Source organism: Oncorhynchus keta, chromosome 25, assembly GCF_023373465.1.
Source record: "Oncorhynchus keta strain PuntledgeMale-10-30-2019 chromosome 25, Oket_V2, whole genome shotgun sequence".
NCBI lineage: Eukaryota > Metazoa > Chordata > Actinopteri > Salmoniformes > Salmonidae > Oncorhynchus > Oncorhynchus keta.
Genome location: NC_068445.1, coordinates 50,585,950 through 50,654,983, shown reverse-complemented (window position 1 = coordinate 50,654,983; position 69,034 = coordinate 50,585,950). Strand labels below are relative to the sequence as shown.

At 45.2% G+C, this 69,034-nt stretch overlaps 1 protein-coding gene across 1 annotated transcript; it reads left to right on the top strand.

Annotated features, from left to right (window-relative positions):
• The first annotated feature begins 10,000 nt into the window (after window positions 1–10,000).
• Window positions 10,001–55,267, top strand: dmrt3a (doublesex and mab-3 related transcription factor 3a). The gene is made up of 2 exons (XM_052479939.1): window positions 10,001–10,385; window positions 54,189–55,267. The coding sequence occupies exons 1-2, from the start codon at window positions 10,001–10,003 to the stop codon at window positions 55,265–55,267; spliced, it is 1,464 nt and encodes a 487-aa protein (XP_052335899.1).
• Window positions 55,268–69,034: the final 13,767 nt, after the last annotated feature.

Below are 69,034 nucleotides of genomic sequence, written 5' to 3'. Positions count from 1 at the left end.
GTCCTCCAGATCAGTGGCAGTAGGGATGACCAGGGATGTTCTCTGTTTAGTGAGTCCACCAGATCAGAGGCAGTAGGGATGACCAGGGATGTTCTCTGTTTAGTGAGTCTTCCAGATCAGTGGCAGTAGGGATGACCAGGGATGTTCGGTTGATAAGTCAGTTTATTTGACCATTTTTCTGTCCTGCTTAGCATTCAAAAGTAATTTTTGGTGTCAAGGAAAATGTAAAAAGTATAATATCTTCTTAGGGAATGTAGTAAAAGTAGTCAAAAATATAAATAGTAAAGTACAGAAACAACTTATGTAAAATTAAATTAAAGTGTTTTACTTAAGTACTTTACACCACTGTGATGTCTAATGTAAATAGTCTAATGTTCACCTCTTCCTCTGGATTATGTAAACAACTTTCCGCCTTATTGCCTACTGTCTAGTTAACTGCACCTTGATTTGATTTTTGTGAATACCCCCACCCCCCAATAGTTTTTTAAGTTAGTGACTTTTTCTTTAAGTTAACAATCCCAATTTAATTTCAACATGTGATGTTTAAACTTTCAAACCCCTACACCAAACATTAAAACTAAATCATATAAAAACGAAATATAAATGTTTTTATAAAACTTATATTAAATAAGACTTGTAAAGTCAATCTGTATTCAGTCTCTTTTAACAGAAAACATGCTGTGACTGGGTCCAGTCTGTATTCAGTCTGGGACTATAGAGTGGGTGGTGACCATAGAAATTAACTGCACCCCTACAGCCCAACTATTCAATTCATTGGTTGTGACTCTATCTCCAATTGTGACTATAGGGTGGGAGGAGTGCAGTGACAGGGAGGGAGGGAGGCCATATGGTGAATGGAACAGCCATCTAACTCATATGTCACCTCCCTTATGCAGCCACAAGATCAGCTTCTGTGTGAAAGGGCCAGAAGGCCAACAGCCCAGCAGGCCTACAGCCCAGCAGGCCTACAGCCCAGCAGGCCTACAGTCCAACAGGCCTACAGCCCAGCAGGCCTATAACCCAACAGCCCTGCAGCCCAGCAGCCCAGCAGGTCTACAGACCAGCAGGTCTACAGCCCCGCAGCCCAATAGCCCTACAGCCCAACAGCCCTACAGCCCAGCAGCCCTACAGCCCAGCAGGCCTACAGCCCAGCAGCCCTCCAGCCCTGTGTACCAAACTCACGAAAAGTGGCAGTAATAAAGCCTCTCTTGAAAAAGCCAAACCTTGACCCAGAAAATAGAAAAAACTATCGGCCTATATCGAATCTTCCATTCCTCCCAAAAATGTTAGAAAAGGCTGTTGCGCAGCAACTCACTGCCTTCCTGAAGACAAACAATGTATACGAAATGCTTCAGTCTGGTTTTAGACCCCATCATAGCACTGAGACGGCACTTGTGAAGGTGGTAAATTACCTTTTAATGGCATCAGACCGAGGCTCTGCATCTGTCCTCGTGCTCCTAGACCTTAGTGCTGCTTTTGATATCATCGATCACCACATTCTTTTGGAGAGATTGGAAACCCAAATTGGTCTACACGAACAAGTTCTGGCCTGGTTTAGATCTTATCTGCCTGAAAGATATCAGCTTGTCTCTGTGAATGGTTTGTCCTCTGACAAATCAACTGTAAATTTTGGTGTTCCTCAAGGTTAGGTTTTAGGACCACTATTGTTTTCACTATATATTTTACCTCTTGGGGATGTTATTCGAAAACATAATGTTAACTTTCACTGCTATGCGGATGACACACAGCTGTACATTTCAATGAAACTTGGTGAAGCCCCAAAATTGCCCTCGCTTGAAGCCTGTGTTTCAGACATAAGGAAGTGGATGGCTGCAAACTTTCTACTTTTAAACTCGGACAAAACAGAGATGCTTGTTCTAGGTCCCAAGAAACAAAGAGATCTTCTGTTGAATCTGACAATTCATCTTAATGGTTGTACAGTCGTCTCAAATAAAACTGTGAAGGACCTTGGCGTTACTCTGGACCCTGATCTCTCTTTAGAAGAACATATCAAGACCATTTCAAGGACAGCTTTTTTCAATCTACGTAACATTGCAAAAATCAGAAACCTTCTGTCCAAAAATGATGTAGAAAAATTAATCGATGCTTTTGTCACTTCTAGGTTAGACTACTGCAAATGCTCTACTTTCCGGCTACCCGGATAAAGCAGTAAATAAACTTCAATTAGTGCTAAATACGGCTGCTAGAATCCTGACGAGAACCAAAAAAATTGATCATATTACTCCAGTGCTAGCCTCCCTACACTGGCTTCCTGTCAAGGCAAGGGCTGATTTCAAGGTTTTACTGCTAACCTACAAAGCATTACATGGGCTTGCTCCTACCTATCTCTCTGATGTGGTCCTGTCGTTCATACCTACACGTACGCTACGGTCACAAGACGCAGGCCTCCTAATTTTCCCTAGAATTTCTAAGCAAACAGCTGGAGGCAGGGCTTTCTCCAATAGAGGTCCATTTTTATGGAACGGTCTGCCTACCCATGTCAGAGACGCAAACTCGGTCTCAACCTTTAAGTCTTTACTGAAGACTCATCTCTTCAGTGGGTCATATGATTGAGTGTAGTCTGGCCCAGGAGTGGGAAGGTGAACGGAAAGGCTCTGGAGCAACGAACCGCCCTTGCTGTCTCTGCCTGGCCGGTTCCCCTCTTTCCACTGGGATTCTCTGCCTCTAACCCTATTGCAGGGGCTGAGTCACTGGCTTACTGGGGCTCTCTCATGACGTCCCTGGGAGGGGTGCGTCACCTGAGTGGGTTGAGTCACTGATGTGATCATCCTGTCTGGGTTGGCGCCCCTCCCTTGGGTTGTGCCATGGTGGAGATCTTTGTGGGCTATACTCAGCCTTGTCTCAGGATGGTAAGTTGGTGGTTGAAGATATCCCTCTAGTGGTGTGGGGGCTGTGCTTTGGCAAAGTGGGTGGGGTTATATCCTTCCTGTTTGGCCCTGTCCTGGGGTGTCCTCGGATGGGGCGACAGTGTCTCCTGACCCCTCCTGTCTCAGCCTCCAGTATTTGTGCTGCAGTAGTTTGTGTCTGGGGCTAGGGTCAGTTTGTTATATCTGGAGTACTTCTCCTGTCGTATTCGGTGTCATGTGTGAATTTAAGTGTGCTCTCTCTAATTCTCTCTTTCTCTCTTTCTTTCTCTCTCTCGGAGGACCTGAGCCCTTGGACCATGCCTCAGGACTACCTGGCATGATGACTCCTTGCTGTCACCAGTACACCTGGCCGTGCTGCTGCTCCAGTTTCAACTGTTCTGCCTTATTATTATTGGACCATGATGGTCATTTATGAACATTTGAACATCTTGGCCATGTTCTGTTATAATCTCCACCCGGCACAGCCAGAAGAGGACTGGCCACCCCACATAGCCTGGTTCCTCTCTAGGTTTCTATCTAGGTTTTGGCCTTTCTAAGGAGTTTTTCCTAGCCACCGTGCTTTTACACCTGCATTGCTTTCTGTTTGGGGTTTTAGGCTGGGTTTCTGTACAGCACTTTGAGATATCAGCTGATGTACGAAGTGCTTTATGAATGAATTTGCCCAGCAGCCCAGCAGCCCTACAGCCCTACAACCCAGCAGCCCTACAGCCCTACAGCCCAGCAGCCCTACAGCCCAGCAGCCCTACAGCCCAGCAGCCCAGCAGCCCAGCAGCCCAGCAGCCCTACAGCCCTACAGCCCTACAGCCCTACAGCCCAGCAGGCCTAAAGCCCTACAGCCCAGCAGCCCTACAGCCCAGCAGCCCTACAGCCCAGCAGCCCTACAGCCCAGCAGGCATACAGCCCAGCAGCCCTACAGCCCAGCAGGCATACAGCCCAGCAGCCCTACAGCCCTACAGCCCAGCAGGCCTACAGCCCTGCAGCCCTACAGCCCTACAGCCCAGCAGCCCTACAGCCCATCAGCCCAGCATGTCGACAGCCCAGCAGCCCTACAACCCAGCAGGTCTACAGCCCAGCAGGCCTACAGCCCAGCAAATCTACAGCCCAGCAGCCCATCAGCCCAGCATGTCTACAGCCCAGCAGCCCTACAACCCAGCAGGTCTACAGCCCAGCAGGCCTACAGCCCAACAGCCCTACAGCCCTACAGCCCAGCAGGCCTACAGCCCTGCAGCAGCCCTACAGCCCTACAGCCCTGCAGCCCTACAGCCCTACAGCCCTACAGCCCTACAGCCCTACAGCCCAGCAGCCCTACAGCCCTACAGCCCAGCAGCCCTACAGCCCATCAGCCCATCAGCCCAGCATGTCTACAGCCCAGCAGCCCTACAACCCAGCAGGTCTACAGCTCAGCAGGCCTACAGCCCAGCAAATCTACAGCCCAGCAGCCCAGCAGGTCTACAACCCAGCAGGTCTACAACCCAGCAGGTCTACAGCCCAGCAGCCCAGCAGGTCTACAGCCCAGCAGCCCAGCAGCCCAGCAGGTCTACAGCCCAGCAGCCCAGCAGCCCAGCAGGTCTACAACCCAGCAACCCAGCAGGTCTACAGCCCAGCAGCCCAGCAGGTCTACAGCCCAGCAGGTCTACAGCCCAGCAGGCCTACAACCCAGCAGGTCTACAACCCAGCAGGTCTACAACCCAGCAGGTCTACAGCCCAGCAGGTCTACAACCCAGCAGGTCTACAGCCCAGCAGCCCAGCAGGCCTACAACCCAGCAGGTCTACAGCCCAGCAGCCCAGCAGCCCAGCAGGTCTACAGCCCAGCAGGTCTACAGCCCAGCAGGCCTACAACCCAGCAGGTCTACAGCCCAGCAGGTCTACAGCCCAGCAGGTCTACAGCCCAGCAGCCCAGCAACCCAGCAGGTCTACAGCCCAGCAGGTCTACAGCCCAGCAGGTCTACAACCCAGCAGGTCTACAGCCCAGCAGCCCAGCAGGCCTACAACCCAGCAGGTCTACAACCCAGCAGGTCTACAGCCCAGCAGGTCTACAGCCCAGCAGGTCTACAACCCAGCAGCCCAGCAGGTCTACAACCCAGCAGGTCTACAGCCCAGCAGCCCAGCAGGCCTACAGCCCAGCAGGTCTACAGCCCAGCAGACCAGCAGGCCTACAACCCAGCAGGTCTACAGCCCAGCAGGTCTACAGCCCAGCAGCCCAGCAGGTCTACAACCCAGCAGGTCTACAGCCCAGCAGGCCTACAGCCCAGCAGGTCTACAGCCCAGCAGACCAGCAGGCCTACAACCCAGCAGGTCTACAGCCCAGCAGGTCTACAGCCCAGCAGCCCAGCAGGTCTACAACCCAGCAGGTCTACAGCCCAGCAGGTCTACAGCCCAGCAGCCCAGCAGGTCTACAAATATATGCCATTTATCAGACGCTTTTATCCAAAGCGACTTACAGTCATGTGTGCATACATTCTACGTATGGGTGGTCCCGGGGATCGAACCCACTACCCTGGCGTTACAAGCGCCATGCTCTACCAACTGAGCTACAACCCAGCAGGTCTACAGCCCAGCAGCCCAGCAGGCCTACAACCCAGCAGGCCTCAGTCTAAATATATGTTCTATTTCATCCGGTTCCTTAAATGTTAAGTTGTATGAATTTATACATTACAATGTAGGCTTAATATTTTGCCATTTTTGGTAAATCACCTAGATTTCCTTGATATGATTACAAATAACTCAAAGTAACTATAACTTAAAACAGCTGCACTTCTATTTACAATTTCTCGTCTGCCTTATGTTATGTCAACTAGGGCTGAGACCGTATAGGAGGCCTAGGTTTCACTGTAGGTTACAGATTTTCCTGACGTAAGAAATCATATTCAAACCAAAACAAATCACGTTTTAAAGGGAAATTCGGATTTGAAGGCCTGTTTTCATTATTTTGTTCAAATTGGAATTGTGTTGTGAATTTAATATCTCTCTCTGAATTTAATATAATGCCGTTTTTTTGGCAGAGCAAAATATGTCGTCTCGACATAATTAACTATGTTGGGCTGGACTGCATGTTAACTCCAACACAAGTGACCCTATTTTAATCTTAATTAAGAGTTGAATCAATAAATTGTTTTATGTTTCCACCTCAGTTGCCCCTCCAACGTCTCTCTGAATTTGTCCCAACAGAAACAATCCTTTTCAATAACAGGCCTGTTATTATAGGACTTTTTTTGAGCGTTGAAATCCACACCTTCATGTCAATGACTATTAAAGTATATTCGTTAATAAAGGTTCATGTCAATTGCCTTTTCACATTTAGAGGGGAGCAGATATATTTATATATTTTATTTTTTTATTGTGCATTTTTACACTCTACTAACCATGACTAACCATCCATAGTCGCAGCATATCTCTCCTCCCACTACCTCTCGGGTTGAGACTGCGGCCCTGCGCGGCGTTCTATCCGTCACCTTGAGCTTCTATTCCCTCTGCTCGGTCTAATTAAAAGCTTAATAGCCCTCGAGACAGGGTCCATGCGGTGAGTTTACCAGGGCCTCGGTTCTCAGAGCCGCGTGCCTCTGATCCCATTATTTGCTTGAATAAACCTTTTTAGGGCCAGAAATGTGACACGGGGGTGTCCGGTGTTGTGTTTCTATGGCCTGCCGCTATAAGCCGAGGCTAGGGGGGGACATCAGATCAACAGAGAGATTTTAATACCCCACATCATTAAGTCCATATAGCACTAGATTGTGTTTAATGGTGAGAACGAACGGATGTAGACCTATTATATTTGGTGTGAATTAATTAAATATAATGATGAAAATTACTGCTCAGAATTTCATTACGTAAATAGTGCCAAATAGAAACCGGTGAAATAACCAAACAGCCATGCAGAGACAGGGCTATATGAATTTCAGAGATTAGAGCCAATTCCCTTTATGGCTTAGTATAGGTCTACTTTCAATTCAGTACCACATACACCTGAGTATAGGCCTACAGCCCTACAGCCCTACAGCCCTACAGCCCAGCAGGCATACAGCCCTACAGCCCTACAGCCCTACAGCCCAGCAGCCCTACAGCCCAGCAGCCCTACAGCCCTACAGCCCAGCAGCCCTACAGCCCAGCATACACCTGAGTATAGGCCTACAGCCCTACAGCCCTACAGCCCTACAGCCCTACAGCCCAGCAGGCATACAGCCCAGCAGGCATACAGCCCTACAGCCCTACAGCCCTACAGCCCTACAGCCCAGCAGGCCTACAGCCCTACAGCCCAGCAGGCCTACAGCCCTACAGCCCTACAGCCCAGCAGGCCTACAGCCCAGCAGCCCTACAGCCCTACAGCCCAGCATACACCTGAGTATAGGCCTACAGCCCTACAGCCCTACAGCCCTACAGCCCTACAGCCCAGCAGGCCTACAGCCCTACAGCCCTACAGCCCTACAGCCCAGCATACACCTGAGTATAGGCCTACAAACCTTGTTGCTCTGTGAGCTTTGAGTGATGTCAACACCTCTAATTCTATTTATATAACAGCCCTACAGCCCTACAGCCCAGCAGCCCTACAGCCCTACAGCCCTACAGCCCTACAGCCCAGCAGCCCTACAGCCCTACAGCCCTACAGCCCTACAGCCCAGCAGCCCTACAGCCCTACAGCCCTACAGCCCAGCAGCCCAGCAGCCCTACAGCCCTACAGCCCTACAGCCCAACAGCCCAGCAGCCCTACAGCCCTACAGCCCAACAGCCCTACAGCCCTACAGCCCTACAGCCCTACAGCCCTACAGCCCTACAGCCCTACAGCCCTACAGCCCAGCAGCCCTACAGCCCTACAGCCCAGCAGCCCTACAGCCCTACAGCCCTACAGCCCTACAACCCTACAGCCCAGCAGCCCTACAGCCCTACAGCCCAGCAGCCCTACAGCCCTACAGCCCAGCAGCCCTACAGCCCTACAGCCCTACAGCCCAGCAGCTACACCCGATTTGGATGTTTAGAGGGTAGTCAAATTGTTTCATCGTCACTGTGGTAATTTCATACAACCAATGTTGCTCAGGTTTTTAAATCAACTTGTTTCTGCCTCTTGTCCATCGGACTGAATCGTTACTTATCCTAAAGCTGAAGCCACGTGCCCCCACGAAAAAAAGGTTCCTAACACCATATCAAAAGGGTGACTGAAAATGAAGGAAGTGCATAGGAGGGATATGAAATAATTTTATGCGCTGGCCCATAGACGATGTTATCGGCCGTTAGCGGCCTTCCTAAATAATGTACAACTAAAAGTCACTCACAAAAAAATGGTATGCTCCGCATTTGGCTGGCATGCCACGGGAGAGATGAGAGCAATCATGACATTGACAAAAGATATTTAGTGGAGCCAAATATTTTCGAATAACCTATTCCACTCTGGCTATGTGTGGTAATATAGAGAGATGTGTAGTAGCCAAGGCCTATCTGTGCGTCTGTGTGTGGCGAAGCGTGCAGATGTGGAGCGATTGACAGTTAAGGAGCTGCGCTGGCTGTGCGTCTTGTGATGGGCTATAAATCATCATGGGCTGCAGAGAAACTCTCCTGTCCTCAGAACTGGATAATTATAAACTGATCCCATGTTCTCCTCCTCTCTTATTAGGCCCAGGCCCATATGTGCTGTAGGTAGGTTGCATATTGCTGGAATATTATCTAAATAGCCCTAGGCCAACGATGCATTTCTTTCAGAAGCATTCCTGAGCTGTAGCCTAAGTTTCTATTTGACTCCTCATTAGATCATCCAATCTGTGCTGAATTTCACGTCTTGTGGCCTAAAATATTTGTCATTCAAAATGAATTTGTGAATGAAGAATGGCATAGACTCCGACTTTCAGAATGATTCCCTTTTAAAAGCTGCAAACTTTAATATATTATATATTATAACACTTTATTTGAAAAGTTTAGAAAATACTCTTAATAGCTTTAACTTCTCTTATTGCTTTTATGATATTTCAGTTAGTAGGATTAGGTTTTGGGTCGTTTGGTTCGCAATGGCAAGGTAGGATCTTTTCTAGCCTCGCATGCGCGCATCATTTCTGTCTTATAATGCTTTGCTCAAATGTAAGGTTTGTTCAAATTTCTCATTAGATTTTGATATGCTGCTATTGTTTCTTCTATCTATCTCATTGTTTATTACCGTAGGTCCCCTCTGTTTTGGGGTTATTTAAAAACTATTTCAAAGTTGCTGAGATATTTTGCGCTGCTTTGTTGTGGCTCTTAGCTCTGTCTACATCATTCTCTTGCGTTGTGTAAATATAACATATTCATTGAAATAAGTTATAGCAAATAGGAATATAGGCAATTTACTCAGTGTCAACCATGCTCTGCCCTGCTGTGCGCTGCGGCAACGCCGGTGCCTGATCCAATGCTGATCGGAGTAATTGTTTGATATTGTGATTTTTTTTACTTCTCCATTCGGACAACTGCAATCTATATTCTGGTTGTCCGATGATTTTTTTGTACTTGCCCCAGACAAGCGGACAATACTTAATGTCTAGTTGCTGTGTGTTTTGTCAATGCCCTGTAGCCTACAGTCCCAACAGACTGACATAACTGTCTTCTGGGCTGCATCGCTTTATTGCACTTAGGTTAAATAAGGCTTATTCTTATAGGCCTACACTTCAGCACGCCGCCTTCTGATTTATGAACTCTACTATTCATTCTTCCATACGAGTAACCGTTCAATGTAAACGTTTAATTAAGTGTGTGGCATTCATTGTCCCGCTAGAGTCTGCGAAACCACGGAACATCTACCTCTCTCTCTCCCCAAGGATTCGTTGAGCGGGTGCCAGTGATGCGCGACGGTATTTAGTTACTCGGCTCCATAACTGCGTGTCAGATGGAGGCTGATGCACGTGTGTCTTTATTACCAGGGGGACAGGTGAGGTAGAGTGGATCCAACCAGCACCTCCTATCGTGCAGACAGGACAGCGTGTAGCGAACAGCGATAGGACTTGATCTCTTCACTCTCACTTCTGTCTGACAACTCTACACTGCCCGGCCCGCGTGCACACGCCCTTATCAGATGCACCTCGCGCCTCCATCACGTTGAGGAGGTAAAGTAGTGAGAGTGTGTGTGTGACTGACTGACTGGCTGACTAACGGTGTGAGAAATGAATGGCTACGGATCGCCCTACCTGTACATGGGGGGCCCAGTGACCCAGGCCCGAGCGCCGCTCCAGAGGACCCCCAAGTGCGCGCGGTGCCGGAACCACGGTGTCCTGTCCTGGCTAAAGGGCCACAAGCGATACTGCCGCTTCAAGGACTGCACCTGTGAGAAATGCATCCTGATCATCGAGAGGCAGCGGGTCATGGCGGCGCAGGTGGCGCTCCGCAGACAGCAGGCCAACGAGAGTCTGGAGAGCCTGATCCCGGAGTCTCTGAGAGCTCTGCCCGGAATCACGGTGCCTGGACCTGGCGAGGGGAACCAGGGCCTGCAGCCCCGTTCTGGAGGAATGGACCTCCTATGGACCTCGAAACAGACTGCCAACATGCAGGGTAAGATGATGATAATGATAATCATAATAATAACATTCAAAATAGGCTTTTATTTAAGTCTATATAGGTTTGATTTATTCACTTTTATTCATATATGTGTGTGTGTGTGTGTGTGTGTGTGTGTGTGTGTGTGTGTGTGTGTGTGTGTGTGTGTGTGTGTGTGTGTGTGTGTGTGTGTGTGTGTGTGTGTGTGTGTGTGTGTGTGTGTGTGTGTGTGTGTATAAATAATTACAAAAATATATCTCAAACCTGCTGTATTTTATAAAGTTACAACGAAACCTATACCTGAGAAAGAGCCGACGTTTGAACAATTTAGTTCAACTTGGGTAGCCTACATTTAGGCTATTGGCTGCAAACTGCGGCTAATAACACTGCAATGGCAACATTGCAAAACGCATTGCATTAGACTCTAAATTAAAATAACAAGAATAGACTTTTATTGTAATTATTTCTTTAAGTTGTAGGCAATTTCTTTATCATTGATATTCAATCTATTTAACTTTCTAAAACGGCAAGCGTCACTACATAAGTCAGCTTTATTTTTAATGTGTGTCGCTTAATATAATGTTTATACGGCTGTTAATTGGTTTGAGAAATGACATGAATACAGACGTGATATTGTACCTCACAAGCCAAAGCATGTTATGGGTGTTCAACCAGGGGTCAACGGTGGCCTGACCTTACAGAGACACATTAATAGACATTGGAAGCGTTTATTTCCAGAACGCTATATCCACCAATTTTTTCGCATTTGTGTTTTATTTTACGAGGAACGAATGCTTTTGTGTTTGTAAAATACAGTATTACTGCCCTCATATTTTGTATTCAAAGATTTTAGAACCCCTTTAAAAAATGCCGGGTAAATTATGACCCAATTTGGGTAATTTCTCTAACCCAGCGCTGCGTCACTATATACCCACCACTGGGTTATCAAAAGGTTGGACGACTTGATTGACCCAAAAAGGGGATTATTTTTTTTACCCAGTAGAGGGTTGCCTTTTACTCTTTATCTGGGTTATTTTGGCCCAAAAGGTTGGGCGACTTGATTGACCCAAAAAGGGGATTATTTTTTTTACCCAGTAGAGGGTTGCCTTTTACTCTTTATCTGGGTTATTTTGGCCCAAAAGGTTGGGCGACTTGATTGACCCAAAAAGGGGATTATTTTTTTACCCAGTAGAGGGTTGCCTTTTACTCTTTATCTGGGTTATTTTGGCCCAAAAGGTTGGGCGACTTGATTGACCCAAAAAGGGGATTATTTTTTTACCCAGTAGAGGGTTGCCTTTTACTCTTTATCTGGGTTATTGTAATTCATGTATTTTTGACCGAGCAGTAGGTTATTTCTTATTTTATTGCTGTTTTTTCTAACTTCTCTCTATTAAATCATCTGCTATTTTTTTTATAAAGGTAAAAATACTTCTAACAATTACAATCATTGTCACAACGTTACTGGATTCTATGAAATTATTAAAATGACATATGGCCAATAAGGAACATTGTAGATAAAATACTAAATGTTTATTTTCAGATATTAATTTCAGCTACAAAATGAAGTCATGCAGAAGATAAACAGATAAGGGACACACAAACCAAAACTTTAGAAGCGCAATGCACCGTTAGAAAATCACAGCAGCCCTACCAATTAAAGCTGAGGAAATGGGCTGAAGAAAAGTTAATCATTTAGCCTTTCCTCCTCTAACAAGTATCCATGTAAAACATAAACAGCGAAACATGATGTATTTTGCTCCAGAGCCTGCCCATTCACGACGGTGAATGCGGGGGAATAGAGGCGATTGTCCCGGAGAATCAGAATGAAGGGTTCGAGTACCGGGTTGTTTGTGTTTTCTGGCGGAGATTTTCAGCCATATTTGTTCCAGCCTGAAGATGAGAGAATATGAGTATACAATGCTGAACAATAATCAAGACACATACACACACACACTTCTGTATGCAAGACCATAATCTGCATTGGGTTGAGTCCAGACACTGTGCATGGTTTACAGTATTACAGTGTTGTAGTACTGAGTCCGGTCCCCAGACCACATATTGAGTGTCTCGGTCTTGAAACCCGACCAAACTCAACTCCATGATGTGCGATGGAGTTTATCTGCAATTAGCGTGGCCGGACTGGAGCTCCGACGACACATTTAAATTAATATTTCAGCACAGAGAATAGGATAATGTCATGTGTAAATGCGAGCTATTTCTTGGGTGATGAAATCCGTCGTTTTTCCTACATTTGTTTTTAATCGCTTTGGTACTATTTTCACAAGTACATGGTACATTTTCACAACTCTTTGTACAAAACGTCAAACTGGTCACACTTGTAACGCAGCCAGTCCTTCATTCAAAACCTGGCATGGTGCATTCATTTGGATTGTAAACATCTATCACCACACAACCATTTATTCAAAATATACGTTTATTGTGAAATGTAATGACAACATTGGTTTAAACGCCAAAACACAACATACTATCTTTCAATTTAGTCGTTTTAACTACCTGTTATTCCAATAACAAAGATGTTTCGAGATTATACGTTTTCAAATCGTCCTTAGAAGAGCTGAAAGTCAGATGCTGCAGTACTGTAAATTACACAGTTTTCACATTAGGCAATACATACTTACATTACCCAACAAAATTGACAGACAATCTATAATTTCCATAATCTATCCCATGTGTAATCAAAGGAGACTTCCTCGACAATCATGCATGTAAAAAAAAAACATTTTATTTTTCAGACACAATTGCAACATAGGTGTGCTGTCAGTAATCAAATGTAAGAAATTAAATTAAATGAATGAAAATAAAATATAACGCATTCATTTGCATCAAGCCTGTCTTGAGCATTTGGCCATACATTCTCATCCACATCAGAGTGAATGTCCTCAGTCTATGCACCGCGGGAAAAAATATTTTGTCATGGCGTATCCAAGCTTGACATTGGGCTGAATTGATGTCGTCGCATGCCTCATTCATGGCCTAATGAAAAAAAAAATGTCTCAATAGGGTTGAGGAAAGGAGAGAATGGGGGCAGGTATAGGTTCACGAATCGGGGATGGGCCCAAATCACGCCTGAATCACCTCTGCGTGGTGGAGCCGGACATTGTCCCACACAGGTCTGCTCAATTTCTTTAAGAAACACAACGAGCTGTGCAGCGTTGTAGGATCCAAGTAATGGCCTACATCCTAAAAACATAATCTCCAGACATAGCTGCGGACATGGAGATGTTTCCCCAACGCTGTCCAGGCACTTGGACGGTCACCGGATGGCGGATGAGGTTCCGACAGTTGTGTTGTTGCCAGGGTGACGCCTGCTTCATCAACGATGATCTAAAGTAGCGTGAAGCTCCATCACCCTCTAAAAATATATTTTGGTTAGTTATTTTAACAGTATAGTTCCAATGTGATATTGTGAAGTAGTGTGTGCATCAAATAGTAACAGTATTTGTAATTTTAAATGAACCTTTATTTAACTAGGCAAGTCAGTTAAGAACAAATTATTATTTACAGTGACAGCCTACCCCGGCCTCAGGCTGGATGTGATTAAAAAAAAAAATATATATATACATATATATATATATATGTTTCACCTTTATTTAACCAGGTAGGTTAGTTGAGAGCAAGCTCTCATTTGCAACTGTGACCTGGCCAAGATAAAACAAAGCAGTGCGAAACACACTACAACACAGTTACACATGGAATACACAAACATACAGTCAATAATACAGTAGAAATAGTCTATATACAGTGTGTGCAAATGAGGTAGGATAATGGAGGTAAGGCAATAAATAGACAATAGTGGCTAAATAATTACAATATAGCTATTGAACACTGGAGTGATAAATGTGCAGAAGATGAATGTGCAAGTAGATATACTGGGGTATAAAGGAGCCAAATAAACAACAGGATGGGGTAGTTGGATGGGCTATGTGCAGGTGCAGTGATCTGTGAGCTGGTGCTTAAAGCTAGTGAGGGAGATATGAGTGATACAGCCCGGGATCGAACCCGGGTCTGTAGTGACTCCTCTAGCACTGCGATGCATTGCCTTAGACTGCTGCGCCACTCAGTCCCCTATATAGTGCAGTTGTTTCACCCGGCAGGCCATTGTTGGAAGGCTGATTGATGCGTCATTGGATAAGGTGTCATCATTCTCCTCAATGGCCTGCTATGTCATCTGCCCACACTAGTCACAGCTCAACTCCATCGACGTCGAAGCTACAGTCTGTCCACACTAGTCACAGCTCAACTCCATCGACGTCGAAGCTACCCACCGCCCACACTAGTCACAGCTCAACTCCATCAACATCGAAGCTACCCGCCGCCCACACTAGTCACAGCTCAACTCCATCGACATCGAAGCTACCCGCCGCCCACACTAGTCACTGCTCAACTCCATTGACGTCGAAGCTACAGTCTATCCACACTAGTCACAGCTCAACTCCATCGACATCGAAGCTACCCGCCGCCCACACTAGTCACTGCTCAACTCCATTGACGTCGAAGCTACAGTCTGTCCACACTAGTCACTGCTCAACTCCATCGACATCGAAGCTACCTGCCGCCCACACTAGTCACTGCTCAACTCCATTGACGTCGAAGCTACAGTCTGTCCACACTAGTCACTGCTCAACTCCATCGACCTCAAAGCTTCAGGCAGGAACCGTGAGCATGTCAGAGATTATGGAGGAACCGTGAGCATGTCAGAGATTATGGAGGAACCGTGAGCATGCCAGAGATTATGGAGGAACCGTGAGCATGCCAGAGATTATGGAGGAACCGTGAGCATGTCAGAGATTATGGAGGAACCGTGAGCATGTCAGAGATTATGGAGGAACTGTGAGCATGCCAGAGATTATGGAGGAACCGTGAGCATGCCAGAGATTATGGAGGAACCGTGAGCATGTCAGAAATTATGGAGGAACCGTGAGCATGCCAGAGATTATGGAGGAACCGTGAGCATGTCACAAATTATGGAGGAACCATGAGCATGCCAGAGATTATGGAGGAACCGTGAGCATGCCAGAGATTATGGAGGAACCGTGTGCATGAAAGAGATTATGGAGGAACCGTGATCATGCCAGAGATTATGGAGGAACCGTGAGCATGTCAGAGATTATGGAGGAACCGTGAGCATGTCAGAGATTATGGAGGAACCGTGAGCATGCCAGAGATTATGGAGGAACCGTGAGCATGCCAGAGATTATGGAGGAACCGTGAGCATGTCAGAGATTATGGAGGAACCGTGTTCATGAAAGAGATTATGGAGGAACCGTGAGCATGTCAGAGATTATGGAGGAACCGTGTGCATGAAAAGATTATGGAGGAACCGTGATCATGCCAGAGATTATGGAGGAACCGTGAGCATGTCAGAGATTATGGAGGAACCGTGAGCATCCCAGAGATTATGGAGGAACCGTGAGCATGCCAGAGATTATGGAGGAACCGTGAGCATGTCAGAGATTATGGAGGAACCGTGTGCATGAAAGAGATTATGGAGGAACCGTGATCATGCCAGAAATTATGGAGAAACCGTGAGCATGTCAGAGATTATGGAGGAACCGTGTGCATGTCAGAGAGGAACCGTGTGGATGAAACGGTGTGCATCCACACTCCTTTCATGACATATTAATATTTTATTGACAATTGAAACATTTGCTTCCTTCCTTTCTCGTAACCTTAGTTACCTACTGTCCTTTGCTTTCGTTTAAAGGTGCACCATGCAGAAATCGCCATTTCCTGGTTGCAAAAACTCTAATAGTTCATTTCAGTCTCTATGACAAAAGAAGCAAGAATAGTTTTGAGAATCATTGTACGATCTAAACCACTGTGAAATATATTTTTGAGAACCAAAAATATAGTATTTCCAGCTGTTTGAAGCTGGTTACAAAACCCAGAGTAAAAGATGGAAAAAGCAAAAAAAAATTAAGAACGGGAAGCATAGAAATAGTGCACATAGAATCAATCTACCTCTTATTAGACTGGCTTTTCATGAGAATGACAGATCTATAACACACATTTGTGTGAATTTGGTCAGTTGTGCAAAAAGTAAAATACTGCATCTTAAAAAAATATCCCATAACTTTGTTGCTTATAAGAATTTTCTGTAACATTACAGCGTTATGACATAGTTATGACACTGGATATCAAGTAAAGTGTTACAGAATGTTCTTGATTTTACTGGTAGGGAAAAGATGTAACATATTTAGTATTTTTTTTAATCATTTATACACGCGTTTGGGTTAGTGACAATTTATTAGGTGGATCACCATTCTGAATGTCTGCAGAATCCACATGTTGTTCTGAAATATGAACATAGAAATACTGGACATGTTCTACTTTTATTATGGTGCTGATTTGACACAATTACTAACATGGTCTTGAATTGGACACACATTTTTCTGGTCTCGGTCTTGACTCTGTCTCGGAACCCTCGTCCCCGTCCCGGTCTTGACTTGGTAATAATGTGCAAATGTTGTACAGTCTAGGTGTGGAAAGCTCTTAGAGTTACCCAGAAGTATTGACTCAGGAGTGTGAATACTGATGTAGATGCTTATTTCTGTATTTCATTTTCAAAACATTTTATTCACAAAAAAAAATAAACGCATCCATGTTTTTATTGTGTAATTATGGGGTATTGTGTGTAGATTGGTGAGAAACAAAATATTCATTCCATTTGGAATTCAGGCAGTAACACAACAAAATGTGAAATTAGTCCAGGGGTATGAATACTTTCTGATGGACTGTACCTGCACTGGTGGTAGGAGAAACACCCCCAGGGCCATGCCGCCTTTACTATCTGGGGGACAAAGACGAAAACATTTAAGCGGAGAGTCAAAATGGATTGCCTAAACTTGGATGAATATTTGAGACACTCCTTTCATATCAATATGTAGCTAGCTAGCTAGCGATAGCTACCTAAAGTAACTGTGTCTGTATCCAGACTGAGACTAGTTAGCTATAGCTACCTATAATAACTGTGTCTGCACCCAGACTGAGACTAGCTAACTTTAGCCACCTAAAGTGACTGGGTCTGCACCCAGACTGAGACTAGCTAGCTAACTCAAAGGTACAATTAGGTTACAAATCATACAGCAACTGAAACACCATAAAAGCAATAATGATAACCTTGCCAACTAGCTAGCTAGCAACCATTTTTCGTGGACTCAGAGACAGGGAATAGGCCTAGCTAAGTAATATCTCTAGCTGGTCTAGCTTGCTAGCACTGAGGTAAAGTTGGTTTTATATTCACAGATTCAGACATTCAACAGACATTCATCAGACATTCATCAAACATTCAACAGACATTCATCAAACATTCAACAGACATTCAACAGACATTCAACAGACATTCAACAGACATTCAACAGACATTCATCAGAAATTGCCAAAAGCCATTTAAAAATGTAAAAATCAATGAAAAATGCACAGTTTGTCACAGAATCATAATTATTCATTATTCTAGAATTGTCTAGCATACTTTTACCACTTTCTGCTTTGAATAGAAATTCCAGTTTTGACTTGATAGAAATACATAAAATCTATAAAATGCCATTTAAAGCAGTATAAATCAATAACTAATTTACTGTTTGTCACAGAAACATCACACTAGGTATGATTTATTCTATAAATGTCTAGCATACTTTTACAACCGTTGTTTTGAAGAGAAGTTCCTGTTTTGACTTGATAGAGGGCATGTAGTCTGTTTAGAGGGTGTTTTTTCAAAGTTCTAACGAGTCTGTTATACCCTATTAGAAGGGGCCTGGCATAAACTTCTGCATCTTCAGTCATATTAAATTAAATTACAAGAAAAAACTACAGGATGTAGGGGTCAGGCCTGACTAACAAAGAAGACAAGTGGATGGATCAAGAGGACCAAGAGGACCAAGAGGATCAACATGGGCATTCCACAGGAAAACTAAGAATAACATACAGTACTGTTCAAAAGTTTGGGGTCACTTAGAAATGTCCTTGTTTTTGAAAGAAAAGCATTTTTTACATTAAATAATATCAAATTGATCAGAAATACAGTGTAGACATTGTTTCTGTTGTAAATTACTATTGTAGCTGGAAACAACAGATTTTTTATGAAATATCTACATAGGCGTACAGTGGCCCATTATCAGAAACGAAAACGGTCCTTCTTTAGACTAGTTCAGTATCTGGAGCATCAGCATTTGTGGGTTCGATTACAGGCTCAAAATGGCCAGAAACAAAAAGCTTTTTTTCTGAAATTTGTCAGTCTATTCTTGTTCTGAGAAACGAAGGCTATTCCATGCAAGAAATTGCCAAGAAAATGAAGATCTCGTACAATGCTGTGTACTACTCCCTTCACAGAACAGAGCAAACTGGCTCTAACCAGAATAGAACGAGGAGTAGGAGGCCCCGGTGCACAACTGAGCAAGAGGATAAGTACATTAGAGTGTCTAGTTTGAGAAACAGACGTCTCACAAGTCCTCAACAGGCAGCTTCATTAAATAGAACCCGCAAAACACCAGTCTCAACGTCAAGAGTGAAGAGGAGACTCCGGGATGCTGGCCTTCTAGGCAGAGTTCCTCTGTCCAGGCTCAACGTCAGCAGGGAAGAGGCATCTCCAGGATGTTGGCCTTCGAGGCAGAATTGCAAAGAGAAAGCCATATCTCAGACTGGCCAATACAAATAAAATATGAAGATGGGCAAAAGAACACAGACACGAGACAGAGAGGGAAAGGTTAAAGACAGGTTTTAAAAGTATACTAGACATCTATAGAATAAATAATACCTAGTTTGACGATTATGTCATAATTAGTGAAAACGTTACTGATTTACATAGCTTTAAATGGCATTTTATTGATGTTATGTATTTCTATCAAATCAAAACTGGAATTTCTCCTCAAAACGAAGGTTATACAAGTATGCCAGACATTCCTAGAATAAATCATACCTAGTTTTGTGTTTCTGTGACAAACAGTTAATTAGTTATTGATTTGGTCCTTCTGTAGCACAGTTGGTAGAGCATGGTGCTTGTAACGCCATGGGTAGTGGGTTCGATTCCCGGGACCACCCATACGTAGAATGTATGCACACATGACTGTAAGTCGCTTTGGATAAAAGCGTCTGCTAAATGGCATATATTATTATTATTATATATTATTATACTGCTTCAAATGGCATTTTATAGATTTGATGTATTTCTATCAAGTCATAACTGGAATTTCGACTCAAAACAAAGGTTGTAAAAGTATACTAGACATTTATAGAATAAATAATATCTAGTTTGAGGATTCAGTGACAAACGGTGAATTTTTAATTGACTTTTGGCGAATATCTGTTGAATGTCTGTTGAATGTCTGTTGAATGTCTGTTGAATGTCTGTTGAATGTCTGAATCTGTGAATATAATTCCAACTTTACCTCAGTCTACCTACCAACCATATTACATTACAACTCAGAGACAGGGAATAGGCCTAGCTAAGTAACATCTGTAGCTGGTCTACCTAGCCAAAGAGAAAGAGAAACCTGGTTTACGTGAAACAATTGACATACCAAACTTTAACAAAATCTTACATATCTGCTACCACACACAGCACAGTGAAATAGCTTGCTAAATGGCTAGCTAAATTAGCCAATGTTATGTAGCATATATGGGGTAATATGCTAATTAAAATGATTTACAATTGTTGATAACTGAGATAATATGTAATTATGATAGCTACTTCTATTTAACCTGAATGGATAATTAGAAACGTCAGCTTTTTAATCAGTTTTTGGTTAGCTACAACGCCTTTCCCATTCGTCCATTGAAAAGTAGGCCACTCATCAATGGCTGCACTGATAGACTTTTTCATTCATGAGTTTGACGGATCACGTTGACCTTCTGGTTTTGGCGGGAGAATTAACCCACTCACTAGGTCATATTTCAACATCCCAGCATCAACAAACCAACTACAAACAAATCAAACTAAAAACCAAATCAATACACCCCAGCAGTTGGGTCATCCACACAACACTACAGTTGGGTCATCCACACAACACTGGAGTTGGGTCATCCACACAACACTACAGTTGGGTCATCCACACAACACTACAGTTGGGTCATCCACACAACACTGCAGTTGGGTCATCCACACAACACTGCAGTTGGGTCATCCACACAACACTGCAGTTGGGTCATCCACACAACACTGGAGTTGGGTCATCCACACAACACTGCAGTTGGGTCATCCACACAACACTGGAGTTGGGTCATCCACACAACACTACAGTTGGGTCATCCACACAACACTACAGTTGGGTCATCCACACAACACTGTAGTTGGGTCATCCACACAACACTGTAGTTGGGTCATCCACACAACACTGCAGTTGGGTCATCCACACAACACTGTAGTTGGGTCATCCACACAACACTACAGTTGGGTCATCCACACAACACTACAGTTGGGTCATCCACACAACACTACAGTTGGGTCATCCACACAACACTGGAGTTGGGTCATCCAATCACCCAGCAGGTGGGTCATCCAGTCACCCAACAGGTGGGTCATCCAGTCACCCAGCAGGTGGGTCATCCAGTCACCCAGCAGGTGGGTCATCCAATCACCCAGCAGGTGGGTCATCCAGTCACCCAGCAGGTGGGTCATCCAGTCACCCAGCAGGTGGGTCATCCAGTCACCCAGCAGGTGGGTCATCCAATCACCCAGCAGGTGGGTCATCCAGTCACCCAGCAGGTGGGTCATCCAATCACCCAGCAGGTGGGTCATCCAGTCACCCAGCAGGTGGGTCATCCAGTCACCCAGCAGGTGGGTCATCCAATCACCCAGCAGGTGGGTCATCCAGTCACCCAGCAGGTGGGTCATCCAATCACCCAGCAGGTGGGTCATCCAGTCACCCAGCAGGTGGGTCATCCAGTCACCCAGCAGGTGGGTCATCCAGTCACCCAACAGGTGGGTCATCCAATCACCCAGCAGGTGGGTCATCCAGTCACCCAGCAGGTTGAGTGTGTGTAGGCATATTGCAAATGGTTTAGTTGAGAAACGCTATATATCAATTGTCTGGCTGGATTTGTACTTTTTCACCTTTATTTAACCTTGCAGGCTAGTTGAGAACAAGTTCAAATTAAATGTTCATATACTGTTTAGGCTATTTCATATTCATACCATGCATTGTTGAATAATCCTTTTGATTGGCTTAAAGGGCATTCTAGTGTGTGTAGTATTTCCTTATCATGCACGTTATAATTCAGTGGCTATGAAGTTTAATCTTACATATTGTATGTTTTTAGCTGCTTTTGAAAGCAAAAGTCAAATTGAAAGCATTATTCGCATTGTTGAACACAATTTTCATAAAAGCAAGCTGATGGTTTGGGAAGGATTTCCATTAGATGTTGGCCCGCTGCTGAGGGGAATTATTTCCATTCATCCACAAGAGCATTCATTAGGTCGGGCACTGATGTTGGGCAATTAGGCCTGGCTCGCTGTCGGTGTTCCAATTCAACCTAAAGGTGTTTGATGGGGTTGAGGTCAGGGCTCTGTGCAGACCAGTCAAGTTCTTCCACACTTTCATGCTGAAAGAGGAAAGGTCCTTCCCCAAACTGTTGCCACAAAGTTGGAAGCACATAATAATCTACAATGTCATTGTCTGCTGTAGCGTTGACACTTCCTTTCACTGGAACTAAGGGGCCCAACCATGACAATCAGCCCCAGACCATTCATCATCCTCCACCAAACTTTACAGTTGGCACTATGCATTGGGGCAGGTAGCTAATTTGAAGGGGTGTCTAGATTATTTTGTATATATATAGTGTACATACAGTGTATATATACAGTACCAGTCAAGTGTTTTGCTTTCTTTTCTAAAACTATTTTCTACATTTTACAGTGTATAGAGTATAGTGAAATTCCACAAATAAACTTTTAACAAGGCATATATTAATTTAAATTAATTCCAGGTGGCTACCTCATGAAGCTGGTTGAGAGAATGCCAAGAGTGTGCAAAGCTGTCATCAAGGTAAAGGGTGGCTACTTTTGAAGAATCTGAAATATAAAATATATTTGATTTCTTCATTACCTTTTTAGTTTCTACATGTGTTATTTCAGAGTTTTGACGTCTTCAATGTTAATAATATATAGTGTAGAAAATGGTGAAAGTAAAGAAAAACCCTTGAATGAGTAGGTGTGTCCAAACTCTTGACCTTTGACTGGTAATGTATGTTAAGCCTGGACAACATTCTATTTCATATTTTTTACGGTGCAAGTGTAGCTCAGAAGTATAAAGCGATTATATCTCCAATATACAATGTCCGATTTGAAAAAGAAGTGACACATCAGATCCACGTATGAACTACTCATTATTGTTGTTGTTTATGTTTAAAAAAAAGTGAAACATGACTAACATACAATGATTATCAATTACTGCTGCAGACAATAACAACATAATAATAATAAGATCCATCAAGATGTGTAATGGGGGCTTCTACTATATGGAAGTGTCTACTTTTATTAGTTTCAGCATTATTTAATATATATTTTCATGGATAACAGCCTTATTGTTTATGTGTCTATACTACAATGATACCTCACAAACCGGACCCTCTTAAACCCACCTCTGACAGTTAACTGACTTGCCTAGTTAAATAAATTAACATTTAAACATTGAATCCTGGCTCTCTGCAATAAAAACGTGGATGCAACAAAACTTCCTTCAGCTCAATAAAAGGTGCCAAAGCTGGCAACCATTGACCACACCAGTGTCTCTCCCTCCCTCCCTCCCTCCCTCCCTCCCTCCCTCCCTCCCTCCCTCCCTCCCTCCCTCCCTCCCTCCCTCCCTCCCTCCCTCCACGCAACCTTGGCATCATCCTGGACTCCACCCTCTCCTTTGACCATCAGACAGACTGCCAAATTCTCATTCTTCCATCTCTGCAACATTGCAGCAATATTGCAGGTCCTCCCTCTCCTGTCCTGCCACTGAAACCATCATATCTGCATTAATCTCCTCCAGTCTTAAAAACCTCTATGGGACCGGTGTCCCACCCTCGGGACGGTTGAGCTAACATGCGCTAATGGAATTAGCATTATATTGTAAGTAATAGGAACATTTCTCAGGACATAGACATGTCTTATATGGGCGGAAAGCTTAACTTCTTCTTAATCTAACGGCTCTGTCCAATTTACAGTAGCTATTACAGTAAAAAAAAATACTATGCTGTTGTTTGAGGAGAGTGCACAACAACAAACAACGTATCACGGCAACTGGTTTGACACATTCACCTCTGAAGGTAAATAATGTACTTACATTCAGTAATCTTGCTCTGATTTGTCATCCTGAGTGTCCCAGAGATAATATTTAGCATAGTTTTGTTTGAGAAAATACATTTTTATATTCAAATGTAGGAAATGGGTTCTAAAGTTTGAACCCCTGCTGTTTCCTTTCAAATGGTATCAATAATATTCATGTCTTTGCTTCAGGTCCTGAGCTACGGGCAGTTAGATTTGGACATGTCATTTTGGGCAAAAATGTTAAGAAAGGATCTAAATCTAACTGCCTGTAGCTCAGGACCAGAAGCAAGGATATGCATATTCTTGGTACCATTTGAAAGGAAACACTTTGAAGTTTATGGAAATGTGAAAGGAATGTAGTAGAATATAACACAATAGATCTGGTGAAAGATAATACAAAGAAGAAAATAACCGTTCTTTGTGTTTTTTTTGGACCATCATCTTTGAAATGCAAGAGAAAGGCCATAATGTATTAGTCCAGCCAAGGTGCAAGTTAGATTTTGGCCACTAGATGGCATCAGTGTACGTGCAAAGTTTTAGACTGATCCAATGAACCATTGCATTTGGGTTACAAATGTACCTAATTTGTTTATTAATAACTTTTCATGTTCAAAATTGTGCACTCTCCTCAAACAAGCTACTGTACATTGGACAGTGCAGTTAGAATAACAATAATTTAAGCTTTCTGCCAATATCAGATATGTCTATGTCCTGGGAAATGTTCTTGTTACTTACACCCTCATGGTAATTGCATTAGCCTACGTTAGCTCAACCGTCCTGTGGGAGGGACACTGACCCCAGACTGACCCTAGACCCCCGACACAGGGACTATTGCAGCATAGATACTGGAGTCTGAGAGGGGAGGTTGGGGGACTCTGTGGCCCTGTCCAACGATACCCCTGAACAGGGCCAACCAGGCAGGATATAACCCCATCCACTTTGCCAAAGCACAGCCCCAACACCACTGGAGTGATATCAACAGACCACTACAGCTGGCCCAGAACAGAGTGGCATGTCATGCTCTTCATTGTAATTAGAGGGCTGATATAAATACTACGGATAGTAAATCTCACATAGATAGGCAGATAATTTCATAAAAATTTAGCTATATAGGAGAAAGCCCTGCCTCCAACTGTTTGCTTAGAAATTCTAGGGACAGCAAGGAGGCCTGCGTCTTGTGACCGTAGTGTATGTGTAGGTATGTACAGCAGGACCAAATCGGAAAGATAGGTAGGAGCAAGCCCATGTAATGCTTTGTAGGTTAGCAGTAAAACCTTGAAATCTGCCCTAGCCTTAACAGGAAGTCAGTGTAGAGAGGCTAGCACTAAGGTAATATGATCAAATTTGTTGGTTCTAGTCAGGATTCTAGCATCCGTATTTAGCACTAACTGAAGTTTATTTAGTGCTTTATCTGGGTAGCCAGAAAGTAGAGCATTGCAGTAGTGTAATATAGAAGTGACAAAAGCATGTATACATTTTTCTGCATCATTTTTGGACAGAAAGTTTCAGATTTTTGCAATGTTACGAAGATGGAATAAAGCTGTCCTTTGAAATATTCCTGATATGTTTGTCAAAAGAGAGATCAGGGTCCAGAGTAACGCCGAGGTCCTTCTCAGTTTTATTTGAGACGACTGTACAACCATCAAGAATTGTCAGATCCAATAGCAGATCTCTTTGTTTCTTGGGACCTAGAACTAGCATCTCTGTTTTGTCCGAGTTTAAAAGTAAAACATTTGCCGCTTTCCACTTCCTTATGTCTGAAACACAGGCTTCCATGGTAGGCAATTTTGGGGATTCACCATGTTTCATTGGAATGGGTGTTGTCCGAATAGCAGTGAAAGTTGACATTGTTTCCCGAATGACATCACCAAGAGGTAGAATATATAGTGAAAACAATATTGGTACTAAAATGGAACCTTGAGGGACACCAAAAGAATGTGGTGATCGATGATGTCAACAGCAGCACAAGGTCTAGGAGCATGAGAACAGATGCAGAGCCTGATGCCAACAGCTTTTGTGAGGAATGGGAGCTAAGATATAGGCCGATAGTTTTTTTACATTTTCCTGGTCAAGGTTTGGCTTTTTCAAGACAGGCTCTGTTACTTTTAGTGAGATTCAAATCAAATCAATTCAAACGATATTTGTCATTATTTGACCTTACAGTGAAATGCTTACTTATAAGCCCTTTTAACCAACAATGCAGTTTTATGAAAATACCTAAAAAAAAGTAAGAAATAAAAGTAAGAAATATTTAAAGAGCAGCAGTAAAATAACAATAGCGAGGCTACATACAGGGGTCAATGTGCGGGGGCACTGGTAGGTCGAGGTAATTGTGGTAATATGTACATGTAGGTAGAGTTATTAAAGTGACTATGCATAGATAATAACAGAGAGTAGCAGCAGCGTAGAAGAGGGGGGGGGGGTGCTAATAGTCTGGGTAGATATTTGATTAGATGTTCAGGAGTCTTATTGCTTGGGGGTAGAAGCTGTTCAGAAGCCTCTTGGACCTAGACTTGGTGCTCCGGTACCGCTTGCCGTGTGGTAGCAGAGAGAACAGTCTATGACTAGGGTGGCTGGAGTCTTTGACAATTTTTAGGGCCTTCCTCTGACACCGCCTGGTATAGAGGTCCTGGATAGCAGGAGGCTTGGCCCAAGTGATGTACCGGGCCGTACGCATTACCCTCTGTAGTGCCTTGCGGTCAGAGGCCGAGTAGTTGCCATACCAGGCAGTGATGCAACCCGTCAGGATGCTCTCGATGGTGCAGCTGTAGAACCTTATGAGGATCTGAGGACCCATGCCAAATCTTTTCAGTCTAATGAGGGGGAAGAGATTTTGTCGTGACCTCTTCATGACTGTCTTGGTGTGTTTGGACCATGATGGTTTGTTGGTGATGTGGACAGCAATGAACTTGAAGCTCTCAACCTGCTCCACTACAGCCCCGTCGATGAGAATGGGGGCACGTTTGGTCCTCCTTTTCCTGTAGTCAACAATAATCTCCATAGTCACGTTGAGAGAGAGGTTGTTGTCCTGGTACCACCCGGTCAGGTCTCTGACCTCCTCCCTATAGGCTGTCTCATCGTTGTCAGTGATCAGGCCTACCGATGCACAAATCGAGAGCATCCTGTCAGGCTGTATCACCGCATGGTACGTCAACTGCACCACCCACAACCGTAAGGCTCTCCAGTGGGTAGTGAGGTCTGCACAACGCATCACCGGGGGCAAACTACCTGCCCTCCAGGACACCTACACCACCCGATGTCACAGGAAGGCCAAAAAGATCATGAAGGACAACAACCACCCGAGCCACTGCCTGTTCACCCCGCTATCATCCAGAAGGCGAGGTCAGTACAGCTGCATCATCACCACTGCCTGTTCACCCCGCTATCATCCAGAAGACGAGGTCAGTACAGGTGCATCAAACCTGGGACCGAGAGACTGAAAAACAGCTTCTATCTCAAGTCCATCAGACTGTTAAACAGCCATCACTAACATAGAGAGGCTGCTGCCAACACACTGACTCAACTCTCTGAGACTGTTAAACACACTGACTCAACTCTCTGAGACTGTTAAACATACTGACTCAACTCCAGCCACTTTAATACATTTAATAAAGGTGTCACTAGTCACTTTAAATAACACCACTTTAATAATGTTTACATGCCTTACATCACTCATCTCATTTGTATATACTGTACTCTATACCATCTACTGCATCTTGTTTACATACCCTACATTACTCATCTCATATGTATATACTGTACTCTATACCATCTACTGCATCTTGCCTATGCCGTTCGACCATCACTCATCCATATATTTATATGTACATATTCTTATTCATTCCTTTACACTTGTGTGTAAAAGACAGTTGTTGTGAAATTGTTAGATTACTTGTAGATATTACTGCACTGTCGGAACTAGAAGCACAAGCATTTCACTACACTCACATTAACATCTGCTAACCATGTGTGTGTGACCAATAACATTTGATTTGATTTGAGGTTGGCAACATTAACAGCCGACATTGAGACCCAATCAATGGACACCAAGAATACTACAAAGAATAGATCAAGCTCCATTAATCCACCCAGGAATAGGTTAAAACCCATTAATCCACCCAGGAATAGGTTACAACCCATTAATCTACCCAGGAATAGGTTAAAACCAATTAATCTACCCAGGAATAGGTTACAACCCATTAATCCACCCAGGAATAGGTTAAAACCCATTAATCCACCCAGGAATAGGTTACAACCCATTAATCCACCCAGGAATAGGTTAAAACCCATTAATCTACCCAGGAATAGGTTAAAACCCATTAATCCTCACAGGAATAGGTTAAAACCCATTAATCCTCACAGGAATAGGTTAAAACCCATTAATCCACCCAGGAATAGGTTAAAACCCATTAATCTACCCAGGAATAGGTTAAAACCCATTAATCTACCCATGAATAGGTTAAAACCCATTAATCCACCCAGGAATAGGTTACAACCCATTAATCTACCCAGGAATAGGTTAAAACCCATTAATCCACCCAGGAATAGGTTAAAACCCATTAATCCACCCAGGAATAGGTTAAAACCCATTAATCTACCCAGGAATAGGTTAAAACCCATTAATCAACCCAGGAATAGGTTAAAACCCATTAACCTACCCAGGAATAGGTTAAAACCCATTAATCTACCCAGGAATAGGTTAAAACCCATTAATCAACCCAGGAATAGGTTAAAACCCATTAACCTACCCAGGAATAGGTTAAAACCCATTAATCCACCCAGGAATAGGTTAAAACCCATTAATCTACCCAGGAATAGGTTACAACCCATTAATCCACCCAGGAATAGGTTACAACCCATTAATCCACCCAGGAATAGGTTAAAACCCATTCATCCACCCAGGAATAGGTTACAACCCATTAATCCGCCCAGGAATAGTTTAAAACCCATTAATCCACCCAGGAATAGGTTAAAACCCATTAATCTACCCAGGAATAGGTTAAAACCCATTAATCCACCCAGGAATAGGTTAAAACCCATTAATCCACCCAGGAATAGGTTAAAACCCATTAATCTACCCAGGAATAGGTTAAAACCCATTAATCTACCCAGGAATAGGTTAAAACCCATTAATCCACCCAGGAATAGGTTAAAACCCATTAATCCACCCATGAATAGGTTAAAACCCATTAATCCTCCCAGGAATAGGTTACAACCCATTAATCCACCCAGGAATAGGTTAAAACCCATTAATCTACCCAGAAATAGGTTACAACCCATTAATCCACCCAGGAATAGGCTAAAACCCATTAATCTACCCAGGAATAGGTTAAAACCCATTAATCCTCCCAGGAATAGGTTAAAACCCATTAATCCACCTGGAACAGATCCTGTATGCACTGGTCTTGTCTTTTATATTTATCAAACGAATTGACAATAGTCAAAATGTTAAGGTACATTTAACATCACTGTTTAACATCACACTGTCAGAAAATTAATAGACAATTGTCAATATGTTAATATCTGTTTAACATCAGTGTTAAACATCACACGACTCAGTACTGGTACTCCCTGTATATAGCCATGTTATTCTTCCTCGTTTTTTTTCATATTTATTCACTGTGGATGTGTTCCTTGTGTAACTATATATTTTCTTTTAGGTAACTTTGTATTTTAAGTCAACTTCCTTATGAAGCTATCTAGAGTCAGACACATAGCCTAACCAGCTTGATTCTATGTTTAATGGTGACTAAAGTGACGCGGAAGGGCAAAAAAGCATCTAATGGCTCAAGACTACTAAGGTTCTGGGAAAAGAGGCCCTGATTGCATTCATCATCGTTTTAAGAGCATATTAGGATATGACACAGCGATGGAACACATGGCTAGGACACTAGGATAGAACACAGGGATAGAACACAAGGCTAGGACACTAGGATAGAACACAAGGCGAGGACACTAGGATAGAACACAGAGATAGAACACAAGGCTAGGACACTAGGATAGAACACAGAGATAGAACACAAGGCTAGGACACTAGGATAGAACACAGAGATAGAACACAAGGCTAGGACACTAGGATAGAACACATGGATAGAACACAAGGCTAGGACACTAGGATAGAACACAGAGATAGAACACAAGGCTAGGACACTAGGATAGAACACAGAGATAGAACACAAGGATAGGACACTAGGATAGAACACAGAGATAGAACACATGGCTAGGACACTAGGATAGAACACAGAGATAGAACACAAGGCTAGGACACTAGGATAGAACACAGAGATAGAACACAAGGCTAGGACACTAGGATAGAACACAGAGATAGAACACAAGGCTAGGACACTAGGATAGAACACAAGGCTAGGACACTAGGATAGAACACAAGGCTAGGACACTAGGATAGAACACAGAGATAGAACACAAGGCTAGGATACTAGGATAGAACACAGAGCTAGAACACAAGGCTAGGACACTAGGATAGAACACAGAGATAGAACACAAGGCTAGGACACTAGGATAGAACACAGGGATAGAACACAAGGCTAGGACACTAGGATAGAACACAGAGATAGAACACAAGGCTAGGACACAAGGATAGAAAACAGGGATAGAACACAAGGCTAGGACACTAGGATAGAACACAAGGATAGAACACAATGCTAGGACACTAGGATAGAACACAAGGCGAGGACACTAGGATAGAACACAGAGATAGAACACAAGGCTAGGACACTAGGATAGAACACAGAGATAGAACACAAGGCTAGGACACTAGGATAGAACACAGAGATAGAACACAAGGCTAGGACACTAGGATAGAACACAGGGATAGAACACAAGGCTAGGACACTAGGATAGAACACAGAGATAGAACACAAGGCTAGGACACTAGGATAGAACACAGAGATAGAACACAAGGATAGGACACTAGGATAGAACACAGAGATAGAACACATGGCTAGGACACTAGGATAGAACACAGAGATAGAACACAAGGCTAGGACACTAGGATAGAACACAGAGATAGAACACAAGGCTAGGACACTAGGATAGAACACAGAGATAGAACACAAGGCTAGGACACTAGGATAGAACACAAGGCTAGGACACTAGGATAGAACACAAGGCTAGGACACTAGGATATAACACAGAGATAGAACACAAGGCTAGGATACTAGGATAGAACACAGAGCTAGAACACAAGGCTAGGACATTAGGATAGAACACAGAGATAGAACACAAGGCTAGGACACTAGGATAGAACACAGAGATAGAACACAAGGCTAGGACACTAGGATAGAACACAGGGATAGAACACAAGGCTAGGACACTAGGATACAACACAGAGATAGAACACAAGGCTAGGACACAAGGATAGAACACAGGGATAGAACACAAGGCTAGGACACTAGGATAGAACACAAGGATAGAACACAATGCTAGGACACTAGGATAGAACACAGGGATAGAACACAAGGCTAGGACACTAGGATAGAACACAGAGATAGAACACATAGATAGAACACAGAGATAGAACACAAGGCTAGGACACTAGGATAGAACACAGAGATAGACCACAGAGATAGAACACAGAGATAGAACACAGAGATAGAACACTAGGATAGAACACAGAGATAGAACACAAGGCTAGGACACTAGGATAGAACACAGAGATAGAACACAAGGCTAGGACACTAGGATAGAACACAAGGATAGAACACAGGGATAGAACACAAGGATAGAACACAGAGATAGAACACAAGGCTAGGACACTAGGATAGAACACAGGGATAGAACACAAGGCTGGGACACTAGGATAGAACACAGGGATAGAACACAAGGCTAGGACACTAGGATAGAACACAAGGATAGAACACAAGGCTAGGACACTAGGATAGAACACAAGGATAGAACACAAGGCTAGGACACTAGGATAGAACACAGGGATAGAACACAGGGATAGAACACAAGGATAGAACACAGGGATAGGACACTAGGATAGAACACAGGGATAGAACACAAGGCTAGGACACTAGGATAGAACACAGAGATAGAACACAAGGGTAGGACAATAGGATAGAACACAGAGATAGAACACAAGGGTAGGACAATAGGATAGAACACAGAGATAGAACACAAGGCTAGGACACTAGGATTGAACACAAGGATAGAACACAAGGCTAGGACACTAGGATAGAACACAGGGATAGAACACAAGGCTAGGACACTAGGATAGAACACAGAGATAGAACACAAGGCTAGGACACTAGGATAGAACACAGAGATAGAACACAAGGCTAGGACACTAGGATAGAACACAGAGATAGAACACAAGGGTAGGACAATAGGATAGAACACAGAGATAGAACACAAGGCTAGGACACTAGGATTGAACACAAGGATAGAACACAAGGCTAGGACACTAGGATAGAACACAGGGATAGAACACAAGGCTAGGACACTAGGATAGAACACAGAGATAGAACACAAGGCTAGGACACTAGGATAGAACACAGAGATAGAACACAAGGCTAGGACACTAGGATAGAACACAAGGATAGAACACAAGGCTAGGACACTAGGATAGAACACAGGGATAGAACACAAGGCTAGGACACTAGGATAGAACACAGAGATAGAACACAAAGCTAGGACACTAGGATAGAACACAGGGATAGAACACAAGGCTAGGACACTAGGATAGAACACAGGGATAGAACACAAGGCTGGGACACTAGGATAGAACACAGAGATAGAACACAAAGCTAGGACACTAGGATAGAACACAGGGATAGAACACAAGGCTAGGACACTAGGATAGAACACAGGGATAGAACACAAGGCTAGGACACTAGGATAGAACACAATGATAGAACACAGGGATATAACACAAGGCTGGGACACTAGGATAGAACACAGGGATAGAACACAAGGCTGGGACACTAGGATAGAACACAGAGATAGAACACAAGGCTAGGACACTAGGATAGAACACAGGGATAGAACACAAGGCTAGGACACTAGGATAGAACACAGAGATAGAACACAAGGCTAGGACACTAGGATAGAACACAAGGATAGAACACAAGGCTAGGACACTAGGATAGAACACAAGGATAGAACACAAGGCTAGGACACTAGGATAGAACACAGGGATAGAACACAGGGATAGAACACAAGGATAGAACACAGGGATAGAACACAAGGCTGGGACACTAGGATAGAACACAGAGATAGAACACAAGGCTAGGACACTAGGATAGAACACAGAGATAGAACACAAGGCTGGGACACTAGGATAGAACACAGGGATAGAACACAAGGCTAGGACACTAGGATAGAACACAGAGATAGAACACAAGGCTAGGACACTAGGATAGAACACAAGGATAGAACACAAGGCTAGGACACTAGGATAGAACACAGGGATAGAACACAAGGCTAGGACACTAGGATAGAACACAGAGATAGAACACAAGGCTAGGACACTAGGATAGAACACAGGGATAGAACACAAGGCTAGGACACTAGGATAGAACACAGGGATAGAACACAAGGCTAGGACACTAGGATAGAACACAGAGATAGAACACAAGGCTAGGACACTAGGATAGAACACAGAGATAGAACACAAGGCTAGGACACTAGGATAGAACACAGATATAGAACACAAGGCTAGGACACTAGGATAGAACACAAGGATAGAACACAGGGATAGAACACAAGGCTGGGACACTAGGATAGAACACAGAGATAGAACACAAAGCTAGGACACTAGGATAGAACACAGGGATAGAACACAAGGCTAGGACACTAGGATAGAACACAGGGATAGAACACAAGGCTAGGACACAAGGATAGAACACAGGGATAGAACACAAGGCTAGGACACTAGGATAGAACACAGAGATAGAACACAAGGCTAGGACACTAGGATATAACACAGAGATAGAACACAGGGCTAGGACACTAGGATAGAACACAGAGATAGAACACAAGGCTAGGACACTAGGATAGAACACAGAGATAGAACACAAGGCTAGGACACTAGGATAGAACACAGAGATAGAACACAGAGATAGAACACAGAGATAGAACACAGAGATTGAACACAGAGATAGAACACAGAGATAGAACACAAGGCTAGGACACTAGGATAGAACACAGAGATAGAACACAGAGATAGAACACAAGGCTAGGACACTAGGATAGAACACAGAGATAGAACACAAGGCTAGGACACTAGGATAGAACACAGAGATAGAACACAAGGCTAGGACACTAGGATAGAACACAAAGATAGAACACAGGGATAGAACACAAGGATAGAACACAGGGATAGAACACAAGGATAGAACACAGAGATAGAACACAAGGCTGGGACACTAGGATAGAACACAAGGATAGAACACAGAGATAGAACACAAGCCTAGGACACTAGGATAGAACACAAGGCTAGAACACAGAGATAGAACACAGGGATAGAACACAAGGATAGAACACAGGGATAGAACACAAGGATAGAACACTAGGATAGAACACAAGGATAGAACACAAGGCTAGGACACTAGGATAGAACACAAGGCTAGAACACAGAGATAGAACACAAGGCTAGGACACTAGGATAGAACACAAGGCTAGAACACAGAGATAGAACATAAGCATAGAACACAGGGATAGAACACAAGGATAGAACACAAGGATAGAACACAAGGATAGAACACAAGGCTAGGACACTAGGATAGAACACAGAGATAGAACACAAGGCTAGGACACTAGGATAGAACACTAGGCTAGGACACTAGGATAGAACACAAGGATAGAACACAGGGATAGAACACAAGGATAGAACACTAGGATAGAACACAAGGATAGAACACTAGGATAGAACACAGGGATAGAACACAAGGATAGAACACTAGGATAGAACACAGGGATAGAACACAAGGCTAGGTCACTAGGATAAAACACAGAGATAGAACACAAGGCTGGGACACTAGGATAGAACACAAGGATAGAACACAGGGATAGAACACAAGGATAGAACACTAGGATAGAACACAAGGATAGAACAGAAGGCTAGGACACTAGGATATAACACAGAGATAGAACACAAGGCTAGGACACTAGGATAGAACACAAGGCTAGGACACTAGGATAGAACACAGGGATAGAACACAAGGCTAGGACACTAGGATAGAACACAGAGATAGAACACAAGGCTGGGACACTAGGATAGAACACAAGAGATAGAACACAAGGCTAGGACACTAGGATAGAACACAGAGATAGAACACAAGGCTGGGACACTAGGATAGAACACAAGGATAGAACACAGGGATAGAACACAAGGATAGAACACTAGGATAGAACAAAAGGATAGAACACAAGGCTAGGACACTAGGATAGAACACAGAGATAGAACACAAGGCTAGGACACTAGGATAGAACACAGAGATAGAACACAAGGCTAGGACACTAGGATAGAACACAGAGATAGAACACAAGGCTAGGACACTAGGATAGAACACAAGGCTGGGACACTAGGATAGAACACAAGGATAGAACACAGGGATAGAACACAAGGAGAGAACACTAGGATAGAACACAAGGATAGAACACAAGGCTAGGACACTAGGATAGAACACAGAGATAGAACACAAGGCTAGGACACTAGGATAGAACACAAGGCTAGGACACTAGGATAGAACACAAGGATAGAACACAGGGATAGAACACAAGGATAGAACACTAGGATAGAACACAAGGATAGAACACAAGGCTAGGACACTAGGATAGAACACAGAGATAGAACACAAGGCTAGGACACTAGGATAGAACACAGAGATAGAACACAAGGCTAGGACACTAGGATAGAACACAGAGATAGAACACAAGGCTAGGACAGTAGGATAGAACACAGAGATAGAACACAAGGCTAGGACACTAGGATAGAACACAGAGATAGAACACAAGGCTAGGACACTGGGATAGAACACAGGGATAGAACACAAGGCTGGGACACTAGGATAGAACACAGGGATAGAACACAGGGCTGGGACAATAGGATAGAACACAGGGATAGAACACAAGGCTAGGACCCTAGGATAGAACACAGAGATAGAACACAAGGCTAGGACACTAGGACAGAACACAAGGCTAGGACACTAGGATAGAACACAAGGATAGAACACAGGGATAGAACACAAGGATAGAACACTAGGATAGAACACAAGGATAGAACACAGAGAGAGAACACAAGGCCAGGACACTAGGATAGAACACAATGATAGAACACAAGGCTAGGACACTAGGATAGAACACAATGATAGAACACAGAGATAGAACACAGGGATAGAACACAAGGATAGAACACTAGGATAGAACACAAGGATAGAACACAGAGATAGAACACAAGGCTAGGACACTAGGATAGAACACAAGGATAGAACACAGGGATAGAACACAGGGATAGAACACAAGGATAGAACACAGAGATAGAACACAAGGCTAGGACACTAGGATAGAACACAAGGATAGAACACAGGGATAGAACACAAGGATAGAACACTAGGATAGAACACAAGGATAGAACACAAGGCTAGGACACTAGGATAGAACACAATGATAGAACACAAGGCTAGGACACTAGGATAGAACACAATGATAGAACACAAGGCTAGGACACTAGGATAGAACACAATGATAGAACACAAGGCTAGGACACTAGGATAGAACACAATGATAGAACACAAGGCTAGGACACTAGGATAGAACACAGGGATAGAACACAAGGATAGAACACAAGGATAGAACACAAGGCTAGGACACTAGGATAGAACACAAGGATAGAACACAGGGATAGAACACAAGGATAGAACACTAGGATAGAACACAAGGATAGAACACAAGGCTAGGACACTAGGATAGAACACAATGATAGAACACAAGGCTAGGACACTAGGATATAACACAGAGATAGAACACAGGGCTAGGACACTAGGATAGAACACAGAGATAGAACACAAGGCTAGGACACTAGGATAGAACACAGAGATAGAACACAAGGCTAGGACACTAGGATAGAACACAGAGATAGAACACAGAGATAGAACACAGAGATTGAACACAGAGATAGAACACAGAGATAGAACACAAGGCTAGGACACTAGGATAGAACACAGAGATAGAACACAGAGATAGAACACAAGGCTAGGACACTAGGATAGAACACAGAGATAGAACACAAGGCTAGGACACTAGGATAGAACACAGAGATAGAACACAAGGCTAGGACACTAGGATAGAACACAAAGATAGAACACAGGGATAGAACACAAGGATAGAACACAGGGATAGAACACAAGGATAGAACACAGAGATAGAACACAAGGCTGGGACACTAGGATAGAACACAAGGATAGAACACAGAGATAGAACACAAGCCTAGGACACTAGGATAGAACACAAGGCTAGAACACAGAGATAGAACACAAGCATAGAACACAGGGATAGAACACAAGGATAGAACACAGGGATAGAACACAAGGATAGAACACTAGGATAGAACACAAGGATAGAACACAAGGCTAGGACACTAGGATAGAACACAAGGCTAGAACACAGAGATAGAACACAAGGCTAGGACACTAGGATAGAACACAAGGCTAGAACACAGAGATAGAACATAAGCATAGAACACAGGGATAGAACACAAGGATAGAACACAAGGATAGAACACAAGGATAGAACACAAGGCTAGGACACTAGGATAGAACACAGAGATAGAACACAAGGCTAGGACACTAGGATAGAACACTAGGCTAGGACACTAGGATAGAACACAAGGATAGAACACAGGGATAGAACACAAGGATAGAACACTAGGATAGAACACAAGGATAGAACACTAGGATAGAACACAGGGATAGAACACAAGGATAGAACACTAGGATAGAACACAGGGATAGAACACAAGGCTAGGTCACTAGGATAGAACACAGAGATAGAACACAAGGCTGGGACACTAGGATAGAACACAAGGATAGAACACAGGGATAGAACACAAGGATAGAACACTAGGATAGAACACAATGATAGAACAGAAGGCTAGGACACTAGGATAGAACACAGAGATAGAACACAAGGCTAGGACACTAGGATAGAACACAAGGCTAGGACACTAGGATAGAACACAGGGATAGAACACAAGGCTAGGACACTAGGATAGAACACAGAGATAGAACACAAGGCTGGGACACTAGGATAGAACACAAGAGATAGAACACAAGGCTAGGACACTAGGATAGCACACAGAGATAGACCACAAGGCTGGGACACTAGGATAGAACACAAGGATAGAACACAGGGATAGAACACAAGGATAGAACACTAGGATAGAACAAAAGGATAGAACACAAGGCTAGGACACTAGGATAGAACACAGAGATAGAACACAAGGCTAGGACACTAGGATAGAACACAGAGATAGAACACAAGGCTAGGACACTAGGATAGAACACAGAGATAGAACACAAGGCTAGGACACTAGGATAGAACACAAGGCTGGGACACTAGGATAGAACACAAGGATAGAACACAGGGATAGAACACAAGGATAGAACACTAGGATAGAACACAAGGATAGAACACAAGGCTAGGACACTAGGATAGAACACAGAGATAGAACACAAGGCTAGGACACTAGGATAGAACACAAGGCTAGGACACTAGGATAGAACACAAGGATAGAACACAGGGATAGAACACAAGGATAGAACACTAGGATAGAACACAAGGATAGAACACAAGGCTAGGACACTAGGATAGAACACAGAGATAGAACACAAGGCTAGGACACTAGGATAGAACACAGAGATAGAACACAAGGCTAGGACACTAGGATAGAACACAGAGATAGAACACAAGGCTAGGACACTAGGATAGAACACAAGGATAGAACACAAGGCTAGGACACTAGGATAGAACACAGAGATAGAACACAAGGCTAGGACACTGGGATAGAACACAGGGATAGAACACAAGGCTGGGACACTAGGATAGAACACAGGGATAGAACACAGGGCTGGGACAATAGGATAGAACACAGGGATAGAACACAAGGCTAGGACCCTAGGATAGAACACAGAGATAGAACACAAGGCTAGGACACTAGGACAGAACACAAGGCTAGGACACTAGGATAGAACACAATGATAGAACACAGGGATAGAACACAAGGATAGAACACTAGGATAGAACACAAGGATAGAACACAGAGAGAGAACACAAGGCCAGGACACTAGGATAGAACACAAGGCTAGGACACTAGGATAGAACAAAAGGATAGAACACAGAGATAGAACACAAGGCTAGGACACTAGGATAGAACACAGGGATAGAACACAGGGATAGAACACAAGGATAGAACACAGAGATAGAACACAAGGCTAGGACACTAGGATAGAACACAAGGATAGAACACAGGGATAGAACACAAGGATAGAACACTAGGATAGAACACAAGGATAGAACACAAGGCTAGGACACTAGGATAGAACACAATGATAGAACACAAGGCTAGGACACTAGGATAGAACACAATGATAGAACACAAGGCTAGGGCACTAGGATAGAACACAATGATAGAACACAAGGCTAGGACACTAGGATAGAACACAATGATAGAACACAAGGCTAGGACACTAGGATAGAACACAGGGATAGAACACAAGGATAGAACACAAGGCTAGGACACTAGGACAGAACACAAGGCTAGGACACTAGGATAGAACACAATGATAGAACACAGGGATAGAACACAAGGATAGAACACTAGGATAGAACACAAGGATAGAACACAGAGAGAGAACACAAGGCCAGGACACTAGGATAGAACACAAGGCTAGGACACTAGGATAGAACAAAAGGATAGAACACAGAGATAGAACACAAGGCTAGGACACTAGGATAGAACACAGGGATAGAACACAGGGATAGAACACAAGGATAGAACACAGAGATAGAACACAAGGCTAGGACACTAGGATAGAACACAAGGATAGAACACAGGGATAGAACACAAGGATAGAACACTAGGATAGAACACAAGGATAGAACACAAGGCTAGGACACTAGGATAGAACACAATGATAGAACACAAGGCTAGGACACTAGGATAGAACACAATGATAGAACACAAGGCTAGGGCACTAGGATAGAACACAATGATAGAACACAAGGCTAGGACACTAGGATAGAACACAATGATAGAACACAAGGCTAGGACACTAGGATAGAACACAGGGATAGAACACAAGGATAGAACACAAGGATAGAACACAAGGATGGGACACTAGGACAGAACACAGGGATAGAACACAAGGATAGAACACAAGGATAGAACACAAGGTTAGAACACAAGGATAGAACACAAGGTTGGGACATTTAAGTCATTACATTTACATTTAAGTCATTTAGCAGACGCTCTTATCCAGAGCGACTTACAAATTGGTGCATTCACCTTATGACATCCAGTGGAACAGCCACTTTACAATAGTGCATCTAAATCTTTTAGGGGGGGGGGGGTGAGAAGGATTACTTATCCTATCCTAGGTATTCCTTAAAGAGGTCTAGTTTCAGGTGTCTCCGGAAGGTGGTGATTGACTCCGCTGTCCTGGCGTCGTGAGGGAGTTTGTTCCACCATTGGGGGGCCAGAGCAGCGAACAGTTTTGACTGGGCTGAGCGGGAACTGTACTTCCTCAGTGGTAGGGAGGCGAGCAGGCCAGAGGTGGATGAACGCAGTGCCCTTGTTTGGGTGTAGGGCCTGATCAGAGCCTGGAGGTACTGAGGTGCCGTTCCCCTCACAGCTCCGTAGGCAAGCACCATGGTCTTGTAGCGGATGCGAGCTTCAACTGGAAGCCAGTGGAGAGAGCGGAGGAGCGGGGTGACGTGAGAGAACTTGGGAAGGTTGAACACCAGACGGGCTGCGGCGTTCTGGATGAGTTGTAGGGGTTTAATGGCACAGGCAGGGAGCCCAGCCAACAGCGAGTTGCAGTAATCCAGACGGGAGATGACAAGTGCCTGGATTAGGACCTGCGCCGCTTCCTGTGTGAGGCAGGGTCGTACTCTGCGGATGTTGTAGAGCATGAACCTACAGGAACGGGCCACCGCCTTGATGTTAGTTGAGAACGACAGGGTGTTGTCCAGGATCATGCCAAGGTTCTTAGCGCTCTGGGAGGAGGACACAATGGAGTTGTCAACCGTGATGTCGAGATCATGGAACGGGCAGTCCTTCCCCGGGAGGAAGAGCAGCTCCGTCTTGCCGAGGTTCAGCTTGAGGTGGTGATCCGTCATCCACACTGATATGTCTGCCAGACATGCAGAGATGCGATTCACCACCTGGTCATCAGAAGGGGGAAAGGAGAAGATTAATTGTGTGTCGTCTGCATAGCAATGATAGGAGAGACCATGTGAGGTTATGACAGAGCCAAGTGACTTGGTGTATAGCGAGAATAGGAGAGGGCCTAGAACAGAGCCCTGGGGGACACCAGTGGTGAGAGCGCGTGGTGAGGAGACAGATTCTCGCCACGCCACCTGGTAGGAGCGACCTGTCAGGTAGGACGCAATCCAAGCGTGGGCCGCGCCGGAGATGCCCAACTCGGAGAGGGTGGAGAGGAGGATCTGATGGTTCACAGTATCGAAGGCAGCCGATAGGTCTAGAAGGATGAGAGCAGAGGAGAGAGAGTTAGCTTTAGCAGTGCGGAGCGCCTCCGTGATACAGAGAAGAGCAGTCTCAGTTGAATGACTAGTCTTGAAAACTGACTGATTTGGATCAAGAAGGTCATTCTGAGAGAGATAGCGGGAGAGCTGGCCAAGGACGGCACGTTCAAGAGTTTTGGAGAGAAAAGAAAGAAGGGATACTGGTCTGTAGTTGTTGACATCGGAGGGATCGAGTGTAGGTTTTTTTCAGAAGGGGTGCAACTCTCGCTCTCTTGAAGACGGAAGGGACGTAGCCAGCGGTCAGGGATGAGTTGATGAGCGAGGTGAGGTAAGGGAGAAGGTCTCCGGAAATGGTCTGGAGAAGAGAGGAGGGGATAGGGTCAAGCGGGCAGGTTGTTGGGCGGCGGCCGTCACAAGACGCAAGATTTCATCTGGAGAGAGAGGGAGAAAGAGGTCAGAGCACAGGGTAGGGCAGTGTGAGCAGAACCAGCGGTGTCGTTTGACTTAGCAAACGAGGATCGGATGTCGTCGACCTTCTTTTCAAAATGGTTGACGAAGTCATCTGCAGAGAGGGAGGAGGGGGAGGAGGATTCAGGAGGGAGGAGAAGGTGGCAAAGAGCTTCCTAGGGTTAGAGGCAGATGCTTGGAATTTAGAGTGGTACAAAGTGGCTTTAGCAGCAGAGACAGAGGAGGAAAATGTAGAGAGGAGGGAGTGAAAGGATGCCAGGTCCGCAGGGAGGCGAGTTTTCCTCCATTTCCGCTCGGCTGCCCGGAGCCCTGTTCTGTGAGCTCACAATGAGTCGTCGAGCCACGGAGCGGGAGGGGAGGACCGAGCCGGCCTGGAGGATAGGGGACATAGAGAGTCAAAGGATGCAGAAAGGGAGGAGAGGAGGGTTGAGGAGGCAGAATCAGGAGATAGGTTGGAGAAGGTTTGAGCAGAGGGAAGAGATGATAGGATGGAAGAGGAGAGAGTAGCGGGGGAGAGAGAGCGAAGGTTGGGACGGCGCGATACCATCCGAGTAGGGGCAGTGTGGGAAGTGTTGGATGAGAGCGAGAGGGAAAAGGATACAAGGTAGTGGTCGGAGACTTGGAGGAGTTGCAATGAGGTTAGTGGAAGAACAGCATCTAGTAAAGATGAGGTCGAGCGTGTTGCCTGCCTTGTGAGTAGGGGGAAAGGTGAGAGGGTGAGGTCAAAAGAGGAGAGGAGTGGAAAGAAGGAGGCAGAGAGGAATGAGTCAAAGGTAGACGTGGGGAGGTTAAAGTCGCCCAGAACTGTGAGAGGTGAGCCGTCCTCAGGAAAGGAGCTTATCAAGGCATCAAGCTCATTGATGAACTCTCCGAGGAACCTGGAGGGCGATAAATGATAAGGATGTTAAGCTTGAAAGGGCTGGTAACTGTGACAGCATGGAATTCAAAGGAGGCGATAGACAGATGGGTAAGGGGAGAAAGAGAGAATGACCACTTGGGAGAGATGAGGATCCCGGTGCCACCACCCCGCTGACCAGAAGCTCTCGGGGTGTGCGAGAACACGTGGGCGGACGAAGAGAGAGCAGTAGGAGTAGCAGTGTTATCTGTGGTGATCCATGTTTCCGTCAGTGCCAAGAAGTCGAGGGACTGGAGGGAGGCATAGACTGAGATGAACTCTGCCTTGTTGGCCACAGATCGGCAGTTCCAGAGGCTACCGGAGACCTGGAACTCCACGTGGGTCGTGCGCGCTGGGACCACCAGATTAGGGTGGCCGCGGCCACGCGGTGTGGAGCGTTTGTATGGTCTGTGCAGAGAGGAGAGAACAGGGATAGACAGACACATAGTTGACAGGCTACAGAAAAGGCTACGCTAATGCAAGGAGATTGGAAAGACAAGTGGACTGCACGTCTCGAATGTTCAGAAAGTTAAGCTTACGTAGCAAGAATCTTATTGACTAAAATGATTAAAATGATACAGTACTGCTGAAGTAGGCTAGCTGGCAGTGGCTGCTAGCCTGAACAGAGTGATAGAACACAAGGCTAGGACACAAGGGTAGAACACAAGACCTGGGACACAAGGATAGAACAGAGTGATAGAACACAAGGCGAGGACACAAGGATAGACCACAAGGATAGAACACAAGGATAGAACACAAGGATAGAACACAAGGATAGAACACAAGGTTAGAACACAAGGATAGAACACAATGATAGAACACAAGGATAGAACACAGGGATATAACACAAGGCTTGAACAGAGTGATAGAACACAAGGCTAGGACACAAGGATAGGACACAAGGCTAGGACACAAGGATAGGACACAAGGATAGAACACAAGGATAGGACACAAGGATAGGACACAAGGATAGGACACAAGGATAGGACACAAGGATAGGACACAAGGATAGGACACAAGGATAGAACACAAGGCTAGGACACAAGGATAGAACACAAGGATAGGACACAAGGATAGGACACAAGGATAGGACACAAGGATAGGACACAAGGATAGGACACAAGGATAGGACACAAGGCTAGGACACAAGGATAGGACACAAGGATAGAACACAAGGAAAGGACACAAGGATAGGACACAATGATAGGACACAAGGATAGGACACAAGGATAGGACACAAGGATAGGACACAAGGATAGGACACAAGGATAGGACACAAGGATAGAACACAAGGCTAGGACACAAGGATAGAACACAAGGATAGGACACAAGGATAGGACACAAGGATAGGACACAAGGCTAGGACACAAGGCTAGGACACAAGGATAGGACACAAGGATAGAACACAAGGATAGGACACAAGGATAGGACACAAGGATAGGACACAAGGCTAGGACACAGGGATAGAACAGAAATAGAACACAGGGATAGAACAGAAATAGAACACAGGGATAGAACAGAAATAGAACACAGGGATAGAACACAGGGATATAACACAGGGATATAACACCGGGATAGAACAGAAATATAACACAGGGATAAAACACAGGGATAGAACCATAAAATTACATATAGAAACCGTAGAAGTAATTTAATTGAATATCTGTGGATAGATCACAACACTCTTAGAAAAAAAGGTTCTGCATAGAACCAGCAAGTTTCTATGCTTTTTTCATATATGGCACCCCTAAAGGTTCCATAATGAACCAGAATTTATTCCATATTTAACCCTACATGGAACCCATGGGTGCTATGTAGAACCAACTTTTGTTCATTGAAGAAGAACCTCTGGGGTTCTGATTAAAGAACCATACAAAATTATTCTATATGGAAGCTTTAGGGATGCCATATATGTAGCAGGCAATATAATCCTTATTGGTTCTATCCAGAACCTTTTTTTCTAAGAGTGAAGGATAGAACGCAGGGCATAAAGGTGAAATTGGTATCGACTTCACATCAGGCCCATTTCAGTGTGAGGGATGAAGGGATATAGTTAGAAAGAGTACAGTACTCCAGACTGGACAGGTTCTAATCGAATGTAATCACCATCATTTCTCCAAGAAGTAAACTCTCTGTGAAATGTTACCAAGCAACAGCCAATCTGTTTACAACCTGCGGTCAAAGACCATTGATGGGAGATTCCTCACTGACACACAGTGACACACTCAGCACTTCCTGCTAACAGCTCTTCCAGGAAGAAAAAAAGTCAATGGTCATAAATTGTGGAGTGGTAGACAAGTTGATAATCTCTTTAGCCTGTTCGAGACCTCCATGTTGCATTCCTCCTCCTAGACGGCCTTGGGCCTTGGGCCCTCCGCTGCCAGTCAGGTGGAGATAGGCCCTGGCAAATTCAGATTCATGTTAGCTCATTGAATTCATCTCCATCTTCCAGGTTGTACTATTGGACATGTCACTGATCCAAAGTTAACATTATGACTCTGTTGTAGTGAAATTATTTAGTTATTTCTGAGCTGTCCATGTAGCTGTCTGACTGAGGATGTGTTTCTGTCTCTGTAGTCCTGACTGAGGATGTGTTTCTGTGCTCTCTGTAGTCATGACTGAGGATGTGTTTCTGTCTCTGTAGTCCTGACTGAGGATGTGTTTCTGTCTCTGTTCTCTGTTTCTTGTCTCTGACTGAGGATGTGTTTCTGTCTCTGTAGTCCTGACTGAGGATGACTGTTTCTGTGTTCTCTGTAGTCCTGACTGAGGATGTGTTTCTGTCTCTGTAGTCCTGACTGAGGATGTGTTTCTGTGTTCTCTGTAGTCCTGACTGAGGATGTGTTTCTGTCTCTGTAGTCTGACTGAGGATGTGTTTCTGTCTCTGTCCTGACTGAGGATGTGTTTCTGTCCTGACTGAGGATGTGTTTCTGTCTCTGTAGTCCTGACTGAGGATGTGTTTCTGTCTCTGTAGTCCTGACTGAGGATGTGTTTCTGTGTCTCTGTAGTCCTGACTGAGGATGTGTTTCTGTCTCTGTAGTCCTGACTGAGGATGTGTTTCTGTCTCTGTAGTCCTGTACTGAGGATGTGTTTCTGTCTCTGTAGTCCTGACTGAGGATGTGTTCTCTCTGTAGTCCTGACTGAGGATGTGTTTCTGTGTTCTCTGTAGTCCTGACTGAGGATGTGTTTCTGTGTTTCTGTTCTCTAGTCCTGACTGAGGATGTGTTTCTGTCTCTGTAGTCCTGACTGAGGATGTGTTTCTGTGTTCTCTGTAGTCCTGACTGAGGATGTGTTTCTGTGTTCTCTGTAGTCCTGACTGAGGATGTGTTTCTGTCTCTGTAGTCCTGACTGAGGATGTGTTTCTGTCTCTGTAGTCCTGACTGAGGATGTGTTTCTGTCTCTGTAGTCCTGACTGATGTGATGTGTTTCTGAGGATGTGTTTCTGTGTTCTCTGTAGTCCTGACTGAGGATGTGTTTCTGTCTCTGTAGTCCTGACTGAGGATGTGTTTCTGTGTTCTCTGTAGTCCTGACTGAGGATGTGTTTCTGTCTCTGTAGTCCTGACTGAGGATGTGTTTCTGTCTCTGTAGTCCTGACTGAGGATGTGTTTCTGTCTCTGTAGTCCTGACTGAGGATGTGTTTCTGTGTTCTCTGTAGTCCTGACTGAGGATGTGTTTCTGTGTTCTCTGTAGTCCTGACTGAGGATGTGTTTCTGTGTTCTCTGTAGTCCTGACTGAGGATGTGTTTCTGTGTTCTCTGTAGTCCTGACTGAGGATGTGTTTCTGTGTTCTCTGTAGTCCTGACTGAGGATGTGTTTCTGTGTTCTCTGTAGTCCTGACTGAGGATGTGTTTCTGTCTCTGTAGTCCTGACTGAGGATGTGTTTCTGTCTCTGTAGTCCTGACTGAGGATGTGTTTCTGTGTTCTCTGTAGTCCTGACTGAGGATGTGTTTCTGTCTCTGTAGTCCTGACTGAGGATGTGTTTCTGTGTTCTCTGTAGTCCTGACTGAGGATGTGTTTCTGTCTCTGTAGTCCTGACTGAGGATGTGTTTCTGTCTCTGTAGTCCTGACTGAGGATGTGTTTCTGTCTCTGTAGTCCTGACTGAGGATGTGTTTCTGTGTTCTCTGTAGTCCTGACTGAGGATGTGTTTCTGTCTCTGTAGTCCTGACTGTGGATGTGTTTCTGTCTCTGTAGTCCTGACTGGGGATGTGTTTCTGTCTCTGTAGTCCTGACTGGGATGTGTTTCTGTCTCTGTAGTCCTGACTGAGGATGTGTTTCTGTGTTCTCTGTAGTCCTGACTGAGGATGTGTTTCTGTGTTCTCTGTAGTCCTGACTGAGGATGTGTTTCTGTGTTCTCTGTAGTCCTGACTGAGGATGTGTTTCTGTGTTCTCTGTAGTCCTGACTGAGGATGTGTTTCTGTCTCTGTAGTCCTGACTGAGGATGTGTTTCTGTCTCTGTAGTCCTGACTGAGGATGTGTTTCTGTCTCTGTAGTCCTGACTGAGGATGTGTTTCTGTCTCTGTAGTCCTGACTGAGGATGTGTTTCTGTGTTCTCTGTAGTCCTGACTGAGGATGTGTTTCTGTGTTCTCTGTAGTCCTGACTGAGGATGTGTTTCTGTCTCTGTAGTCCTGACTGAGGATGTGTTTCTGTCTCTGTAGTCCTGACTGAGGATGTGTTTCTGTGTTCTCTGTAGTCCTGACTGAGGATGTGTTTCTGTCTCTGTAGTCCTGACTGAGGATGTGTTTCTGTCTCTGTAGTCCTGACTGACTGTGTTTCTGTGTCTGTAGTCCTGACTGACGATGTGTTTCTGTCTCTGTAGTCCTGACTGAGGATGTGTTTCTGTGTTCTCTGTAGTCCTGACTGAGGATGTGTTTCTGTCTCTGTAGTCCTGACTGAGGATGTGTTTCTGTGTTCTCTGTAGTCCTGACTGAGGATGTGTTTCTGTGTTCTCTGTAGTCCTGACTGAGGATGTGTTTCTGTGTTCTCTGTAGTCCTGACTGAGGATGTGTTTCTGTCTCTGTAGTCCTGACTGAGGATGTGTTTCTGTGTTCTCTGTAGTCCTGACTGAGGATGTGTTTCTGTCTCTGTAGTCCTGACTGAGGATGTGTTTCTGTGTTCTCTGTAGTCCTGACTGAGGATGTGTTTCTGTCTCTGTAGTCCTGACTGAGGATGTGTTTCTGTCTCTGTAGTCCTGACTGAGGATGTGTTTCTGTGTTCTCTGTAGTCCTGACTGAGGATGTGTTTTCTCTGTAGTCCTGACTGAGGATGTGTTTCTGTCTCTGTAGTCCTGACTGAGGATGTGTTTCTGTCTCTGTAGTCCTGACTGAGGATGTGTTTTTGTCTCTGTAGTCCTGACTGAGGATGTGTTTCTGTCTCTGTAGTCCTGACTGAGGATGTGTTTCTGTCTCTGTAGTCCTGACTGAGGATGTGTGTCTGTGTTCTCTGTAGTCCTGACTGAGGATGTGTTTCTGTGTTCTCTGTAGTCCTGACTGAGGATGTGTTTCTGTCTCTGTAGTCCTGACTGAGGATGTGTTTCTGTCTCTGTAGTCCTGACTGAGGATGTGTTTCTGTCTCTGTAGTCCTGACTGAGGATGTGTTTCTGTGTTCTCTGTAGTCCTGAATGAGGATGTGTGTCTGTGTTCTCTGTAGTCCTGACTGAGGATGTGTTTCTGTCTCTGTAGTCCTGACTGAGGATGTGTTTCTGTCTCTGTAGTCCTGACTGAGGATGTGTTTCTGTGTTCTCTGTAGTCCTGAATGAGGATGTGTTTCTGTCTCTGTAGTCCTGACTGAGGATGTGTTTCTGTGTCTGTAGTCCTGACTGAGGATGTGTTTCTGTGTTCTCTGTAGTCCTGACTGAGGATGTGTTTCTGTGTTCTCTGTAGTCCTTACTGAGGATGTGTTTCTGTGTTCTGTGTCCTGACTTTCTCTGTGGTCCTGACTGAGGATGTGTTTCTGTCTCTGTAGTCCTGACTGAGGATGTGTTTCTGTCTCTGTAGTCCTGACTGAGGATGTGTTTCTGTGTTCTCTGTAGTCCTGACTGAGGATGTGTTTCTGTCTCTGTAGTCCTGACTGAGGATGTGTTTATGTCTCTGTAGTCCTGACTGACTGTGTTTCTGTGTCTGTAGTCCTGACTGACGATGTGTTTCTGTCTCTGTAGTCCTGACTGAGGATGTGTTTCTGTGTTCTCTGTAGTCCTGACTGAGGATGTGTTTCTGTCTCTGTAGTCCTGACTGAGGATGTGTTTCTGTGTTCTCTGTAGTCCTGACTGAGGATGTGTTTCTGTGTTCTCTGTAGTCCTGACTGAGGATGTGTTTCTGTCTCTGTAGTCCTGACTGAGGATGTGTTTCTGTCTCTGTAGTCCTGACTGAGGATGTGTTTCTGTCTCTGTAGTCCTGACTGAGGATGTGTTTCTGTCTCTGTAGTCCTGACTGAGGATGTGTTTTGTCTCTGTAGTCCTGACTGAGGATGTGTTTCTGTGTCTCTGTAGTCCTGACTGAGGATCTGTTTCCTGACTGAGGATGTGTTCTCTGTAGTCCTGACTGAGGATGTGTTTTTGTCTCTGTAGTCCTGACTGAGGATGTGTTTCTGTGTTCTCTGTAGTCCTGACTGAGGATGTGTTTCTGTCTCTGTAGTCCTGACTGAGGATGTGTTTCTGTCTCTGTAGTCCTGACTGAGGATGGATGTGTTTTTGTTTCTCTGTAGTCCTGACTGAGGATGTGTTTCTGTCTCTGTAGTCCTGACTGAGGATGTGTTTCTGTGTTCTCTGTAGTCCTGACTGAGGATGTGTTTTTGTCTCTGTAGTCCTGACTGAGGATGTGTTTCTGTGTTCTCTGTAGTCCTGACTGAGGATGTGTTTCTGTCTCTGTAGTCCTGACTGAGGATGTGTTTCTGTGTTCTCTGTAGTCCTGACTGAGGATGTGTTTCTGTGTTCTCTGTAGTCCTGACTGAGGATGTGTTTCTGTGTTCTCTGTAGTCCTGACTGAGGATGTGTTTCTGTGTTCTCTGTAGTCCTGACTGAGGATGTGTTTCTGTGTCTGTAGTCCTGACTGAGGATGTGTTTCTGTGTTCTCTGTAGTCCTGACTGAGGATGTGTTTCTGTCTCTGTAGTCCTGACTGAGGATGTGTTCTCTGTAGTCCTGACTGAGGATGTGTTTCTGTCTCTGTAGTCCTGACTGAGGATGTGTTTCTGTCTCTGTAGTCCTGACTGAGGATGTGTTTCTGTCTCTGTAGTCCTGACTGAGGATGTGTTCTCTGTAGTCCTGACTGAGGATGTGTTTCTGTGTTCTCTGTAGTCCTGACTGAGGATGTGTTTCTGTGTCTGTAGTCCTGACTGAGGATGTGTTTCTGTGTTCTCTGTAGTCCTGAGTGAGGATGTGTTTCTGTCTCTGTAGTCCTGACTGAGGATGTGTTCTCTGTAGTCCTGACTGAGGATGTGTTTCTGTCTCTGTAGTCCTGACTGAGGATGTGTTTCTGTCTCTGTAGTCCTGACTGAGGATGTGTTTCTGTCTCTGTAGTCCTGACTGAGGATGTGTTCTCTGTAGTCCTGACTGAGGATGTGTTTCTGTGTTCTCTGTAGTCCTGACTGAGGATGTGTTTCTGTGTTCTCTGTAGTCCTGACTGAGGATGTGTTTCTGTCTCTGTAGTCCTGACTGAGGATGTGTTTCTGTGTTCTCTGTAGTCCTGACTGAGGATGTGTTTCTGTCTCTGTAGTCCTGACTGAGGATGTGTTTCTGTGTTCTCTGTAGTCCTGACTGAGGATGTGTTTCTGTCTCTGTAGTCCTGACTGAGGATGTGTTTCTGTGTTCTCTGTAGTCCTGACTGAGGATGTGTTTCTGTGTTCTCTGTAGTCCTGACTGAGGATGTGTTTCTGTGTCTGTAGTCCTGACTGAGGATGTGTTTCTGTGTTCTCTGTAGTCCTGACTGAGGATGTGTTTCTGTGTTCTCTGTAGTCCTGACTGAGGATGTGTTTCTGTCTCTGTAGTCCTGACTGAGGATGTGTTTCTGTGTTCTCTGTAGTCCTGACTGAGGATGTGTTTCTGTCTCTGTAGTCCTGACTGAGGATGTGTTTCTGTCTCTGTAGTCCTGACTGAGGATGTGTTTCTGTCTCTGTAGTCCTGACTGAGGATGTGTTTCTGTCTCTGTAGTCCTGACTGAGGATGTGTTTCTGTCTCTGTAGTCCTGACTGAGGATGTGTTTCTGTCTCTGTAGTCCTGACTGAGGATGTGTTTCTGTGTTCTCTGTAGTCCTGACTGTGGATGTGTTTCTGTCTCTGTAGTCCTGACTGAGGATGTGTTTCTGTCTCTGTAGTCCTGACTGAGGATGTGTTTCTGTGTTCTCTGTAGTCCTGACTGAGGATGTGTTTCTGTCTCTGTAGTCCTGACTGAGGATGTGTTTCTGTCTCTGTAGTCCCGACTGAGGATGTGTGTCTGTGTTCTCTGTAGTCCTGACTGAGGATGTGTGTCTGTGTTCTCTGTAGTCCTGACTGAGGATGTGTTTCTGTCTCTGTAGTCCTGACTGAGGATGTGTTTCTGTCTCTGTAGTCCTGACTGAGGATGTGTGTCTGTGTTCTCTGTAGTCCTGACTGAGGATGTGTTTCTGTGTTCTCTGTAGTCCTGACTGAGGATGTGTTTCTGTCTCTGTAGTCCTGACTGAGGATGTGTTTCTGTCTCTGTAGTCCTGACTGAGGATGTGTTCTCTGTAGTCCTGACTGAGGATGTGTTTCTGTCTCTGTAGTCCTGACTGAGGATGTGTTTCTGTCTCTGTAGTCCTGACTGAGGATGTGTTTCTGTCTCTGTAGTCTTGACTGAGGATATGTTTCTGTGTTCTCTGTAGTCCTGACTGTGGATGTGTTTCTGTCTCTGTCTCTGACTGAGGATGTGTTTCTCCTTGCTGTCCCCAGTCCACCTGACTGTGCTGCTGCTCCAGTTTCAACTGTTCTGCCTTATTGAGGATTGTTTCTGAGTCCCATGCTGGTCATTGACTGAGGACATTTGAACATCTTGGTCATGTTCTGTCTATAGTCTCTATGTGTTTCTGTCTCTGTAGCACTGAGGAGCCAGAGTCCTGAGAGGACTGTGCCACCCCTCTGTAGTCCCTGAGGATGTGTTCCTCTCTGATGTGTTTCTTCCTAGGTTTTGGCCTTTCTAGAGGAGTTTTTCTCTAGCCACTGAGGATGTGCTTTTACACCTGCTGAGGATTGTTTGCTGTTTGGGGTTTTAGGCTGAGGGTGTTTCTGTACAGCACTGAGGATGTGTTTCTGTGTTCTCTGTAGTCCTGACTGAGGATGTGTTTCTATGTGTTTTGAGATATCAGCTGATGAGGATGGGCTATATCTGTAAATTTGATTTGACTTTTGATTTGTTTCTGTCTCTGTAGTCCTGACTGAGGATGTGTTCTCTGTAGTCCTGACTGAGGATGTGTTTCTGTCTCTGTAGTCCTGACTGAGGATGTGTTTCTGTCTCTGTAGTCCTGACTGAGGATGTGTTTCTGTCTCTGTAGTCCTGACTGAGGATGTGTTTTTGTCTCTGTAGTCCTGACTGAGGATGTGTTTCTGTGTTCTCTGTAGTCCTGACTGAGGATGTGTTTCTGTGTTCTCTGTAGTCCTGACTGAGGATGTGTTTCTGTGGTCTCTGTAGTCCTGACTGAGGATGTGTGTCTGTGTTCTCTGTAGTCCTGACTGAGGATGTGTTTCTGTCTCTGTAGTCCTGACTGAGGATGTGTTTCTGTGTTCTCTGTAGTCCTGACTGAGGATGTGTTTCTGTCTCTGTAGTCCTGACTGAGGATGTGTTTCTGTCTCTGTCGTCCTGACTGAGGATGTGTTTCTGTCTCTGTAGTCCTGACTGAGGATGTGTTTCTGTCTCTGTAGTCCTGACTGAGGATGTGTTTTTGTCTCTGTAGTCCTGACTGAGGATGTGTTTCTGTCTCTGTAGTCCTGACTGAGGATGTGTTTCTGTGTTCTCTGTAGTCCTGACTGACGATGTGTTTTTGTCTCTGTAGTCCTGACTGAGGATGTGTTTCTGTGTTCTCTGTAGTCCTGACTGAGGATGTGTTTCTGTCTCTGTAGTCCTGACTGAGGATGTGTTTCTGTCTCTGTAGTCCTGACTGAGGATGTGTTTTTGTCTCTGTAGTCCTGACTGAGGATGTGTTTCTGTCTCTGTAGTCCTGACTGAGGATGTGTTTCTGTGTTCTCTGTAGTCCTGACTGACGATGTGTTTTTGTCTCTGTAGTCCTGACTGAGGATGTGTTTCTGTGTTCTCTGTAGTCCTGACTGAGGATGTGTTTCTGTCTCTGTAGTCCTGACTGAGGATGTGTTTCTGTCTCTGTAGTCCTGACTGAGGATGTGTTCTCTGTAGTCCTGACTGAGGATGTGTTTCTGTGTTCTCTGTAGTCCTGACTGAGGACTCTGTGTCCTGACTCTGTGTTCTCTGTAGTCCTGACTGAGGATGTGTTTCTGTGTTCTCTGTAGTCCTGAATGAGGATGTGTGTCTGTGTTCTCTGTAGTCCTGACTGAGGATGTGTTTCTGTCTCTGTAGTCCTGACTGAGGATGTGTTTCTGTGTTCTCTGTAGTCCTGACTGAGGATGTGTTTCTGTGTTCTCTGTAGTCCTGACTGAGGATGTGTTTCTGTGTTCTCTGTAGTCCTGACTGAGGATGTGTGTCTGTGTTCTCTGTAGTCCTGACTGAGGATGTGTTTCTGTGTTCTCTGTAGTCCTGACTGAGGATGTGTTTCTGTGTTCTCTGTAGTCCTGAATGAGGATGTGTTTCTGTCTCTGTAGTCCTGACTGAGGATGTGTTTCTGTGTCTGTAGTCCTGACTGAGGATGTGTTTCTGTGTTCTCTGTAGTCTTGACTGAGGATGTGTTTCTGTGTTCTCTGTAGACCTGAGTGAGGATGTGTTTCTGTGTTGTCTGTAGTCCTGACTGAGGATGTGTTTCTGTCTCTCCTGACTGAGGATGTAGTCCTGACTGAGGATGTGTTTCTGTGTTCTCTGTAGTCCTGACTGAGGATGTGTTTCTGTCTCTGTAGTCCTGACTGAGGATGTGTTTCTGTGTTCTCTGTAGTCTGTCTCTGACTGAGGATGTGTTTCTGTGTTGTCTGTCGTCTTGACTGAGGATGTGTTTCTGTGTTGTCTGTAGTCCTGACTGAGGATGTGTTTCTGTCTCTGTAGTCCTGACTGAGGATGTGTTCTCTGTAGTCCTGACTGAGGATGTGTGTCTGTGTCTGTAGTCCTGACTGAGGATGTGTTTCTGTGTTGTCTGTAGTCTTGACTGAGGATGTGTTTCTGTGTTCTCTGTAGACCTGAGTGAGGATGTGTTTCTGTGTTGTCTGTAGTCCTGACTGAGGATGTGTTTCTGTGTTCTCTGTAGTCCTGACTGAGGATGTGTTTCTGTGTTGTCTGTAGTCCTGACTGAGGATGTGTTTCTGTGTTGTCTGTCGTCTTGACTGAGGATGTGTTTCTGTGTTCTCTGTAGACCTGAGTGAGGATACGTCGGGTGACCACTCCGGTGGGGAGAATGGTGGTGGTAGCGGCAGTGAGAAGGACCAGGACCCTAGCAGCTCCCCCGAGGGCTCCAAGCCTTCCTGCTTCACCCCCGAGCCCCCGGACACCCCAAACCAGGCAGAGGAGTGTCGCTACAGCTTCCCCCATCCCCTTCCCAGCCTCCCTCTCCCCCTAGCCTACCCCAAGACCTGCAGCACCTCTCCAGAGCCCAAGGCAGACAGCCCCACTAAAGGTTACCCTGGTGTTGGTGCAGGGGGGCTGCCAGTGGACCACAGCCTGGTGATTGAGGGCCTGTCTGGGTCTGTCTCCCTTCCCTTCAACCTGCGAGCCAACCGGCCACCCCTGGAGGTGCTGAAGAAGATCTTCCCGTCCCACAAGCCCCCGGTGCTGGAGTTGATCCTGCAGGGGTGTGGAGGGGACCTGGTGGGGGCCATCGAGGTGCTGCTGTCCAGCCAGGCCCAGGAGGCCAGGGGGGGTCACCCCCACCCCGACACCCTGGTCCTTCCCTCTAATAGCCACCTCCTCGATCACCCCCTGGGGTCCTACCACTCTCTGGCCTCCGCCGCTAAGTGGTCTGTGGGCTCTGCTTTCAGGGTGCCTGAGTCTCTGCGCTTCTCGTCTGACTCGTCGTCTGGCCCCCTGGCCCTACACTCCGGGTCTTTCCCCCATCCCCCCCGCTACCCCTTGATGCTGAGGAACTCTCTGACACGCGGCGGCCAGGTCGGACCCTTCTGCAACGACGTGACGCTGTGGAACACCATGACACTGCAGCAGCAGTACCAACTCAGGTCAGCTCAGTACGTCTCTCCTTTCTCCTCCACTGGCGTCTTCCAACGCTCTCCGCTCCTCTCCTCTTCCTCCTCCTCCTCTCCGCTCCTCTCCTCCTCCCGCCCCCAGGAAGAGCACCGTCTCTCCCAGCTGGAGGAGGGCTGCCACCCTACCCCCATCCCCCCCACCCCCGGGTCCAAACAGACCCTCTACACTCATGAGGAGGAGTACGAGGACCGCTCCGACTCCTCCGACTCACGAATTCTCAACTCCTCCACCTGACCCTCCTGAACCACCCAAACCTATGGGTTATATCTCTATACCTGAACCAATGAAACAAAGAACCTGTGGGTTATATCTCTATACCTGAACCAATGAAACAATGAACCTGTGGGTTATATCGCTATACCTGAACCAATGAAACAATGAACCTGTGGGTTATATCTCTATACCTGAACCAATGAAACAATGAACCTGTGGGTTATATCTCTATACCTGAACCAATGAAACAATGAACCTGTGGGTTATATCTCTATACCTGAACCAATGAAACAATGAACCTGTGGGTTATATCTCTATACCTGAACCAATGAAACAATGAACCTGTGGGTTGTATCTCTATACCTGAACCAATGAAACAATGAACCTGTGGGTTATATCTCTATACCTGAACCAATGAAACAATGAACCTGTGGGTTATATCTCTATACCTGAACCAATGAAACAATGAACCTGTGGGTTATATCTCTATACCTGAACCAATGAAACAATGAACCATGGGTTGTATGGTATACCTGAACCAATGAAAAATGAATTGGGAACAAATCTTTATACCTGAACCAATGAAACAATGAACCTGTGGGTTATATCTCTATACCTGAACCAATGAAACAATGAACCTGTGGGTTGTATCTCTATACCTGAACCAATGAAACAATGAACCATGCCGCACTGGTTACTTAAGCACCAAAAATGTATTGTGAACAAATCTTTAATGTGAATAATGCAAGAGTGGGTATCAAGACAGGTTGTTGTCTTGAACGGAACTTTGTCACGCAGCCATCGGCCCCCCTACAGGTAATGTAGCTGAATGTTAGGTCGTAACATTATCTCTACAGGTAATGTAGCTGAATGTTAGGTTGTAACATTCTCTCTACAGGTAATGTAGCTGAATGTTAGGTTGTAACATTATCTCTCTGCAGGTAATGTAGCTGAATGTTAGATCGTAACATTATCTCTGCGGGTAATGTAGCTGAATACTAGATCGTAACATTATCTCTCTTCAGGTAATGTAGCTGAATACTAGATCGTAACATTATCTCTCTGCGGGTAATGTAGCTGAATACTAGATCGTAACATTATCTCTCTACAGGTAATGTAGCTGAATACTAGATCGTAACATTATCTCTCTGCGGGTAATGTAGCTGAATACTAGATCATAACATTATCTCTCTTCAGGTAATGTAGCTGAATACTAGATCGTAACATTATCTCTCTTCAGGTAGATGTAACATTATCTCTCTTAGGCTGAATACTAGATCGTAACATTATCTCTCTCAGGTAATGTTGCTGAATACTAGATCGTAACATTATCTCTCTTCAGGTAATGTAGCTGAATACTAGATCGTAACATTATCTCTCTGCGGGTAATGTAGCTGAATACTAGATCGTAACATTATCTCTCTACAGGTAATGTAGCTGAATACTAGATCGTAACATTATCTCTCTGCGGGTAATGTAGCTGAATACTAGATCATAACATTATCTCTCTTCAGGTAATGTAGCTGAATACTAGATCGTAACATTATCTCTCTGCGGGTAATGTAGCTGAATACTAGATCGTAACATTATCTCTCTGCGGGTAATGTTGCTGAATACTAGATCGTAACATTATCTCTCTGCGGGTAATGTTGCTGAATACTAGATCGTAACATTATCACATGGATATGACCAAACAGAATGCATTTAAAATGATGGATCACATGGTTGTGAACGTTCGTCTCTTTTCAGACACTATGCATGTGAATAATATGTCCTTGATGTTAAGATCTGATGCATGTCAAGATTATTAATAAACATAGGTGATAATAGCAAAACATTGTGTCCTCGTTATTTCCAAAATGATAATATACATTGGTGCAAATTGGTTGCTATACTAAATGAATGGTATACTATAATGTAGTTTAATGTAGAATAACCCACAAGAGTAGGGATCATCAAATAAATTCAGCTGTGGGACGATTTGTAATGGAGCGGATGGTCGGGGGCCGGAACATAATGACAAATCATTTGCAAATTGACTGCAAGAATCCCAAACAGATATGATAGACGAAAACATCATTATTTCAAACCTTGCTTACATTTGTATACAATCACGTGTCTCTGTACTATGGGCGGGAATACACTTCGGAACAGATTTCTTAAATTAAAATCTCTTGGAGATGATTTGCTGGTGTTTTTACAGTCTTTTATGTCCAACGTTGAAAGTTTCACTTTTTTAAGGAACTTATCTGTCGGCCCTGCATGGAAATGTACAGTTGAAGTCGAAAGTTTACATACACTTAGGTTGAAGTCATGAAATCTCATTTTTCATCCACTCCACCAATGTCTTGTTAAAAAAGCAATAGTTTTGGCAAGTTGGTTAGGACATCTACTTTGTGCATGACACAGGTAGTTTTTCTTTTTTTTTTTTACAGAAGTGTACATCCACTAATTTGACTGTGCCTTTAATAAACAGATTGGAAAATTCCAGAAAAGTATGTCATGGAGGTGTACCTGTAGATGTATTTCAAGGCCTACCTTCAAACTCAGTGCCTCTGCTTTGCATCATGGGAAAATCCAAAGAAATCAGCCAAGACCTCAGAAAAAAAGTTGTAGACCTCCACAAGTCTGGTTCATCCTTGAGAGCAATTTCCAAATGCCTAAAGGTACCACATTCATCTGTACAAACAATAGTACGCAAGTATAAACACCATAGGAAAACACAGCTGTCATACCGCTCAGGAAGGAGATGAGTTCTGTCTCCTAGAGATGAACGTACTTTGGTGCAAAAAGTGCAAACCAATCCCAGAACAACAGCAAAGGACCTTGCGAAGATGCTGGAGGAAACAGGTACAAAAGTATCTATATCCACAGTAAAAATGTGTCCTATATCGACATAACCTGAAGGCCGCTCCATGGACTTTACAGTGTCCCAGAACTTTTGGAGTTAGAGCTACAGGATGCAAATTTCTGCCTGAAGAAGCTGGCCTTAGCTTTCCTGACTGACTGCGTGTATTGGTTCCTGACTTCCCTGAACAGTTGCATATCGCGGGGACTATTCGATGCTATTGCAGTCCGACACAGGATGTTTTTGTGCTGGTCGAGGGCAGTCAGGTCTGGAGTGAACCAAGGGCTATATCTGTTCTTAGTTCTGCATTTTTTGAATGGAGCATGCTTATCTAAAACTTCCGGCGCCGACAGAGATGGCCGCCTAGCTTCGCGTTCCTAGGAAACTATGCAGTTTTTTGTTTTTTTAACGTGTCATTTCTTACATTAGTACCCCAGGTCATCTTAGGTTTCATTACATACAGTCAAACTACTGAAGAACTACTGAATTACTACTGAACTACTGAATATAAGAGCAGCGTCAACTCACCATCAGTACGACCAAGAATATGACTTTCACGAAGCGGATCCTGTGTTCTGCCTTTCACAGAGGAGAACATTTTACATTTACATTTAAGTCATTTAGCAGACGCTCTTATCCAGAGCGACTTACAAATTGGTGCATTCACCTTATGACATCCAGTGGAACAGTCACTTTACAATAGTGCATCTAAATCTTCAAAGGGGGGGGGGTGAGAAGGATTACTTATCCTATCCTAGGTATTCCTTAAAGAGGTGGGGTTTCAGGTGTCTCCGGAAGGTGGTGATTGACTCCGCTGTCCTGGCGTCGTGAGGGAGTTTGTTCCACCATTGGGGGGCCAGAGCAGCGAACAGTTTTGACTGGGCTGAGCGGGAACTGTACTTCCTCAGTGGTAGGGAGGCGAGTAGGCCAGAGGTGGATGAACGCAGTGCCCTTGTTTGGGTGTAGGGCCTGATCAGAGCCTGGAGGTACTGAGGTGCCGTTCCCCTCACAGCTCCGTAGGCAAGCACCATGGTCTTGTAGCGGATGCGAGCTTCAACTGGAAGCCAGTGGAGAGAGCGGAGGAGCTGGGTGACGTGAGAGAACTTGGGAAGGTTGAACACCAGACGGGCTGCGGCGTTCTGGATGAGTTGTAGGGTTTAATTAGGGGTTTAATGGCACAGGCAGGGAGCCCAGCCAACAGCGAGTTGCAGTAATCCATACGGGAGATGACAAGTGCCTGGATTAGGACCTGCGCCGCTTCCTGTGTGAGGCAGGGTCGTACTCTGCGGATGTTGTAGAGCATGAACCTACAGGAACGGGCCACCGCCTTGATGTTAGTTGAGAACGACAGGGTGTTGTCCAGGATCACGCCAAGGTTCTTAGCGCTCTGGGAGGAGGACACAATGGAGTTGTCAACCGTGATGGCGAGATCATGGAACGGGCAGTCCTTCCCCGGGAGGAAGAGCAGCTCCGTCTTGCCGAGGTTCAGCTTGAGGTGGTGATCCGTCATCCACACTGATATGTCTGCCAGACATGCAGAGATGCGATTCGCCACCTGGTCATCAGAAGGGGGAAAGGAGAAGATTAATTGTGTGTCGTCTGCATAGCAATGATAGGAGAGACCATGTGAGGTTATGACAGAGCCAAGTGACTTGGTGTATAGCGAGAATAGGAGAGGGCCTAGAACAGAGCCCTGGGGGACACCAGTGGTGAGAGCGCGTGGTGCGGAGACAGATTCTCGCCACGCCACCTGGTAGGAGCGACCTGTCAGGTAGGACGCAATCCAAGCGTGGGCCGCGCCGGAGATGCCCAACTCGGAGAGGGTCGAGAGGAGGATCTGATGGTTCACAGTATCGAAGGCAGCCGATAGGTCTAGAAGGATGAGAGCAGAGGAGAGAGAGTTAGCTTTAGCGGTGCGGAGCGCCTCCGTGATACAGAGAAGAGCAGTCTCAGTTGAATGACTAGTCTTGAAACCTGACTGATTTGGATCAAGAAGGTCATTCTGAGAGAGATAGCGGGAGAGCTGGCCAAGGACGGCACGTTCAAGAGTTTTGGAGAGAAAAGAAAGAAGGGATACTGGTCTGTAGTTGTTGACATCGGAGGGATCGAGTGTAGGTTTTTTCAGAAGGGGTGCAACTCTCGCTCTCTTGAAGACGGAAGGGACGTAGCCAGCGGTCAGGGATGAGTTGATGAGCGAGGTGAGGTAAGGGAGAAGGTCTCCGGAAATGGTCTGGAGAAGAGAGGAGGGGATAGGGTCAAGCGGGCAGGTTGTTGGGTGGCCGGCCGTCACAAGACACGAGATTTCATCTGGAGAGAGAGGGGAGAAAGAGGTCAGAGCACAGGGTAGGGCAGTGTGAGCAGAACCAGCGGTGTCGTTTGACTTAGCAAACGAGGATCGGATGTCGTCGACCTTCTTTTCAAAATGGTTGACGAAGTCATCTGCAGAGAGGGAGGAGGGGGGGGGGGGGGGAGAATTCAGGAGGGAGGAGAAGGTGGCAAAGAGCTTCCTAGGGTTAGAGGCAGAAGCTTGGAATTTAGAGTGGTAGAAAGTGGCTTTAGCAGCAGAGACAGAAGAGGAAAATGTAGAGAGGGGGAGCGAAAGGATGCCAGGTCCGCAGGGAGGCGGGTTTTCCTCCATTTCCGCTCGGCTGCCTGGAGCCCTGTTCTGTGAGCTCGCAATGAGTCGTCGAGCCACGGAGCGGGAGGGGAGGACCGAGCCGGCCTGGAGGATAGGGGGCATAGAGAGTCAAAGGATGCAGAAAGGGAGGAGAGGAGGGTTGAGGAGGCAGAATCAGGAGATAGGTTGGAGAAGGTTTGAGCAGAGGGAAGAGATGATAGGATGGAAGAGGAGAGAGTAGCGGGGGAGAGAGAGCAAAGGTTGGGACGGCGCGAAACCATCCGAGTAGGGGCAGTGTGGGAAGTGTTGGATGAGAGCGAGAGGGAAAAGGATACAAAGTAGTGGTCGGAGACTTGGAAGGGAGTTGCAATGAGGTTAGTGGAAGAACAGCATCTAGTAAAGATGAGGTCGAGCGTATTGCCTGCCTTGTGAGTAGGGGGAAGGTGAGAGGGTGAGGTCAAAAGAGGAGAGGAGTGGAAAGAAGGAGGCAGAGAGGAATGAGTCAAAGGTAGACGTGGGGAGGTTAAAGTCGCCCAGAACTGTGAGAGGTGAGCCGTCCTCAGGAAAGGAGCTTATCAAGGTATCAAGCTCATTGATGAACTCTCCGAGGGAACCTGGAGGGCGATAAATGATAAGGATGTTAAGCTTGAAAGGGCTGGTAACTGTGACAGCATGGAATTCAAAGGAGGCGATAGACAGATGGGTAAGGGGAGAAAGAAAGAATGACCACTTGGGAGAGATGAGGATCCCGGTGCCACCACAACGGAATGGATCTCAGCCGGCGACCCCAAAAAACGACTTCGTAAAAGAGGGAAACGTAGCGTTCTTCTGGTCAGACTCCGGAGACGGGCACATCGTGTGTCACTCCCTAGCATTCTCCTCGCCAATGTCCAGTCTCTTGACAACAAGGTTGATGAAATCCAAGCAAGGGTAGCATTCCAGAGGGACATCAGAGACTGTAACGTTCTCTGCTTCACGGAAACATGGCTCACTGGAGAGATGCTATCGGAGTCGGTGCAGCCAGCTGGTTTCTCCACGCATCGCGCCGACAGAAAACAAACATCTTTCTGGTAAGAAGCGGGGCGGGGGCGTATGCCTTATGGCTAACGAGACGTGGTGTGGTCACAAAAGCATACAGGAACTCAAGTCCTTCTGTTCACCTGATTTAGAATTCCTCACAATCAAATGTCGACCGCATTATCTACCAAGGGAATTCTCTTCGATTATAATCAGAGCCGTATATATTCCCCCGCAAGCAGACACATCGATGGCTCTGAATGAACTTTATTTGACTCTTTGCAAACTGGAATCCATACATCCTGAGGCTGCATTCATTGTAGCCGGGGATTTTAACAAGGCTAATCTGAAAACAAGACTCCCTAAATTGTATCAGCATATCGATTGTGTAACCAGGGCTGGCATAACCTTGGATCATTGTTACTCTAACTTCCGCAACGCATATAAGGCCCTGCCCCGCCCCCCTTTCGGAAAATCTGACCACACTCCAAGACTGCTTCCATCACGTGGACTGGGATATGTTTCGTATTGCGTCAGACAACAACATTGACGAATACGCTGATTCGGTGTGCGAGTTCATTAGAACGTGCATTGAAGATGTCGTTCCCATAGCAACGGTTAAAACATTCCCAAACCAGAAACCGTGGATTGATGGCAGCATTCGCGTGAAACTGAAAGCGCGAACCACTGCTTTTAATCAGGGCAAGTGTAAGGCTTTTCTTCTGGTGAAAGAGAGGCGGACCAAAATTCAGCGTGGTGGTTATTCATGTTTTTAATAAAGACGACTATACATGAACAGACTAAACAAAACAAGAAAAGTGAAAACCGAAACAGTCCTATCTGGTGCAAACACAGAGATGGGAACAATCACCCACAAAACCCAACACAAAACAGGCTGCCTAAATATGGTTCCCAGTCAGGGACAATGACTAACACCTGCCTCTGATTGAGAACCATATCAGGCCAAACATAGAAATAGACAAACCAGACACACAACATAGAATGCCCACCCAGCTCACGTCCTGACCAACACTAAAACAAGGAAAACACATATGAACGATGGACAGAACGTGACAGCAAGGTGACCGGTAACATGACCGAATAAAAACAGTGTAGCTATTCCCTCCGCAAGGCAATCAAACAAGCTAAGCGTCAGTACAGAGACAAAGTAGAATCTCAATTCAACGGCTCAGACACAAGAGGCATGTGGCAGGGTCTACAGTCAATCACGGATTACAAAAAGAAACCAGCCCCGTCACGGACCAGGATGTCTTGCTCCCAGGCAGACTAAATAACTTTTTTGCCCGCTTTGAGGACAATACAGTGCCACTGACACGGCCTGCAACCAAAACATGCGGCCTCTCCTTCACTGCAGCCGAGGTGAGTAAAACATTTAAACGTGTTAACCCTCGCAAGGCTGCAGGCCCAGACGGCATCCCCAGCCACGCCCTCAGAGCATGCGCAGACCAGCTGGCCGGTGTGTTTATGGACATATTCAATCAATCCTATCCCAGTCTGCTGTTCCCACATGCTTCAAGAGGGCCACCATTGTTCCTGTTCCCAAAAAAGCTAAGGTAACTGAGCTAAACGACTACCGCCCTTTAGCACTCACTTCCGTCATCATGAAGTGCTTTGAGAGACTAGTCAAGGACCATATCACCTCCACCCTACCTGACAACCTAGACCCACTCCAATTTGCTTACCGCCCAAATAGGTCCACAGATGATGCAATCTCAACCACACTGCATGCTGCCCTAACCCATCTGGACAAGAGGAATACCTATGTGAGAATGCTGTTCATCGACTACAGCTTGGCATTTAACACCATAGTACCCTCCAAGCTCGTCATCAAGCTCGAGACCCTGGGTCTCGACCCCGCCCTGTGCAACTGGGTACTGGACTTCCTGACGGGCCGCCCCCAGGTGGTGAGGGTAGGCAACAACATCTCCACCCTGCTGATCCTCAACACGGTGGCCCCACAAGGGTGCGTTCTGAGCCCTCTCCTGTACTCCCTGTTCACCCACGACTGCGTGGCCACGCACGCCTCCAACTCAATCATCAAGTTTGCGGGCGACACAACAGTGGTAGGCTTGATTACCAACAACGACGAGACGGCCTACAGGGAGGAGGTGAGGGCCCTCAGAGTGTGGTGTCAGGAAAATAACCTCACACTCAACATCAACAAAACTAAGGAGATGATTGTGGACTTCAGGAAACAGCAGAGGGATCACCCCCCTATCCACATCGATGGAACAGTAGTGGAGAGGGTAGCAAGTTTTAAGTTCCTCGGCATACACATCACAGACAAACTGAATTGGTCCACCCACACAGACAGCATCGTGAAGAAGGCGCAGCAGCGCCTCTTCAACCTCAGGAGGCTGAAGAAATTTGGCTTGTCACCAAAAGCACTGACAAACTTCTACAGATGCACAATCGAGAGCATCCTGGTGGGCTGTATCACCGCCTGGTACGGCAACTGCTCCGCTCACAACCGTAAGGCTCTCCAGAGGGTAGTGAGGTCTGCACAACGCATCACCGGGGGCAAACTACCTGCCCTCCAGGACACCTACACCACCCGATGTTACAGGAATGCCATAAAGATCATCAAGGACAACAACCACCTGAGCCACTGCCTGTTCACCCCGCTATCATCCAGAAGGCGAGGTCAGTACAGGTGCATCAAAGCTGGGACCGAGAGACTGAAAAACAGCTTCTATCTCAAGGCCAACAGACTGTTAAACAGCCACCACTAACATTGAGTGGCTGCTGCCAACACACTGACTCAACTCCAGCCACTTTAATAATGGGAATTGATGGGAAATGATGTAAAATATATCACTAGCCACTAATTAAACAATGCTACCTAATATAATGTTTACATACCCTACATTATTCATCTCATATGTATACGTATATACTGTACTCTATATCATCTACTGCATCTTTATGTAATACATGTATCACTAGCCACTTTAACTATGCCACTTTGTTTACATACTCATCTCATATGTATATACTGTACTCAATACCATCTACTGTATCTTGCCTATGCCGCTCTGTACCATCACTCATTCATATATCTTTATGTACATGTTCTTTGTCCCCTTACACTTGACAGTAGTAGACAGTAGACAGTAGTTTTGGAATTGTTTGTTAGATTACTTGTTGGTTATTACTGCATTGTCGGAACTAGAAGCACAAGCATTTCGCTACACTTGCATTAACATCTGCTAACCATGTGTATGTGACAAATAAAATTTTATTTGATTTGATTTGAGGAAGTTACTTTTAAAGAATGACAAGGCATCCTCAACTGACGGGATGAGGTCAATGTCCTTCCAGGATACCCGGGCCAGGTCGATTAGAAAGGCCTGCTCCCAGAAGTGTTTTAGGGAGCGTTTGACAGTGATGAGGGGTGGTCGTTTGACTGTGGATCCGTAGCGGATACAGGCAATGAGGCAGTGATAGCTGAGATCCTGGTTGAAGACAGCGGAGGTGTATTTGGAGGGCTTTACAGATTTAGGGTTGTGCCTGGTGGGTTCCTTGATGATTTGTGTGAGATTGAGGGCATCTAGCTTAGATTGTAGGCCTGCCGGAGTATTAAGCATCTCTCAGTTTAGGTCACCTAACAGAACAAACTCTGAAGCTAGATGGGGGGCGATCAATTCACAAATGGTGTCCAGGGCACAGCTGGGAGCTGAGGGGGGTCGGTAGCAGGCGGCAACAGTGAGAGACTTATTTCTGGAGAGAGTAATTTTTAAAATTAGTAGTTCGAACTGTTTGGGTATGGACCTGGAAAGTATGACATTACTTTGCAGGCTATCTCTGCAGTAGACTGCAACTCCTCCCCCTTTGACAGTTCTATCTTGACGGAAAATGTTATAGTTGGGTATGGAAATCTCAGAATTTTTGGTGGCCTTCCTAAGCCAGGATTCAGACACGGCAAGGACATCAGGGTTAGCAGAGTGTGCTAAAGCAGTGGGTAAAACAAACTTAGGGAGGAGGCTTCTGATGTTGACATGCATGAAACCAAGGCTTTTTCGATCACAGAAGTCAACGAATGAGGGTGCCTGGGGACATGCAGGGCCTGGGTTTACCTCCACATCACCCGCGGAACAGAGGAGGAGTAGTATGAGGGTGCGGCTAAAGGCTATCAAAACTGGCCACCTAGAGCGTTGGGGACAATGAATAAAAGGAGCAGATTTCTGGGCATGGTAGAATATATTCAGGGCATAATGCGCAGACAGGGGTATGGTGGGGTACAGGTACAGCAGAGGTAAGCCCAGGCACTGGGTGATGATAAGATAGGATGTATCTCTGGACATGCTGGTTGTAATGGGTGAGGTCACTGCATGTGTGGGAGGTGGGACAAAGGAGGTATCAGAGTTATGAAGAGTGGAATTAGGGGCTCCATTGTAAATTAAAACAATGCTAACTAACCTGAACAACAGTATACAACAGTATACAAGGCATATTGACATTAGAGGGAGACATAGAGCGAGGCATACAGTAATAGCAGGTGTTGATTGGGAGAGCTAGCTAAAACAGTAGGTGAGACAACAACAGCTAATCAGCTAGCACAACAACAGCAGGTAAAATGGCATTGACTAGGCAGAGAGGGTCGGATTAACTACAATCAATCAATCAATCAATCAATCAAATTTTATTTATATAGCCCTTCGTACATCAGCTGATATCTCAAAGTGCTGTTCAGAAACCCAGCCTAAAACCCCAAACAGCAAGCAATGCAGGTGTAGAAGCACGGTGGCTAGGAAAAACTCCCTAGAAAGGCCAAAACCTAGGAAGAAACCTAGAGAGGAACCAGGCTATGTGGGGTGGCCAGTCCTCTTCTGGCTGTGCCTGGTGGAGATTATAACAGAACATGGCCAAGATGTTCAAATGTTCATAAATGACCAGCATGGTCGATTAATAACAAGGCAGAACAGTTGAAACTGGAGCAGCAGCACAGTCAGGTGGACTGGGGACAGCAAGGTGTCATCATGTCAGGTCGTCCTGGGGCACGGTCCTTGGGCTCAGGTCCTCCGAGAGAGAGAAAGAAAGAGAGAATTAGAGAGAGCATATGTGGGGTGGCCAGTCCTCTTCTGGCTGTGCCGGGTGGAGATTATAACAGAACATGGCCAAGATGTTCAAATGTTCATAAATGACCAGCATGGTCAAATAATAGTAAGGCAGAATAGTTTAAACTGGAGCAGCAGCATGTCCAGGTGGACTGGGGACAGCAAGGAGCCATCATGTCAGGTAGTCCTGGGGCATGGTCCTAGGGCTCTGGTCAGTTGAAACTGGAGCAGCAGCATGGCCAGGTGGACTGGGGACAGCAAGGAGCCATCATGTCAGGTAGTCCTGGGGCATGGTCCTAGGGCTCAGGTCCTCCGAGAGAGAGAAAGAAGAAGGAGAGAATTAGAGAACGCACACTTAGATTCACACAGGACACCGAATAGGACAGGAGAATTACTCCAGATATAACAAACTGACCCTAGCCCCCGACAAAACTACTGCAGCATAAATACTGGAGGCTGAGACAGGAGGGGTCAGGAGACACTGTGGCCCCATCCGAGGACACCCCGGACAGGGCCAAACAGGAAGGATATAACCCCACCCACTTTGCCAAAGCACAGAGACCACTAGAGGGATATCTTCAACCACCAACTTACCATCCTGAGACAAGGCTGAGTATAGCCCACAAAGATCTCCGCCACGGCACAACCCAAGGGGGGCGCCAACCCAGACAGGATGACCACAACAGTGAATCAACCCACTCAGGTGACGCACCCCTGCAGGGACGGCATGAGAGAGCCCCAGTAAGCCAGTGACTCAGCCCCTGTAATAGGGTTAGAGGCAGAGAATCCCAGTGGAAAGAGGGGAACTGGCCAGGCAGAGACAGCAAGGGCGGTTCGTTGCTCCAGAGCCTTTCCGTTCACCTTCCCACTCCTGGGCCAGACTACACTCAATCATATGACCCACTGAAGAGATGAGTCTTCAGTAAAGACTTAAAGGTTGAGACCGAGTTTGCGTCTCTGACATGGGTAGGCAGACCGTTCCATAAAAATTGAGCTCTATAGGAGAAAGCCCTGCCTCCAGTTGTTTGCTAAGAAATCCTAGGGACAATTAGGAGGCCTGCGTCTTGTGACCGTAGCGTACGTGTAGGTATGTACGGCAGGACCAAATCAGAGAGATAGGTAGGAGCAAGCCCATGTAATGCTTTGTAGGTTAGCAGTAAAACCTTGAAATCAGCCCTTGCTTTGACAGGAAGCCAGTGTAGAGAGGCTAGCACTGGAGTAATATGATCAAATTTTTTGGTTCTAGTCAGGATTCTAGCAGCCGTATTTAGCACTAACTGAAGTTTATTTAGTGCTTTATCCGGGTAGCCGGAAAGTAAAGCATTGCAGTAGTCTAACCTAGAAGTGACAAAAGCATGGATGAATTTTTCTCGATCATTTTTGGACAGAAAGTTTCTGATTTTTGCAATATTACGTAGATGGAAAAAAGCTGTCCTCGAAATGGTCTTGATATGTTCTTCAAAAGCGAGATCAGGGTCCAGAGTAACACCGAGGTCCTTCACAGTTTTATTTGAGACGACTGTACAACCATTAAGATTAATTGTCAGATTCAACAGAAGATCTCTTTGTTTCTTTGGACCTAGAACAAGCATCTCTGTTTTGTCCGAGTTTAATAGTAGAAAGTTTGCAGCCATCCACTTCCTTATGTCTGAAACACATGCTTCTAGCAAGGGCAATTTTGGGGCTTCACCATGTTTCATTGAAATGTACAGCTGTGTGTCATCCGCATAGCAGTGGAAGTTAACATTATGTTTTCGAATAACATCCCCAAGAGGTAAAATGTATAGTGAAAACAATAGTGGTCCTAAAACAGAACCTTGAGGAACACCGAAATTTACAGTTGATTTGTCAGAGGACAAACCATTCACAGAGACAAACTGATATCTTTCCGACAGATAAGATCTAAACCAGGCCAGAACATGTCCGTGTAGACCAATTTGGGTTTCCAATCTCTCCAAAAGAATGTGGTGATCGATGGTATCAAAAGCAGCACTAAGGTCTAGGAGCACAAGGACAGATGCAGAGCCTCGGTCCGATGCCATTAAAATGTCATTTACCACCTTCACAAGTGCCGTCTCAGTGCTATGATGGGGTCTAAAACCAGACTGAAGCATTTCGTATACTTTGTTTGTCTTCAGGAAGACAGTGAGTTGCTGCGCAACAGCCTTTTCTAAAATTTTCGAGAGAAATGGAAGATTCGATATAGGCCGATAGTTTTTTATATTTTC

Bases quoted from the DNA above. Each gene is read 5' to 3' on its own strand.
- dmrt3a (XM_052479939.1), top strand. From the start codon at position 10,001: ATGAATGGCTACGGATCGCCCTACCTGTACATGGGGGGCCCAGTGACC. The intron at 10,386-54,188 runs GTAAGATGATGA...TGTTCTCTGTAG, and splicing joins ACAGACTGCCAACATGCAGG to ACCTGAGTGAGGATACGTCG.